At 42.7% G+C, this 70,950-nt stretch overlaps 3 protein-coding genes and 4 non-coding genes across 7 annotated transcripts; 6 read left to right on the forward strand and 1 right to left on the reverse strand.

Annotated features, from left to right (window-relative positions):
- Positions 1 to 17,080: 17,080 nt before the first annotated feature.
- rnaseh1 (ribonuclease H1) lies at positions 17,081 to 27,833 on the reverse strand. Its single transcript, XM_030046937.1, has 9 exons — positions 27,709 to 27,833; positions 27,342 to 27,628; positions 24,468 to 24,592; positions 23,997 to 24,209; positions 23,337 to 23,436; positions 20,835 to 20,889; positions 19,672 to 19,756; positions 18,227 to 18,351; positions 17,081 to 17,330 (listed from the first exon to the last, which is right to left on the reverse strand). Exons 2-9 carry the CDS (start codon positions 27,476 to 27,478, stop codon positions 17,223 to 17,225), a joined length of 948 nt encoding a protein of 315 aa, XP_029902797.1. The 5' UTR covers positions 27,479 to 27,628; positions 27,709 to 27,833; the 3' UTR covers positions 17,081 to 17,222.
- A 1,085-nt stretch (positions 27,834 to 28,918) lies between these two features.
- Positions 28,919 to 37,730, forward strand: rps7 (ribosomal protein S7). Its single transcript, XM_030046938.1, has 7 exons — positions 28,919 to 29,023; positions 29,761 to 29,846; positions 30,494 to 30,565; positions 31,900 to 32,043; positions 33,939 to 34,003; positions 36,230 to 36,380; positions 37,620 to 37,730. Exons 2-7 carry the CDS (start codon positions 29,772 to 29,774, stop codon positions 37,695 to 37,697), a joined length of 585 nt encoding a protein of 194 aa, XP_029902798.1. The 5' UTR covers positions 28,919 to 29,023; positions 29,761 to 29,771; the 3' UTR covers positions 37,698 to 37,730.
- Positions 31,004 to 31,213, forward strand: LOC115356718 (small nucleolar RNA SNORA73 family). The gene has a single exon (XR_003927997.1). It is a non-coding gene; the product is annotated as a small nucleolar RNA SNORA73 family (small nucleolar RNA).
- LOC115356719 (small nucleolar RNA SNORA73 family) lies at positions 33,005 to 33,214 on the forward strand. Its single transcript, XR_003927998.1, has one exon. It is a non-coding gene; the product is annotated as a small nucleolar RNA SNORA73 family (small nucleolar RNA).
- On the forward strand, positions 35,050 to 35,259 carry LOC115356716 (small nucleolar RNA SNORA73 family). The gene has a single exon (XR_003927995.1). It is a non-coding gene; the product is annotated as a small nucleolar RNA SNORA73 family (small nucleolar RNA).
- On the forward strand, positions 37,022 to 37,231 carry LOC115356717 (small nucleolar RNA SNORA73 family). Its single transcript, XR_003927996.1, has one exon. It is a non-coding gene; the product is annotated as a small nucleolar RNA SNORA73 family (small nucleolar RNA).
- Positions 37,731 to 40,927: 3,197 nt separating the features above from the next.
- allc (allantoicase) lies at positions 40,928 to 57,417 on the forward strand. The gene is made up of 11 exons (XM_030047801.1): positions 40,928 to 41,023; positions 42,320 to 42,370; positions 50,341 to 50,428; positions 50,553 to 50,672; positions 51,068 to 51,147; positions 52,033 to 52,165; positions 52,251 to 52,406; positions 53,752 to 53,825; positions 54,667 to 54,775; positions 55,234 to 55,352; positions 57,238 to 57,417. The coding sequence occupies exons 1-11, from the start codon at positions 40,934 to 40,936 to the stop codon at positions 57,415 to 57,417; spliced, it is 1,200 nt and encodes a 399-aa protein (XP_029903661.1). The 5' UTR covers positions 40,928 to 40,933.
- Positions 57,418 to 70,950: the final 13,533 nt, after the last annotated feature.

A 70,950-nucleotide genomic window follows, 5' to 3' on the forward strand; every position in this document is an offset into this window, starting at 1 on the left:
TCTGCAGGGAAACTGATGCTCACAATGGATCTTTCAATTTTCATTTTTCAGATCAATAAGAGCAAAAACTAAAGGAAGGATAACTCAACAAATATAACTTTGCCTTCGATTCATTTCGTAAAGCGCTAGACTGCAGTCGGGTTTCCATCCAAATGTATCTCAAATTTTAACTGCATTTTCAGAAAATTGTAAAAAAAAAAAAACAAAACAAACAAACAAAAAAAAACAAAACGAGAATTTCTGCGCGTTTCCATCCACTTGTGTTATGTGAATATTTGGAGTCAGTTCATCGAGGTGAGCAGCAGGTGGCGCTGATTCTCCAGCCGGGCATTATAGCACTGCAGAAGAAGAGGGCACAGCGTGACGACGTGTTACAGGCACGTCGGTCAGAAATCAGTGTTGCTGTTTGTATTAATATTGTTTTCTTTCATTAGTTGAAGAAAAGTTCAAGTCTCTTCTTCGGCTGTTGTTGTCGTGTTTCCTCTGTCCAGCGGAGCGGAAGTCACATGATGATGAACGTCTCCATTTATTGGCTAAACCTGTTTCCATAGCAACTTATTCACATTTTCCTTTTATCCATACACCAACTTTTCCACCTCCCTCAAGCAGAAAAACATTTTTTGCAGTATTTGGAGATCTTTTTTTGAATTTTTTTGAATTCTGGTTTTTAATGCGCAAATTGAAAATGTGAATAAGAACAGGTGGATGGAAACCCACCTGGTGGCTGTCAGAGGGGGCCTGTCTGCAGCCTGGACACGACACGTCGCTGCTGAGCATCTTTTTTTTTTTTTTCTCTCCCGTCGTCACTGAGCTTCACAGGAGAGCCGAGGTGCTCTCATGCAGGGAAACTGAAACGATGCAGAGGCTTTTCAAGCTCCTCTGCTCGCCATGATGACACACTATTTTTCTAAGTCACTAATTTGATGCGGAGGCTTTTCAAGCTCCTCTGCTTTTTTAAATTTTTATTTAATTTGCATATAGTTACCCAATAGTAATAAGGCACCAAAGCACTTTGTCCATGATGTCCATCACTCACAGTCATGAGTAACTAATTACATTTCCTCACGTTACTGTAACTGAGTAGATTTTGTGTGTACTTGTACTTTCTGAGTATTTTTAACATCACTGGTTTTCCTTTAGTCCATTTTTTTTCTTGAGTTTTGTCCTTCACTTCATTTTAAATCAGATCCATCACAGAGAACACATCAATGACAGACTGTAGAGCCTTCACAATAAAAGCTCAGTCAACACAGATGAGAAGAGGAACCTGCTTTTGCATTGTGGCTTCTACTTTTTGCCGTTTTTCCAAATTTCACAATAAAAGCTGCACCATGAAAAACTGCAGCGAGGGCCATTTATAAAATTTAGAAACCATTTAAGTGTGGATAATGAGAACCATGTAGACTCAACCATCAGATGATGTGCTTGTTCTTCATGTGTCAGTTGAGTCTACAAGGTCCTCACTTCAGTTGAGTGTAATGTCCCTTTAAAAGCATGTAGTGTGCAGCGTGTTCTCTCCTCCTTTTCTAACTGCATGGAAAAGATCCCAGCTAACACAGTTACTGTTTGGAAAAAGGAGCTCAGTCACTTTTACTGCCAGGACATTTGACATGAGACACTTTGGACTTTTACTGCAGGACATTTTTACTGCAATACTTCTACTTCTACTGCAGTCACATACCAGCAGAGGAACAGTACTTCTACTTCTACTGCAGTCACATACTAGCAGAGGAACAGTACTTCTACTTCTACTGCAGTCACATACCAGCAGAGTGACAGTACTTCTACCTGAGTAGCAGTTTGTAGTACTCTGTCCACCTCTGGGACACGGGGCCTCATAAAGCTTTAGCCCCGTTACTCAGGAGGAACAGCGCCCTCTACCTGTTTTGTGCCGTAAAGCAGCCCAGCAGCCTAATGAACTGGAAGTGAGTCTGATCACTGTAATTATGTTTCATATTTGATATGATGATGTATTGATGATGTATTGATGATGTATTGATGATGTATTGGCGTTCAGGCTCTACAGGCTGCAGTGTGAGGCAGAGATGGGCCGCTCCCCGCCGGCAGCCTGCCTGCTGATTGGCCGGCTGTTTGTGGATGCAGGAAGCAGCTCCGCTCTCCGGCTGTCTGGCTCTGCTGCCTGCAGCCGACCTGAGCCGCATGCTAACCAGCTCTACTGCACTGTACTGCAGTACTACACACTGCTGCTGTACTGTACTGCAGTACTACACACTGCTGCTGCACTGTACTGCAGTACTACACACTGCTGCTGTACTGCACTGTACTGCAGTACTACACACACGGCTCTTCTTCAGGTACAGTGCAGTAGTTGTTCTCATTTGTTTCTGTTCTTTTTCTTTTCTCTCCTCACTGAGTCTTTTTCCTCCCAGCATTCCTCTTTTCCCACATTTCCCTCCCCCTCCTCCTCTTCCTCCTCCTCTTCACTTCTTCTTCTTCTTCACTTCTTCCCTTCATCTCTGTTTCCGTCCGTCCGTCTCCAAACCTCTTTGCTCTTTCTTCCCTCTTCTTCCTCCTCTCCTCCCTCCCTGTCGTCTCTTCCTCCTCTCTTCACCTTCCCTCACGTCCTTCCTCTCGTTTTTTCCTGCCGTCTGAAACGTCGGCGCTCACAGCGGGCCGCCCGGCCTCCCGCAGATTCTACCCACAATTCCCCTCTTCCTGTAAGGAGGAGGCCAGGCGGTGTGCCGCGGTGCCGGCGGCGGAGCGGAGCTCAGACGCTGAAAGCAGCAATTAAAAAATGGCTGCATGGATTTTCCTTTTTTTTTGGCGGCGAGGAGAGAGCAGGACGGTGACGGGAGGGTCTCTGCTGCTCACGGGGCTTTATTTTCACACATGAACATCTCAGCAGAACCTCAGCAGAACCTCAGCAGAACATCAGCAGAACATCAGCAGAACATCAGCAGAATGTCAGCAGAATGTTAGCAGAACCTCAGCAGAACCTCAGCAGAACATCAGCAGAACGTCAGCAGAACATCAGCAGAACGTCAGCAGAACGTCAGCAGAACGTCAGCAGAACCTTAGCAGAACCTCAGCAGAATGTTAGCAGAACATCAGCAGAATGTCAGCAGAATGTTAGCAGAACATCAGCAGAACATCAGCAGAATGTTAGCAGAACCTCAGCAGAACCTCAGCAGAACGTCAGCAGAACATCAGCAGAACATCAGCAGAATGTTAGCAGAACCTCAGCAGAACATCAGCAGAACATCAGCAGAATGTTAGCAGAACCTCAGCAGAACCTCAGCAGAATGTTAGCAGAACCTCAGCAGAACCTCAGCAGAACCTCAGCAGAATGTCAGCAGAACCTCAGCAGAACCTCAGCAGAACGTAATAAATAAATAAAACATGATGGAGGTGGGAAGGGGGGCCATAGTCCGAGAAAAAGAAAAATCCAGATTAAAATTTCAAATTTACAAGAAAAAAATCACAAATTTATGAGGAAAAAACTATTTTTCTGAGTTTTTTCACATAAGTTTGTGACTTTATAATCTCAGATTTTTTTCTCATAAATTTACCACTTTAACCATATTTGAGTTTTTTTTCTTGTAAATTTACAACTTTAATCTTAATTCTTAAATTTAATTCTTATTTTTTTCCTCATAATTTTACCACTTCAATCTCAGAGATTGTTTGAGTTTTTTTCTTGTAAATTTACTTAATCTTAATTCTTGAATTTAATTGTGACTTTTTTCCTCACAAATTTGTGACTTTATAATATTATTATTTATTTCATTTGTCTAAAATCCAGCTATATAATAATAATTATAATATAAAATGTGTGTTGTACTTTTTTAACTTGAGGTTGTGAGGCCAGGAAGTGATGCGTTCTGCAGTTTGTTTGGAGAAAACCGCAGAAGAAGAGCTGGGAGGTTTATTACGAGCAGCGAAACAGACAAAGAGAGGAGGAAGTCAAACTCCATCACCATGGAAACCCAAGTCCCGCCCACACTGTGTGATTGACAGGTGAGATCTGGGGGAAGTCGGATCCTGATGTGAAGAACAAACTGAAACAACAGAACTTTTATTTCTGAGTTTCAGTTCATGTAGGAGGTGATTTCCTACAGTTTTTTTTTTTTTTAAGTTAACAAAAGTGTAATTTTGGCTATATTCAAGAAAGATGGATCACATGACTTAGTAATGAACACAGGTATTGTTCTTGGGATTTCTTTTTTTTTCTAAAATAAAAATAGATTCTTGAATATACAGCCAAATATCTGTGTATTTCACAAGCAGCTGTGTCACTGCTGCTGCTCACAGAAATAAACCAAGAGGAAGAACTCTGTGAAAACCCTAACACTCCTGTATGTATTATAATTCTTTATTTTATTTCCCCTTTTCTGTTTATATCTGTCTGTTATATGTTGCTTGGAAAAGATGTTTTCTTCATGTGCCTCTGATGTGTGTAAAGATTTGTTCAGATGGTTTAATAAACACAGAGTGAATTTAATAAGAAAAAAAAAAGAAAAAAAGGAGCTAAGGATCACAGCTTTAAATGAGCAGATCTGACAGTCTGAAGGGAATCGTGCTCGCAACCAATGCGCTACACACACACACACACACACACACACACACACACACAGATGCAGCTACACATGCAGAAATCACTGTCTCTCTCTCTCTCTCTCTCTATGTCTGTCTGTCTCTCTCTCTGTCTGTCTGCCTGTCTCTGTCTGTCTCTCTCTCTCTCTCTCTCTCTCTCTCTCTCTCTGTCTGTCAGTCTGCCTGTCTCTCTGCCTGTCTGTCTCTCTGTCTGTCTGTCTGTCTGTCAGTCTGCCTGTCTCTCTGTCTGTCTGTCTGTCTACCATCTGTGTAGTGACATCATGCTTGCTCAGGGATGTGCTGTGTAATTAGACTCGTGGTGAGTGATGGATGGCACTGCAGCGCCGCAGCCCTGCGACCTTGGCATCACCAGGCGGGGCGGGGTGGGCGTGGCGTGGCGGGTGAGCGGGACGGGCGAGCGAGCGGGGCGAGTGGGACCCCACCTCAGCGGGCTGGCACTCGGCTGCAGGTCTGAACAGAGCTCAGGGGCCGGATTCTCTAAAGGTTCTTACGATTAAATTTCCTCTTAAGTTCCACTTTTTTCTTATATTTGGGTTTAAGAAGAATCTTAAGATATTTTTGAATTCACAAACAAAATATCTTAAGAATCCAAACAAAAGATCTTAAGAATGTTCGCAACTTTATTCTTAAGATTTTTCTTAAGAATAAATGGGATTCTTGAAAGAAATTATCTTACTATTTTTCTTGAATAGTATCGTAACTTTAAGACAGGTAAAGGTCGTCTTAAGTAACCACATGCTGTGTGAAGGTAAGCTATTTTTCAAACATCTTTGATTAATTTAGAGCCAAATTTGATTATATAACATAGATTAATGTAGTAATACCTTAATAATTTTACACTGTATAACTTAACATAGAGATAATCGTTATCTCAATTGTAATTCAGCCTAATATCTAAACCAGTATTGAGACACATATACGCTATTGTTTGAGTCTATATGAGGACATTTGGTTTAGCCACCAATCACCACTCAAGTTAGCTAGCACTAATGCAACTAATGTAGCACTAATGCAACTAGCTAACTAAAGTAACGTTAGTTAGCTGGTTAGCTAATGATAACTTTTTGAACTGGTAATTTAGTTGCCAGTCGCTCGCGCTTGTGCTCACGAGGCTGTTTGTTTACATAAAGGTAGATAGTTGCGAAGTTCGTAAGTGGAAAAAATCAAGAAGTTCTTAAGATAATGTGCAGTTCTTAAGAAAATAATGGGGAATAGCACTTGAGAACATTCTTATGAACTTCTCATTTTTTCCTCTTACGCAACGTCTTAAGATTATTAGTAAGAACTTCTCAGAGAATCCGGCCCCTGGTTTGTTTTCTGGCCCTGAAAGTTTCATGTTGCCTGTCAGGAGGGGAAAAAAACAATGTGAGTAAAAAGCTGGTCCTCTCTGTGAACTCTGAAAACATTCACAGCACGAATGTTAAGGTTTGGCTTCACTGAAGATGTGTGGAAGTAACTGATTATATTTACTCATGGTACTGTAACGGAGTAGTTTTTTGTGTACTTGTACTGTTTTGAGTATTTTTTTTTTTTTAAGTCGGTGGCCATCTTTGTTTATTTTCTTTTGTTTTTAATCTGCAGTTTTAGACGTGGCAGAGCCGCTCTTTCTGAAGGCTGTCATGATCAAAATGGAAGAGCAGTTACCATCCTGAACAGTTTCCTGTGTAACGTGTGTGTGTGTGTGTGTGTGTGTGTGTGTGTGTGTGTGTGTGTGACGCTGACGATCTCCGAGGGTCATGACGTCAAAAGTCGAGTTTAGATGTTCATGTGGATTTGAAATACTCAGAATTTAAAAACAAACAAAGTGGAGTGGTTGGAGGAGACGTTGGTTGGTGGTGGATCTTCACTCCAGCCTCAGAGCTGCTGGAACATTTAGTTTTTCACTTTGACAGAGCCAGGCTAACGACTCCCATAGACTTCAAGCCTTTATGCTAAGCTAACAGGAGATGCTACCCACAGGAGCTGAACCAGTGGATGTCCAGAGGTGGAAATGGTGTCCAACATCTGGTCTCAGTCTGGGGAAGTCAGGAAAAGTGTGTGTGTGTGTGTGTGTGTGTGTGTGTGTGTGTGTGTGTGTGTGTGTGTGTGTGTGTGTGTGTGTAACCCGGCAGCCTCCTCACTCTCTCTGGAGCTGATTCAGATGAAGCTCGTAGCTTTAAGCAGTTGGCAGGAGCAGCCATGACACTGAGGAGGCTGTGTGTGTGCCGTGTGTGTGTTACAGTGTGTGTTATGGTGTGTGTGTGTGTTGGGGCGCCCGGAGAGAGGAGGCATTTGGCTCCCACTGTGCTGATCTGTGATCTTATCTTGCGGCCGGTGAACTCTGACATGTGCTTCGTGTGGACGGCGCGGCGGCGGCGGCGGCGGCGGTTTGCTTGGCCGGCAGGGAGAGTCGATAAGAGCAGATTTCCAGAGCGACACCTCTGCTTATCTTCACTTTATTAAAATATCGCTGCCTGTCTTCACGAGTGCAGAGTCAAAGTAATTTGTGCACATAATGTGTTGTTCTTTTCAGCCGTCGCTTTATTATCATCACCGTTATTATCCTTCGTGAGGCACTTTGGAACCTTTGCCTTCAAAAACGCCATTTAAAGTTTATTTTTACTGATATTAAGTGACTTATTGTCATTATCATCATCATATTTATCATTCTTATTATCATTTTCTGGCTCACGACAGCAGGGGTATAAAACTCAATCACTAAAGGGGCCAGTTTAAAAAATCAAATCCAATTCAAGAGTCAAAGAGGGATGATGTTTCTTAAAGACTTTTGCCCCAAAGTGATCTATCTTTTGATCAAAATTTGTTATTTGTTCATATTTGTTTAAGAATAATGATTCATACACAAGTATAAACTTATATTGTACATTCTTCTCCAAAAATGTCTTTCTATAGAACAAAAATAAAGGAGATCTACAACTAAATCCTGACTCCTTAAAAAAGGAAGGAGAGTTTCATCACATGCAATCAAAAAAAATAACCGAGTAATTGAGATTTTGCTGAAGAGAAATCTACAATCTGACGTGTTTTTACTCTCACGTGCACGTCACTGACACGCAAAGCCAGCTAGAGAGAAATATCTGCACGAGTCGTTCGGTCTAAATATTGTAATAATGTGCAGGAGACTGACTGTAAAGCAGCCGGGCTCTTCAGAAAGCTTCACCAGGACCAGACGAGACACTTCCAGCTGTCTGTCTGTCTGTCTGACCGACCGACTTCCACACGTTCACTGATGCACAGACAAATAAAAGACAAATAAAAATATTAATCAGCACACAGAGCTGCTCTTCATAAATCTTCATCATACCCCACTAAACAGCGATACAGCTATAACTATATCAAATATCTATAACTCGCTCCAGTAATGCCTCTAATGCAGCTGGAGATCTGCGACGTGACGTCATGGTGCAGCTTTTATTGTGAAATCTGGAAAATGACAAAAAGTAGAAGCAACAAAGCAGAAGCAGGTTCCTCCTCTCATCTGTGCTGACTGAGCTTTTATTGTGAAAGGCTCCACAGTCTGTCATTGATGTGTTCTCTGTGATGGATCTGATTTAAAATGAAGTGAAGGACAAAACTCAAGAAAAAAATGGACTGAAGGAAAACCAGTGATGTTAAAAGTACACACAAAATCTACTCAGTTACAGTAACGTGAGGAAATGTAATTAGTTACTCATGACTGTGAGTGATGGACATCATGGACAAAGTGCTCTGGTGCCTTATTACCTTACTGGGTAACTATATACAAATTAAATAAAAATTTAAAAAAGCAGAGGAGCTTGAAAAGCCTCCGCATCAAATTAGTGACTTAGAAAAACACAAGCGCACAAAAAGCTGCTCAGTTACAGTTACATGAGGAAAAGTAATGAGTTACTTCAATCTCAAAGAGAGGAGGTGAAGAGGCCCCTGAACGCACCGCTGTCAGTACGCGCAGTAACAATGTGCCACAAGGGGGCGCAGCGTGTTTACATCGCAGTGTTGACTGAATTAAAAAAATAAAAAATTTTAAAATCCACGGCGCTCGTTTCTTTTCTCCTCCTTTTGTTACGAGGACATTTTGTTTCGTTGGGGTTTGTCCTCGCTGGCTGCCGTCTTTGTGATGCAGAGCGGAAACACGACGCCGGCGGAGGAAACGCACTGAAGCTGCTGAAGGTGCTGAAGCTGCTGAAGGTGCTGAAGGTGCGTCGTCTAATAAAACCCTGATGAAACTGGGCTACAAGGAAGACTTTCTGTTGGTTTAGGGTTCAGATCAGAATGAGAGCGGTGGCTGGAGTTAAGTAATATCCCCACTGTGTGTGTGTGTGTGTGTGTGTGTGTGTGTGTATGAAAGGAGTAAATGAGGACACACACACATACACACACACAGAACCACCCACCCAGATTCCCTGCCAGAGGCTGAGAGAGAGAGAGAGAGAGAGAGACAGAGAGAGAGAGAGAGAGAGAGAGGGAGAGAGAGACAGACAGACAGAGAGAGAGAGAGACAGGGTGTCTGTAATGAGCGTGCTCCTCTCTTGTCTTTCATCTGTCTCTCTCCTCCTGGTGCGTTCACAGGAGGCTCGTCCATCTCAGAACTCCCCGTGACCCTCGTTACCTCACAAACCAATTAACTGGAGGAGGACGACTGAAAGGTTTAATGATGAAGGAGAAGAAAAGAGCCGTGTTGCTTTGTTCCTGCGGCTCTGGATCCATGAAAACACACACACACACACACACACACACACAGAGAGAGAGAGAGAGAGAGCTCTCTCAGGGGAAAAAGGGTTCTGTGTAGAACCGGGAAATGGTTCCCATCTTGGGCTTGAGTCGCTGCAGAACGCCGAGGGGAACAGGTGAGATGTTCCAGCTGCTTCTTTAAGCTCGGACTGAAGCAGAACTCTTGAGGTTCTCTGCAGCTCGATGGTTTCCAACATGAGGTCCGGGGACCCTCAGGGGTCCCTCAGTTTAATTCCACCAGAACTGAATTCACTAGAAACTGTCAGAATGAAGAAAATGCACGAGGGATCATTCGAGCAGAGGGTAAATATTCCAAGAGAAAACTTTTGAGTCCAAAAAACTTCCAAGATTAAAGTTGTACATTTATGAGAAAACTCATAAAAATATTCTCTTAAACTTTTATGAGAAAAAAGACACACATTTATGAATAAATAATGCAAAGATTTTATTTCGATTAATTTAAAACCGCAAATTTGCAAAAAACAAACAAACAAACAAAAAAACCCTCAAATTTTGAGATTTGATTTTATAAATTCATGAGGAAAAAAAAACTCATTCTAAGATTGTACAGTCACAAATTTACAAGGTAAAACCAGTGAAACCAGCTGTTCTCCTCCTCTGGGATCCAGTCTGAAGGAAATCCTGCTGGTTTGAGTCCAGAACACCAACCTCCTCCTCAGCATCTGGACTCTGAAGAGACGTTGCTGTGACTTGGGCCGATTCAGAAAACTATTATTTTCAAGTTTTTTCTCATAAATCTACAACTTTATTATTGGAAATTGATTTTTTTCTGCAGAATATCACCTCCCCTCCCCCGGCTCCATATTATTTTCCCTACCGTGGCCCTAATACACCGCCATACTCTGCATTCTGACAATTTCTAGTGAATTAGATTCCTGCGACATTAAAAGTAAGTATGGAGTCCGCCTGGAAGCCCCTGGAGGACCTCTGGGGGTCCCCGGGCCCCTCTTTTAACCCCATGGTGTTTCCTGCATGTGTGTTCTGACTGCTCATTGGTTCCTGCGTCGGCCCGCCGGGATGCAGACAGCTGTCATGGAAACAGATGCTGCGGCTGCTCATCCTTTACCTTCGACTGCAGCTCCTTCTGTTCCCCCGAGCCGAACCGAGCCGAGCCGAGCTGCACCTTTAAAAAGGTTCTTTAGCACCAGTAAGGGTTCTATATGGAACCATAACAGCTCCCAGAACCTGCTGCAGATTTGCAAAGACACAAAAGCGGCACATTAAAGAACGCAGTGTGGGTTTCACAAAGCTCCTTTAATGCTGCTGCAACATTAAAAAGGTTCTGTGCAGCACCGTGAAGGGTTTATGTGGATCCACTCGAGGTCACGCCAAAGGTCAAACGCAAATCTCAAGGCACGCCCGCTCTGCATGAAGACGTGGCCGTAATTATGCAGAATAACATTATCAGGTGGTATTTTCAGTTGTCTGATCTGATGCACACATTTTCCTCTGAGCGTGACTGGTCAGATAACGTCTCATGGATGTGAACTGAGGAATCATTAAAATTTAGAGAGAAAGTGCAATTTCAAAAAAGCATGAACAGCTTCTTAAAAAATATAGAAAGTGATCAATAAAAACTACTAGAACCAGCCGGGTAAAAAAAAAAAAAGAGAGATTTTTTCCCCCCAATTACTGATTATGTTAAAAATGAACTCGCAGGTTATTGTATGAAGCTGAATGCCTTCTCTAACCATGATCAGTTTTCTAATCCAGCCTCACAAAGCAAGAGAATTAATTAATCCAGAGGATGATTGTCTGATATTTCAGATGTTTTGCTCTAACCCAAAGCGGCAGCAGTGCAGCTCGGTGCTCAGGAGCAGTAAACACTTTTATTTTTAATTGCCAAAGCTGAACTTTTACATAATTATACCCCAGTGACTTCAATTAGTCGCTGTGGGGAAGATGCAGGTCAGTTTTATTTTGAAGGAGCAGGTGGGTGAGAGAGGATGTTTAGAGAGCTTTGAAGGTTTTATTGGTTGAAATTTGAATTTACAGCCACTGGAGCACATAGACATAATATACGTAGACGCCCCATGACGTGCTGGAACGTGAGCAGCGTCGCCGCCATATTGGATGGGTCTCTTCACTCTAGGCTAGCACCAGAGTCAACCAGAGTCAATGGAGAGCTAGCAAAAATGCAGGTATTTTGTGCAGCTTATGATTGCAATAACCGGCACAGGATTTAAACCAGATCGCGTGGGATTACCTTTCAGAAGTAAGACTGAACAATAATTTTGGTTATTTTACCATTTATAATATTATATCATCGTTACTTACGTGTAACGTTATTACAGCAGGAACTGGTACTCTCTCTCTCTCTCTCTCTCTCTCTCTCTCTCTCTTTGACTCTTGCTGTTTTTTTTTTCTTTTTCTTTTTAAAGGTTTCCCAGTAATACAGGCTTGAGGAGGCAGTGGGAAGTTGCTATAAGACGGGAGGGTTTTGTTGCGACCGAGTCGTCAAAGCTCTGTAGTGAGCAGGACGGGTCAGACTGTCAGTCATGTCCTCTGTGTGTGTGTGTGTGTGTGTGTGTGTGTGTGTGTGTGTGTGAGAGAGAGAGAGAGAGAAATAAATTCAAATGAACAATCAAACTTGTTTCTTTTTTAAATTATAAAATTAATTCATTTATACATTTATCTATATGCCATACCATATGTTTTTGTTATAATACAAAGTCTTTCAGCATGAAAGTACGTATTTTTAATGTGTGACAGCATCCTGTATCATAACTGAAACTCTGCTGTTTGTAACAAACCAAACCGTGGGAAAATCGGGTAAAAATTCGGGGAGTTATGGATTATTAAAGTTGGGGATACACCTTCCGCAGTAGAAATAAATGCAGTGGGAGCGCATTAGAGACCCATCCAAGATGGCAGCCGGCTGCTACATCAGCTCCAATAGGCAGCGGCAGCCTATGAGGCGTCTACGTATATTATGTCTATGCTGGAGCAGGATGATGATGTCGCTGCTTGACAGGAAGTGGAGGTCATGTGAGGTCGTCCAGAGGCCTGTACCTGCAGCTGGATTTGGGCTTAGCGAGGTCACTTAACCCTGCTGGGTTTTCTGTACCATGAATGAGGTTTACTTTTTATCGGGCTACGTTGCCGTGGTAACATACGCTGAACACCTAACCTGCTCCGGAGCAGGTTAAGTTCAGGATAAGAGCTCAGCAGGTAGAAAAGCCCCACCCACTGACCAATCAGCTCTCTTGGAAAATGGCCTGCCCATTGGCTGAGACAGAGTGAAGAAGTGAAGCCTCACATGTAGTACAACATGTACATGTACATGTAGTACAACATGTACATGTACAGGGTGACCCAAAAAAACACGAACGTTTTAACAATCCAATAAAACCAAGAGTGATGGAAGAAAAATATTTTATTCATAGTAATTGAAACCTGAAAACATGCCACTTAAGAAACAATGATGGAATTTTCATTTTTTAAAAAGTTGTGCTGCCACTTGCTCATGTCTGCCAATACGCACTTCAAAGATTCCCGTTTCTTTGGGTCACCCTGTACATATGCTACATGTGTAAGATACAGTAAGTACTGACCACTTTGAAGTACTTATGTTGTATTTGCTCCACTGGGGCTGCGTCTGAAATAATAATAAAGCTGAAATCACATGACATCACCACAGATTCCATAAACACACACATTTACTGAACACACAAATGTTACTGTAGTCAGTTCTCGTGTCGTCATGGTGGGGAAGTCAGATTATAATCCCACTAATTTATGCATTGACATAGTCGGCGATTTTTTCCCAGCATTCCTTGCAGCTTTTGGCGGCTGCAACTTTGTTGCTTTTTGCCTGGATGATGGATTTATATTCCTCGTATTTATTTCAGATCATTGTCTGCTCCTTCGTCGTAAAGTATGCGGCTCAGGTAGATTTTTCCATGTCTGCGATTGGTCACATGCAGCAAACTCCGCCCTTTTTATGTGAGCGCGCACAGATCTAGATTGGAAAAGCCTGGGTTCAGTTAGCGAGGTGATAACCGGCTTTATGGGACCGAAAATCTGGATTGTGGATGTCTGGCTAAGTGAAGCCAGATAGCTAAGAGAAAGCCCAGGTATGTTAATCCAGCTGCAGGGGACGGGGCCCAGGTGCATGAATGTGAGTTAAAGCGTCCGTCCTCTGTTGGGTTTTCAAATCCAGATAAACTCAGAAACACCACGGAGTTGAATGTTTTAGAGAGTGGAGAGTTTTCTCATGAAAAACACAGACAGGACATTGAGCTCGTTGTGTGTTTTTTCCGTTTGGCTGTTATTCAACATATGCACAAAGTGTTTTCTGTGTTTTCTCGCCCTCGGCTCGGTGTCACGCGCCTCTGCGAAGTCCACAGAGTTCCTCAACTCTGCAGAACACTCCGGCTGTTTTCCACCAGGAAGCAAAAGCCACCGCCGCCCCGACAGCAGGCTGACCGCGGCTCGGCCGGCGAGCGAGGCGGATGTTTCTCATGTCTGCTCTGTTAACTTTCTGCACACTTTGCCGTCTTCTTCCCGCCCTGCAGCAGCAGCAGCACCGGCGGCGGCGGCGGCGATCGAACAGACCGCTGTCTGCCGAGGAGGCCTGCCTCTCTCTGTGTGTGTGTGTGTGTGTGTGTGTGTGTGTGTGTGTGCTGAGGAGGAGTGCTAACGAGGCCCAGTGAAGAGGAGGTGAAGCTGCTGGAGTGACCTCTGACCTCTCTGCTGCTGGCGGGGTCACGGCGCCGAGAGGCAGCGGTCAAGGTCAGAGCCAGCGTCCTCCATTTTCCTACTGCAGCAGCCAACCAGGAGGAGGAGGAGGAGGGGGAGGAGGGGGAGGGGGAGGAGGAGGAGGAGGAGGAGGAAGGGGGGCTGTAGCTTCTGTCTCTTTTCCCTCCAGCAGAAACGAAGCTGCTGGTTCTTTTTCTCCAACACAGGTCAGCCGGAGGGAAGGAGACGAGGAAGGAAACGAGGTGGAGGAAGGAGAGGAGGAAGGTGAAGAGGATGGAGGGAAGGAAGGAGAAGAGGAGTGAGGAAGGAAGGCAGAGAAGGAGACGAGGACAGAGACAAGGAAAGAAATTAAGGAGCGAAGAGGAGGGAAGAGAAGAAGAGGGAGATAAAGAGCTTAGGAGGGAGGTAGTGAAGGAGACGAGGAAGGAGACAAGAAGGGAAGGGGGAGGTAGTGAAGGAGACGAGGAAGGAGACAAGGATTGAACAGGATAGGTAGTGAAGGAGACAAGGAGTGAAGGAGACAAGGACAGAGACAAGGAAAGAAATAAGGAGCGAAGAGGGGGAAGAGAAGAAGAGGGAGATAAAGAGCTTAGGAGGGAGGTAGTGAAGGAGACGAGGAAGGAGACAAGAAGGGAAGGGGGAGGTAGTGAAGGAGACGAGGAAGGAGACAAGAAGAGAAGGGGGAGGTAATGAAGGAGATGAGGAAGGAGACAAGGATTGAACTTGATAGGTAGTGAAGGAGACAAGGAGTGAAGGAGACAAGGACAGAGACAAGGAAAGAAATAAGGAGCGAAGAGGAGGGAAGAGAAGAAGAGGGAGATAAAGAGCTTAGGAGGGAGGTAGTGAAGGAGACGAGGAAGGAGACAAGAAGGGAAGGGGGAGGTATTGAAGGAGACGAGGAAGGAGACAAGAAGGGAAGGGGGAGGTAGTGAAGGAGACGAGGAAGGAGACAGGAAGGGAAGGGGGAGGTAGTGAAGGAGACGAGAAAGGAGACAAGAAGGGAAGGGGGAGGTAGTGAAGGAGACGAGGAAGGAGACAAGAAGAGAAGGGGAGGTAATGAAGGAGATGAGGAAGGAGACAAGGATTGAACTTGATAGGTAGTGAAGGAGACAAGGAGTGAAGGAGACAAGGACAGAGACAAGGAAAGAAATAAGCAGCTAAGGGTTGAGGGAGTGAAGGAGACGAGGAGCTAAGAGAGGGAAAGAGGAGATGAAGGAGTTAAGGAGCTAAGGAGAGAGGTAGTGAAGGAGACAAGCACAGAGACAAGAAGGGAAGGGGGAGGTAGTGAAGGAGACGAAGAAGGAGACAAGGAGTGAACAGGATAGGTAGTGAAGGAGACAAGGAGTGAAGGAGGGAGGTAGTGAAGGAGACGAGGACAGGAATGAGGAAGGAATCGAGGAGGAAGGAAGAGGGGAAGGTGACAAAGATGGAGGGAAGGAAGGCGACAGAGTGAAGAGGGGAGGTAGTGAAGGAGATGAGAAGGAGACGAAGAAGGAAACACCGAGCGAAGAAAGGAGGTAGTGAAGGAGACAATGACAGAGACAAGGAAGGAGACGAGGAGTGAAGAGGAGAGATAGTGAAGGAGACGAGGACAAAGGAGAGGGGAAGGTGACGAGGGAGGAGATGAAGGAGATGGCAATAGAGGGAAGGAAGGAGACGAGGAGTGAAGAAGGGAGGTAGTGAAGGAGAGAAGGAAGGACAAAAGAAGTGAAGAAAGCAAGGATGTGATATGCTAAAAGAGGAGGAAGGAGGCAGGAAGGAAGGAAAGGAGGACGCAGAGAGAGGAGACGAGGAGCAAAGAGGAAGTGAGGAAGGGAAGGACAGAGACGAGGAAGCAAACAAGGAGGAAAGGAGGAGGCGAAGGGGACAAGGATGGGTGGAAAGGAGACGAAGAGTGAAGAAGTGAGGGAGTGTAGGAGATGAGGAGCCAAGGAGGGAGGTAGTGAAGGACACGAGGACGCATCCTGCTAAAAGAGGAGGAAGGAGGCAGGGAAGAAGGAAAGGAGGATGCAGAGAGAGGAGACGAGGAGGGAGTGTTCCTCCTCACACACACACACACACACACACACACTCACTGCTGCTGCTGGGAATGTGTGTGTGTGTGTGTGTGTGTGTGTGTGCGAGTCTGAGGTCTGTGGAGGACAGACACCCTCAGCGAGCTGCAGCGCCCCCCGCTGGCCGCCGTCAGGATGACAGCCTGAGGCCGAGTTCAGCTCAGGATAAAAACCTTCAGTCAAACTTTCAGCTCAACTTGGAAAGTCACAGGAAACACACCAAACACACACACACACACACACAGGAAACACACCGGAAACACACCACACACACACCGGAAACACACCACACACACACCGGAAACATGTCTCCTAAAATGTCTCCTTCAGTGTCGTGTGGACCTGCAGTCTAAATGTTTTGCAGAGGCTGTAGTTTTGTTCACTGTTTGGTTTTAATTAAGTGAATATTGACTTCATGAGCTGTGTGTGTGAAGCCCTTTGTGACTGTGGCTGCTCTGTGAGTGAAGTTCACTGCCCGGGTTAGGGTTTGGGATGGAGCAACATCATCATGCATAACAGCTAACACCAACATGTATGATGTAAGGATTTGAACAGAAACGCAGGCGCAGGAGAGATTATGTTCATTTTATTAATCTGCTGAAACGACAGCTGGATTAAGAGACACATCTGGAAAAAAAAAAGCCACAAAAAAGCCAAATTTCACAATCCGCCAAATATCAGCGGCTAAAATAGTTTTTTTTCGGACAAATGCCAATATTACTTCCCCAGCTGAGACCGACACTCTGCCGACCCCGTCACCTGGAGGAGCGTCACCTGGAGGAGCGTCACACGGTGGAGCGTCACCCGGAGGAGCGTCACCCGGAGGAGCGTCACCCGGAGGAGCGTCACCCGGAGGAGCGTCACCCGGTGGAGCGTCACCCGGAGGAGCGTCACCCGGAGGAGCGTCACCCGGTGGAGCGTCACCCGGTGGAGCGTCACCCGGTGGAGCGTCACCCACCTGACTTGACTCCAGTCGGCGCTCGGTCTGACAACAGGTGAGGACGCCGCACACCCCGCGCAGGTTGCAGTGCAAACAAATCAGACTTTATTAATTAAGAGCAGCAGCAGAAAAAACACAAATCATGAAACGGAAACGCGACTCGACATCAGACGGTCGGTGTGACGGCGGAGCTCGGCGGACGGAGCGGAGGGCCAGCGCCGTCAGCTGGACTCCTCGTGCGGCTGCTCCAGCGGCTTGGCGGCTCCCTCTCTGGACAGCCGGTCCGCCTCCTCGTTGCCATGGTAACCGGCGTGTCCCGGGATGTGCATCTGAGGGAGACGAGGACAGGCGAGGTGTAAAGCCCGGTCATATCGGCCAACGCCCTAAATATAATTATTATTATCATCAGATTTCTTGTGGCATTTAACCCGAAAACTGAGCCAACTCACTGGATTTCTGTCAGAATCACGGGGAAAATGGTGACGAGCAAATTATCAAAAATTATTGGAATGTTAGTAAAAAAAAAAAAAATTGCTACAAAAACTATAAGGTTAGCAAAAAATATATAAAAAAATCATTTAGAACTGTAAAATGTATTATAATCATTGTCAGATTTTTGTGTTTAAATGCTTGTGAAGGGACCCTGTGGAAGACCCTCCAGGACCCCTGGGGGCCCCCGGACCCCACTTTAAAAAACAGCTGTTTAAAGTAATGAAGTAGAAAAACCTTGTTACTGTATTAAGTACTACTTAATTTGTACTTTACTCAGGTATTTATTCTCTGTTTACTTTCACTTTAACTTCACCACATTTGGAAAATAAGAAAATAATATGTATAGTTTTACTACTCTACTACATTTTCCCTGATCACAGCATTAGCAGCAGCGCCCCCTGGTGTCACCACCACAAAATGGCAAAACTGTTTACTTTTTATTAGTTTTAGAAAAAAAAATTTCTCTGATCTTCATGTCACTAACATGTATCACCAAACAGATGTGTATTTTATTTTTCTTTTCTTTTTTAACAGTAAATTTCAATAAATATCAGAACAAAGTCTTTTTTTTTTTTTTTTAAATTGAGCACAATTTACTTTTACTTTGCAGGACTTAAGTGCTAAGACCAGATGCTCTGGGACTTTATGTAAGAAATGCTGCAATAGGTGACTTTCACTTTTAATTGAGGAGTCAGTGGGCTGCAGTGTGTGTGTGTGTGTGTGTGTGTCTCACCCAGACGACCTGCAGCTCTGCGTTCAGCTTGTCCAGCCTCACAAATTCTTCTTTGTTGGTGATCTGACCGCCGCCCTTCAGCCTCCAGCCGTTCTGCTTCCACTGCTTCACCCAGCTGGTCACACCTGCAGGTCAGGGGTCAGAGGTCACCACCAGCCTCCCTGACTCACCTGCACGTCACACTCAAGGACTCTCACAGCTCTGCGTGTGATCGTGATCAGACCGGCTGCCTGATCTACCTGTTCACTCTCTCCAGGAACATTTTGCTACCTTCAGGAACATTTCCACAGCTTCCAGGAACCTTTCTGCTACCACAAGAAACCTTTCTACCTTCAAGAACCTTTCTGCTGTGTTCAGGAACCTTTCCACTGCCTTGAGGACCTTCCTGCTACCTTCAAGAACCTCTCTGCTATCTTCAGGAACACTGCTACCTTCAAGATCCTTTCTGCTAGCTTCAAAAACCTTTCCACCTTCAAGAACCTTTCTGCTGTATTCAGGAACGTTTTTACTACCTTTGAGAACATTGCTACTACTTCCAGGAAACTCTCTGCCTTCAAGAATCTTTCTGTAATCTTCAGGACGTTTCTGCTACCTTACAGAACCTCTCTATCTTCAGGAACCCTGCTACCTTCAAGATCTGTTCTGTTAGCTTCAAAAACCTTTCTGCCTTTCTTCTTCATCAACATTTTTATTACATTCAGTGTTTCCACTACTTTCTTTTCGCCTCAAGAATCTTTCTACTATCTTCAGGGACCTTTCCGCCTTCCAAAAACTTTCTGCTACCTTCAGGAACATTTCCACTGCCTCCAGGACCTTTCCACTTCTGTGAGGAACCTTAGTGTAACCTTGAGAAACCTGTCCACTGCCATCTGCATCTTTCCGCGACCCCCAGGATGTAGTTTCCACTGTCTTCAAGACCTTTCTGCAACCGTAAAGAACCTTTCTGCTATATTCAGGAACGTTTCTACAACCTTTGAGAACATTTCCACTAATCCCAAGCCTTCAAGAATCTTTCTACTATCTTCAGGGACCTTTCCGCCTTCCAAAAACTTTCTGCTACCTTCAGGGACATTTCCACTGCCTCCAGGACCTTTCCTTTTCCTGTGAGGAACCTTTGTGCAACCTTGAGGAACCTGTCCACTGCCGTCTGCATCTTCCCACGACCTTCAGGAACCTTTCCACGACCTTCAGGATGTTTCTGCTGCCTTTAAAGAGACTTTTCTTCTACCATCAGGAACCTCTCCTCTACAAATGTTCCTATGGTTCCTTTGCTGTGGATAACTGCTGTAATGCTAAATACATCACCTAAACAAATGTCTGAAATATGACTTAATTTGAAAAAGAAAAGAAAGAAATACAGTTCAGATGACCATCATCGGCAGAGAGCAACAGGAAGGAGGAGGAGGAGGGTTTGGGGGGTCAGACGTCACGGAGCTGCTGCTCACCATTGATGGTGAACTTGCTGTCAGTGTAGAGAACCAACTTCTTGATGTTCATCTGTTTGGCTTGTTCCAGTGCTTTGCAGGCTGCCTGGACACACACACACACACACACACACACACACACACACACACACACACAGTTTAAATGATACACTTTTTACTTTGCACATAGTACTTTTACTTCTCCTTCAGTTTTTCCCTGCCCACTAAACAGGATCTTGCTCATGTGGTTTCTGTCTGCTGCTCCTGGTGAGCGTCACACCTGCACCAGGTTTGGTCCATGATCTGCTCCCTTGCCCCTTTTCCACCAAAAAGAACCTGGTGCTAGTTCAGTGCTGGTGCTGGTTCAGTGCTTAACTGGTTCCAACCAAGAACCGGTTTGCTGTTCCATCGGCCAACAGCCAAGCGGAGCCAAGTCAGAGCCACGTCATTACGTCAGCGGAAAACGTGATCACGTGGGTGTAGCTGTGCGAGACGCTCGCTCGGAATCACAATAACCAACATGGACGACCTCATCGTAGTGATGCAAATACTGCTTGTGTCTTTACAAGCCCACACTGCGATCCATAGGCAAAAAACGCAATTATTGCCGGCTATCCGTCGTATTCGTGGTCGGAACGAACAATGACTACGTTTAGCGATACCTTTATAGCGTTCGCTATTTGGGTCTGTAACTCCGCCCCCAAATGACATGGGGGGTTGCGTCATCGGTTCTTTCCCTGGCTCCTGTTTAGCCCCTGCTTGGAGTTGGTGCTTGCCTGGAACCGTTTTGGAACCAGTTTGGCCCCTGCTTGGGCGCTGGAAAAACAAAGAACTGTTGCTAAGTCAGGCACCGGCTCTGAACCAGCTCTGGAACCTCTTTGGTGGAAAAGGGGTACCTGTGGTGAGAACGAACGCTTCAGCAGGAGAGTTCTGCTCCAGCTGGGGGGCTGAAGAGACCGCTGAGACTGAAACCAAAATAAACATGTTGTTAAAACTTTCAACTTGGTGTGTTTCCGATCTGTATCTCCTTCATTCATGCTGGAGCAGAACTCTCCTGCTTGGGCTCTCTGTTCATGGACCAAACCTGGTGGAGGAGTTATGCTCACACACACCGACACAAACGACTGTCCGGGTAAAAATGTGAACCATCACTTGAACATGAGAGGCAGTTTGAAGCTGCTTGCCTGTAGCTCTGCTCTCTGGTTGGTTTGTCTTCCGTTCAGCCGCTCTGCGACGTTCCTGAAACAAACAGCTTGAATGTCAAACATATCGGACCAATCACCAATAGAGATTTACTCAGATGATGAGGAGGGAGAGCAGAAATGCCATGACTCCTCTCGAACCTCTCCGTCAGCCGGACTCGCCGGGCTGAGCCACGTCAGGCCGAGGCGTCGCTGCCTTGCTCTGACAGGACATTCCTCAACAAGGTCTGAGGCGTGACGCCGTCTCACCGGATCCGACCTGCCCGACAGCCTTCGTGTCCAAAACTCTCAATTAAAAAAGGAAAACTCTCCTCCGATCCTCTTCGCTGTCAGATCTCATCCGTCTGCAGCTCCAGTGATTACTCTGACATGAAGCGCTGTCATTTGGTTTTTGCTGAACTCGCCTTCCCTCAACCTGCCCCGTCTGCTTCTTCTGCACTTAGAGACTTCCTACGTTTCCCAGAACGCCTTTCAAAAGCGCCCAGAGGAGGAGCAGGAACGTGTTGCGTTCACTAAACAGGTTTCCATCCTAATATATTGAAATTTTTGAGCAAATTTTGTCAAAATGCGCAAAAGAAAATGCGAATTTATGCCTGTTTCCATTAGTTTTGTTTGGAGAAGAGTGCGCTGTGAGATGATGTCATCAGACAGCGTCTGTGTGTCGACTGAACAACAACAAACACTCAGCTGACACTCAACAGCTGATCAGGGACAGATTCCTGCTGAACTTGTCGGCTCTTGGGAGAAGTCTGCTTACTGTTTTGGCAGCGCTAACTTCGTACCCAACCATCCTAAATAAGGAATAAGAGACTAATAATAATAATAATAATAATAATAATAAGACTGTAGCGTAGAAGGGTGACACGGTATCCGGTCCAGTCATCGTTTATTTGCAAAACCTGTTTCCACAGCAAAAAGTCGCATTTTCTTTTAACGATACGCTGAGAAATCCACCCCCTCCAAGCGTAAAAACTTTTTTTGCGAATTTTCAGCCGTTTTTCGGATTTCTGGCGTTTCCATCCATGTTGTTTTCCCCGCAATTTCTGAAAATGCGAATAAAAATAGGTGGATGGAAACCCGGTTACTGACATGCAGGTTGAGAGTGTAAACTAAAGTTACAGAGAGAGAATAAGATCCTTCCTCAGACTACAGCCTGTCGCAGCGTTGCATTCTGATTGTTGAGCATTGGTACCGACGCCAAAACCTGAAGTTTACCGCTCATGTTTTAGACCCTGAAACTTTTTCCTGGGTGTGACGTTACCTGGTCTACGACTGGCCAGAGGAAACAGACGCCAGGCTAACCGATGGCGACAGAAACAGAAGGTACATCCTGTTTTTCTCCTGCAGAAACTCATTTCAGGTTTTCTTGGAGACAAAAAGACACGTTTGGGGAAAATGGGAAGAGACCCTCTGACACGGGCCTCTTGCCGCCTCGCGGAAACACAACTCAGGCTCCTTCTGCGGTTCGTTGTTTGGTTTCCATCTGGCGGTCGACTCCTCAAAATGAGAGTCAGACCATAAATCCTCTGCCTCCCCCAGTAGCTGCTGTCTGAGTTTCTGTCAGCATGATTTCCTGTTTTTTTTTGTTTTGTTTTTTTTACCCAAGTTGTGGTTAATGTCAAATTGGACTCTGTTGTTGCTATAACACCGCCTGAATTCTGCTGGGAGAGCTGAGTGTGTGGGCTTTCAGAAAAAATCTCTTGACACCAGATGGAAACTAAAATAGAGGCGACTGGTGTCATAATTTGTGTTGTGTGTGTAACAACATTTTCAGGCCTAGTTTTTCTATTTTATTCCCTAAATTTTAATTGAGATGCGCGTCACACTTCAGGAACAAGTATGTTAGGTATTTCCCTTCCATCTCGTCTCATCTCATCTCATCTCATCCCACCTGAGGGCATAAAAACACACAGCTGAATTGAATCCACACACCTGATTTGCTTGTTAGAGACTAAAACTTTACGGGGGAGGAAATTACCGAGAGGGCAACCCGAAGCTGCAGCAGCGGCGTTAAAACGACTCAAGAGGTTCAGTCTCGATGCCGTTTCGGATTAGATTAGATGAAACTTTAATGATCCCTGCGGAGAAACTGGGTCATGGCAGCTGCAGAAACAGGATCCAGCAAAGAAAAATAGGACATAAATAAGAACAGTGGGAGATGAGGGGGGAGCCGGGGACACCGCAAATAATTTCAACACCAGTTTAAAGTGGATCAAAATACATGAATAAAGGGAAGTAAAAGGAGAAACGTGTGAATTTATAGCACCGGAGCAAGGTGTGCCAAACAACCAGCAAAGGAAACTGAGAAAGAAAATGAACATGCAATGTGAAAATGCAGAATGAGAATATAGATGGCAACATAAACACAAATAGAGATATAATAAAATGAGTAAATAATCAGAATCTGAAAGTGACTGAATATTTAAAATGGGGATGATCTCTATACTTCATTCATTCATGATGTGGAAAAAGGGGGGAACTCACAGCGGGTGGTTGCGGCCCCAGTACACGCCGATGCCGGCTCGGGCGCCTTTCTTCCCGTTGGCCGAGCAGCAGCCGTCAGTGTAAACCACCACAGCGTCACCTGAACGCACCACAAACACAGAGTTCACTCACCGCAGCAGCCTCTCTCTCTCTTTCCTCACTTTGACATCCTCGATTCCTCTCCTCGCCTCCTTTCCTCACGTCTTGAAGTTCTTTACACACCCAGTCTGGATTTTTCATTTGCATTTTTTTTTTTTTTTTTTAAATCCACCATCCGATAAAAATCGTTAATGCACAGAAACCTTGCACACCGAGTCTCCAGACTGTGCCATGAGAAAGGTGCGCACTAGGTGATCGCCATAGAAACTGAATGGCTTCATTTCAGTTTCTATGGCGATCCCCAGTATCCTGATTGCACTAGTTTTATTTCCATTCCACCTTTTTGTGAAGCACAACAGGTTTTTAAAAAGTGCTGTGGAAATAAACCTTATTATGATGATGATGATGATGATGATGATGCAGATCTGTCTGACAACAATCAGACCCATGGCCTCATATGTTGCACTTCTATTGTGGGTAAACAGTAAATAATAATAAAAAAAAAATAATAATACTGAGTTTGGAATTAGAAGAGAAGTGGCAGCACGTTCACCGTCTCACCCATGTAAGTCAGCCCATCAGCGCTTCCTGACGATGGGTGAGCGGTGGTGGTGGCGGTGGCGGCGGCTTCCTCCGACTGTTGTCTGGGTCGTTTGCAGTTTGGCTCCGCCTCCTCCTTTGAGTAACATCTCTTCTGACCAAGGGGGATGTACTCGAGCGGCTCCGGGCCTCTTCTGGGCAGCAGAGCGGCCGCTGGCTGAGAGTCTGCAGCTTCTGAGGCCCGACAAAACATGAACCATTAACCCTGAACTGCATCTCAAGGCTGCAAACATGAATTAGGTCATGAAAATCCATTTATAATAACAGTTAAACTCATGGTAATTCATTTTGGATGTTACTTTTTCCAAATTCCATCAACGATTTGTGAGAGGCTGCTGAAACCCTTAATCTGTTCATCTGGCTCTCCGGTTCCCACAGGAGCATTTGGGTTTTACTATCACGTTTCGTCTATAAAGCGGTTTGTCGGCTTACCGTTTTTCACAGGCGGAGCCGCAGACGGGTCGACCCCCCTGACGAACGCCCAGGCGTCTCTCTCCGATGCAAACTTCTTGAAGGCAGCCTGCGGAAACTTGTCCACTTGGCTCTTACATTCATCCCTGCAGGAAACATCATCACAAGCAGCAGCTCTTACACAACCAATCAGGAATCCATATCTCACAGTTTGTTTTTTCCCCTGGTCTTTATTTTCTTGGGTGGATTTGTCAGTGCTCAGCTTTACTGTCGACCAGCCAAGATCACTGTACAGCTGATGGTTATGTTTCACTACAACAGAGTGTGGAGTGACGGCACGGCTGTGTTTAAATACGCAAAGACTGGAGGGGAAGGGGTGAGTCCACAAGGCTCAAGTCTGACAGTTCTTGAATCCCAGTAACGGGCGTCGGGTTCAGTCACTTGGTCTCATGGTTTCACACCAACCCTGAACCTCCGTCGGAGCGTGTTGTTCCTCAGGTTTAGGTTATTTTTTTTCTCTGCTGTTTAAATTGTTCATATTTCTATTTTTTATATATTCCTTGTTTATAGTGTATATATTGCTTGCTGCTATTTATCATCTGTTTATACTGTAAATTTGCACATTGTATACATCAATGCACACGGTTTTTTGCACATTGGGTACTTAGATCTCTAGTGTCATCTTTTATTCTTTATTTTTTATTTATTTAATCTTGTAATCTGCGGATACTGTTGAAAAATGTGAATTTCCTTCGGGATGAATAAAGTATCTATCTATCTATCTATCTATCTATCTATCTATCTATCTATCTATCTATCCATCTAAACAGGCCTGCTGCACGTGCACAGGTACACAGGGAATTAATGATAACTTTACAGACTTTTCCATGCAAGTCTAAAACTTTTTAAAGCACTGGGTACAGACGTTTCTTACATTTCGATGTGTTCAACACCTGTTAGATGAAACATCTGACTCCTCAAGCCAGATACAAGTTAAATCTGGTGATATAATGGGCCATTTCTCAGCAGCAAAAGTATATTGATTAAGACCTTCTACTGTGACTGATTAATGGGGTCTAAAGGAAATTTTGGCCATCAAAAATACCTTCACTTCAGTAAAATGTCATCCTTTTAAAAAGATTGCATTGATTGCTACTGCCCAAACATGTATTTTAGATTCAGATTCAGAAAACTTTATTTATCCCAAACGGGCAATTCAGGTTACAGCTCCCAGTTCACGCACAGCACAACAATACAACAATTATTCACTGGCCATACAACTCTAATGCTCAATTGTAAGTCAGGTGAGCTAATGGTTTTTTAGTGAGAGAAGACCAGTACAACCAACTACAACAGTTATATATTAGGACTGAAAAGTGGTAGGTGTGTATTATACCTATGCCGAAGCGATGAGAGGATCCGATTGACTTGTAAAATGTCTTTCATCATGCTCTAACATGCATGAGCTTTTTCCAACAAGGAAAAACCCAATAAACTACCAGATTTTCGATTGGAGTTCTACACAAAATTATCTTGCAGGTTCTTCTAGGTTTAGTTTTCTCTCCAAAAATGATTTGAATCGGTCTTTCTAGTCCGCACTAGTCTGACCAGTCGTCAGACTAGTGCGGACTAGAAAGACCGATGCGCATGAACTGATGAAGCCCCTTGGATAAGAGGCGAAACGTCTTCCTAAGACAAACACAAGTCCAGTTGCCTACGATTCAATTTGCCCAAAGAGAACGATGACCTGGATAAATGAGAATATCCATAGACATCTTTTACTGTGACTGATTATTAGGGTTTAAAGAAAAATTTGGCCCTCAGAAATCACTTCAGTAAGATGATAACCATAATATGGTGGTGTGACGTGTATTATACCTATGCCAAATTGATTAGAGGATCTGTCGGACTAGGAAAATGTCTTTCATCATGCTCTAACATGCATGGGTTTTTGCTAATAAGGAAAAACCCAATAAACTACCTGATTTTGTAAAGGAGTTCTGCACAATATTCTCTCGCAGGTTCTTCTCGCAGAAGCTCCTGCACTCCCAGTGGCCCTGCAAATTGTGATTCTTATACATAACACATAAACATACTCACAACTGACATTTCCTGCCAGATTCAATTTAAAGTTGGCAATTTAACATACCAATTCTCAGCAGCAAAGGCGAATAATTCACAGAACAGATTACTTAATTTCATATGCATTACCATATGTATATTTCACATCTCATATCTCTTTTTCTTAGGTTAGCCCTTATTGTATATTTTTTAGTTTTTGCCTTTACAGTCTTTATTGTATATATTTAGCTTTTATTCTATTTTATTTAACTTTATTATATGTTTCTACTGTTGCTGCTGGAACACCAGAATTTCCCTGGTTGGGATCAGTAAAGTATATCTATCTATCTGTCTATCTACTGGGGTCTAAATGAAACTTTAGCCCTTGGAAAAAAAAAAACAACAACACTTAAGTTCAGTAAAATGTCATCTATTGTAAAGGTGACACTGGTTGCTACAGCCTCCAGTGTGTATTTCGGTAAAAGAAAACCAGTCTGACCAACTATAACAGCCATAATATTACCTAATAAGTGATATGAGTGTATTACAACCACGCCGAATTAATGAGAGGACCCGCTTGACTCGTAAAATATCTTTCATTGTCGTCTAACATGAATGAGGTTTTGTCAGTGAGGGAAAATCCTAAAAAACACCAGATTTTCTAACGGAGTTCTGCACAGATTTCTCTGGCAGGGCGTTCTGAACGGTTGAGAAGCTCCTGCGCTCCCAGCGGGCCTGCAAACTGTGGTTCTCTGTTCTGTGACACAAAACACAACACATGAACATGAACATGAACATGAACATGAACATGAAGATAAATATGAAGACGCTCACCAGGTGGTGTAGACCCCGGGTTTGAGTCCCGCCCTCACGGCGTAGAAAAACTTGCCCTTCCCCTTCGCCATGTCGTCGGCGGCGGAGCAGACTGACCTGCGCACGGCACCGTACAGAGCCGCGGCCAGCCTCCGCATCACAGAGAGGCGTTAAAAGCGGAGGAGAGGCCCCTGGAGATGCTTGGTCTCTCTGCGGGGTCGGAGCCTCTCATCTGCCGGTCCACACGGGTGTCTGAGCCGCGGAGCTCCGCTAAGCCAGCAGCGAGAACTCAGCTGCCTCCTCACACTCTTGCACACAAAAAAAAAATCCCAAAACACAATTAAAGACTTTACTTATTAACTTCTGAACATCATAATCTGTGCTATACCTTTCGCATTAAGTGTCTTGAATAAAACTTTGGCTGATATTTGCAAGAGGCGCTATCAAAACATCACTCTTCCGCTTCTTCTTCTTCTTCTTCTTCTATGTGTTTTATGGCGGCTCGCAACCCGACTCTTAAAGGTGCGCCACCTACCGGAGCGTGTTGACTCATGGCGTTATGATTGATCTATTTACAGGAAAAAAGAAAATAAGATTACACTTTATTTCCTAATAATGTTTGAATTATGAAACCTATAAACCCATGTCCTAATTTCCCAGAAGAATGTGGAATATTATGTGCAATGTTTACATTAAAATCCTAAAAAAAAAAAAAAAAAAAAAAAAAAAAACTTTGGATGATATTTGCAAAAGGCGCTATCGGTGACATTTCCGTTTCCTTACAGCGCCTCAAGGGTTAGTTCACTTTCGGTTTTTTTTTTTTTTTTTGGAAATCTTTATTTCAAGTCAGAAAAAAAATAACAACACTGCTCACAAATAGACGACGCAGTAAGTCTTTAAAACAAAAAGTGCTGCGAAAGAAAAATACATGGCAAAACAAATTATACCTTTGCATTAATTGTAATTTATTATTTTTCAAGCTTTTTTGTCAGCTTTTGAACATTTTGATTTTAAAAAAAAATATTTGACTACCATTGACAATTTGAAACCCAGAAATAACAAACTGGCAAAAACTGTTAAATTACTCAGACATTTTAAATTTACTCCAATTAGTTAGCAGACTGTGAAGTTTTTTTCCCTTTCTTTTTTCTTCGTTTTCCCTACATTTTGTTATTTATTGTTCGTTGTGATTATTTTTATATTATATTTATAATAAAGTATATTTACAGAATCTTTCTAATTAAAAAAAAAAAAGTGTGTTTAACGTGTATATTTTATGCTCTTGACCTGAATTTAATCAAATAAACATTGATTTTAAATTCCAGCATCAGACCTGGCTCTGTTTTGATTTGTTTGATTGTTTTTATTCTTTCTATTGTTTTATTGCTCTTTTTTAATTTGTTTGATTGTTTTTATTCTTTCTACTCTTCTTTCTGTTTTGCTGTTTTATTTTCATTTTCGTACAGCACTTTGTTTCAGCCGTGGTTGTTCTTAAAGTGCCATATAAATAAAGCTGAGTTGAGTTGAGAGTAAAGGAGAGGAGAAAAAGTTGAGGCTAGTTAAACTCTCGCGATGTTTGCTGTTGCGGCTCTCTCCAACCCAACGTGGACGGAAACAAACCTCGCGATGTGTCACAACCCACAGTGGATTTTAATGCAACTCTCGCGATGTTCCGGCCTCTTCCTTGGCCGTCGTTGACTGAGGTTGGTCGTGACATTTTTCACTGCGCTCACTATCTTACGTCTAAATATGCCTAAACAGCTTCAAATACTCAAATTATTGCATCGTATCATATGTTAAGACACTGATGCCTTAGATTCTGCTGCTTGTGGCGGCGGATGGCCGGTTTATATCCCTAAATGAGGCGGTATAGCGGCGGATGGGCTGGGAGTCGGGTCCCTGTGGGAGTGAGCCGTTAGCGGCCTGTGCATGTGTTCCGTCCGCAGCTGGAACAGCCACAGGAGAACAGCCTCAGCTTCACTGGGTTCTTCTTGTGTGAGAGTCGGGTTCTGTTAAATAGATGCTCGGCACCGTACCTGTGATAGCCACTGCTCAGTGTGCGGTGAATGAGCGGCAGGCTAATGTTAGCTAGCTCTGTGGCTAACTGACGCTAGCCCCTCCGCGGCGGCTCCACTCGCTTTAACTGATGAGGTTTAGCTGCTGAAATCACTTTGTTCTTAAGTTTTAAATCAACAGTCACTTATCAAATCGCTCATCGGAAAGGCTCGGTTAATAACACCTGTGTTTTAGCCAGTCAGCTGCTCAAGGGCAGCATGAGAGGCGTCAGTCCGCCGTGACGGCAGCGCAGCGCGGGTTGTGCCGGTGTGACTGTCAGGCTGAGCCGGGCCGGGCTGGAGAGGCTGCCTCGGTGTGTTTGTGTGTGTGTGTGTGTGTGTATGTGTGTGTTAACCCGTCTGTTTTGTGTTGTGTTGCTGTGCAGAGACAAAGGCCATGTTCAGTACCAGCGCCAAAATCGTGAAGCCCAATGGCGAAAAGCCAGACGAGTTCGAGTCTGGGATCTCACAGGTAAGGAGCTGAGGGCAGACCGACCACACACCTGGTCTGAGAGGGTTCACTGCAACAAGGATGAGATTTGATAGAGGAGTGTTGGAAAGTTGACATCTGTAGAGCTGATTGTACAGGTTGTAGGTAGGACTGAGAAATACATCGTAATCACATGTCTACCCAGATGTGAACATGCAGGATTAATATCACAAAATGCTACGACATGGACGAGGTCAAATTTACAGGTTAGCCTGAGACACTGCTCAGTCTGGTCAGATCAGGAAAATACTCTGTGAAGTAACTGCATTTCCTACATCCATTTGGTGGTGGTGTGTTTTAAGTGCCTAATTTTCACAGTTACACCAAAACTGCTGAAGCAGAAGTTGAAGCAAAATGTTTCGTTTTCATTTTTGAACTTATTTTAATGCATCCTGAAACAGTGATTGGTCTATTTTAATCAATAATCTATTGTGAAGCAGTTGCATTTTTTACATCCTGTTGGTATCATCATGCTGTCACTGTTGCTGCATTTAAAATTTGGCATAAGTGTGAACCCAGTTATATTGTAAAATTATTTAATTTTTTTGTATAAATGTGGAGGTATGAGATGTTGTCCCAGTTGTAGGTGTTGGTGTATTTATGTGATGTCCTCCCTGGTTTCCCTGCAGGCTCTGCTCGAGCTGGAGATGAACTCTGACCTGAAGGCTCAGCTGAGGGAACTGAACATCACTGCAGCAAAGGTACGAGGCGCCGCATGTCTCAGTCTGCTTTAATCGTTTCCACACACCGTGGAGTTCATGACCACTGAACAGTCATCAGCCCGTCTTGACTGGTTTCTGTCACTTTTACTTTGGAAGCTTTGATTGGCAGACTGTTGTTTGAAAATGGGTATTAGCTCTAAATTATCCACCTGCTTGTCAGAATGCATATGACGTGAAATGACCTCACACAGATTTTACTTCATAATCTAATCTGTCAGTGTGCTGGTTGGTGAAGCTCGACCTCTGTTGCTCTCACTCCTGTTGAGGCTTTAAGTCCTGCAGGTTTTCTCTCCTCCAGCTCAGTAGTTAATTCCACTCACCTGTCCTCCCAGGTGTGACTCAGTGTCTGAGGTGTGTGGAGGTAAAGCCAGCAGGGTTTAGGGGCCAGAGCAGTGTGTGTGTGTGTGTTAAATAAACCTGACGGTGACAGCCAGTGGTTCTCTGGTGTGTCCTGGTGGCGTATGGGAGCGTAGCTCTGCTATGACGTACAGTCCCGTTCCACAGCGTCGGACAAAAAGCTCCGTCCCCGGCTTCCGGCCGGCGAGGACGAGCGTCCTGCATATTCCTACAACTTCCCAGAGTCCTTTGGGGCCGTGACTGGGGAGCCAAACCATGCAGTGCACAGCCTCTGTCTGAACTGACCTGGTATCAGCTGTGATGTGTTTGTCTGCAAAGTACTGTCCTAATGAACTAAAACTAAACTAAATCCTCATTTTGTTCAGAAGAAACTGAACATTTCTGTCCCGTGTACAGTAGGGTTGGGTCGCCAGAGACAGTGCAATGTTATCACTACATTTAAATCACAATGATAGTAATGCAGTTTTAATAATTTTGTGATGTGCTGACCGTTGTGATAACACATTGCCATATATTGAGATTTATTACCCTTTTCAACAGCAAATTCTGCCCCAAATCAAGTCAGCAGCTGTTCTGAGACAAAGTTTTTGTTCATGTCACTCCAGTCACTGTTACTGCAGCAAAATGGGACAGGCTGACCGACTGTCAGAAAAACCTGTCAAATGTTCAGTTGATCTTTGGTGATACAGTATTGATACTTGCCATCTGTATCGATACAGTATTGCCACAGTAATGATTGTGATGCCGTCCTGTTTCGTTTTCTTCTTGGCAGCCAAATAATACTTGGATTAGGAATCAGATCATTTGGTTTCTTTTCATTCTGGTTTTATTATAGGTTGTGATTGTGAAAATGTCATAGAAACATGTCCCAGGTGTCTGTGTGGACTCACCTGTTGAACACAAACACACCCGGTGGTCTCGGTAAGATTTTCACGCCGAGTCTCTTCTCCTCGCAGGAAATCGAGGTCGGTGGCAACAGGAAAGCCATCATCATCTTCGTTCCTGTTCCCCAGCTGAAGTCCTTCCAGAAGATCCAGGTGCGCCTCGTGAGGGAGCTGGAGAAGAAGTTCAGCGGCAAGCACGTGGTCTTCATCGCACAGGTGAGGAGGAGGAGGATGGTGGCTTCGTCTCTCAGTCTGCATGGGCTGGGAAATGGCGAAAGCCCACTTTTGAAGTAGATTTTTAAACAGGTGGAGAGATGTTTCAGACTGTTCAGATGGTGTTGCTGGGATTTTCCAGCTTCACTCTGATGCTGAGGGTTTGGGTCAAGTCTTCCTTTTCTCACTTCATATTGGGGCAATAGGGCCAAAAAGAAATCACCCCTCCACCCCCCAAACCTTTCACAATTTAATCTACATTTTTCTTCTTTCACTAATTACAGTACTAAGTGATGGGAATCTGCGCAGGCATGATCATGTGACTGCTGCTTGGCCTGCGTGTGTGTGTGTGTGTGTGTGTGTGTGCGTGCGTGTGTGCGCGTGCACACACGTTCAGTGTGGAGCAGACGAGGCTGTTTCCCCACATTACAATGGACAGACAGAATCCCCATTTTTATGTTTCAGCTGTTTTATTTGCATCAATTTAAAACAAATTCATATTAAATTTATCGCTCAGCACCAGCTCATATTTTTATAAAATTAATACTTTTTTTGACTTGTGGTCACACTAAGGAAGACGTCACTTTGGACTCATTTCCCATCATGCTTTGGCTTTATTTTCATACTTGGTTCCCTAAATGAGTCATCAGTTGGTCAGTAGATACTAATTGATCAGTCAACAGTGAACTTAATTTTTCGTTGTGACTCTAAATTGATAAAAGTTGTGCGGTGCAGGACTGTGAAGCTTCATGGAGGCGCGCCGTCCTGCAGGTTTTATTTAAAGGAAAATGCCAACATTTTGAGCAAAATACAATTTTTCTGACTTGTGACGGCAGTGGTTGTGTATGGGGAGAAATCGACCCTGAACTGATTGTAGTGAGACTTATTGATCAGATTCTGAAAGTCGGCATGAGTGTTTTTATCGTTGTTAGTGTGTGTGTGTGTGTGTGTGTGTTAAATAAACCTGACGGTGACAGCCAGTGGTTCTCTGGTGTGTCCTGGTGGCGTATGGGAGCGTAGCTCTGCTATGACGTACAGTCCCGTTCCACAGCGTCGGACACAAAGCTCCGTCCCCGGCTTCCGGCCGGCGAGGACGAGCGTCCTGCATATTCCTACAACTTCCCAGAGTCCTTTGGGGCCGTGACTGGGGAGCCAAACCATGCAGTGCACAGCCTTTAACATCAGAGTTCAAATGATGTGATGATTCTGAAAAGCTGCTAAGAGTGATTTTTAAATTTTGAGTCAGTTATAATGAGGATTGTTACAAGACGCAACAGAAAATGTAGAATAAGCACTTTGTTAACACGTGAGTTGGTCCAGCAGTGAGAATCATTTAATTAGGTGCTCAGACTTTTGAGTTTAGTTGAAAGGTTCATCACTTCTGTTGAAACTTGGAAATTATTCCTGGGGCTCCTTTTTTAAATTTGAACATTTTTATGCCAAAAAATTCTCAAGTATTGCGTATTTCCCTCAGTTTTAATCAGCTCAAGGCGGAAAACCAGTGAAACACCACCATCAGACACTGACACACACACACACACACACACACACTTCTGACATGCAGACTAATGAACACTAGCAGCTGCTTCAGGTGGGCCGAGTCAGACTGACACCCAGTTTGAGAGCCGACTGGTCCACCTCGTGAGTCCAAACCTGCTTCCTCTGGTTCATGTCTGCTCTCAGCTGACCTCAGGGATCGGGTTCTTTTCATTTTCGTGTCATTTCATGGGTCAACAGACACCAAAACCACAGCTGCAGTGGTCAGAGCCTTTCATTACATGGCATTTCAACATAATATCAGATCACTGTTTTTTTTTTTTGTTCATGTTGATGCTGTCTTGGTCAGGCTGCTGTTTTCTCAACAGATAAGAGATTAATCAGATATTTTTGACTTTCAGAGGAGAATCCTGCCCAAACCCACCAGGAAAAGCCGCACAAAGAATAAGCAGAAGCGTCCCAGGAGGTGAGTTTAAAGTTATTTATTTTCTTAATCATGAAAATGTGAAAATGTTCCAAGTGAGAAATCGGCCTCGTGGCGCAGATATAGAGTTTTTTATTTTGACTTTTCTTTTAAATTGCAACCTTGGGTTTGCCTCGGCTCTCTGGGACACACAATGATTTTAAAATGTGTTTAAAGCCCAAACACAGATGACATTTCCCACTGTGTTCCTCGGCGCGGCTCGGTGTGTGTCGCCGCTTCCTGCTGGGAATCTTCACCTCGCGCTGCTTCAGCGGGGAAATTAATTTTCCACTTTTTGTCCCCGGCTTTGACGAGTTAATTATGAAACCCTGAGAGGCAAGAGAGGAGAGGAATTGGGGGGGGGGGCGGTTTCTCTGCCGAAATAATCCAAGTTTCATCCGTATCTGTAGATAGCAGCCAGTCTTGTGTCTGCTGATTCACTGAGTAACTTAAGAGATCCTGTTAGTTTCAGGGGATTTTGCTACACTCAGTATATTAATGTGAAAATCCAAATAATTAGCCAAAAGCTAAATATTTACATCAGGTTGGCTGCTAAAACGATCACATGGGATGATGAACTTTAAATTGTAAAGGAAGATGCTCTTTCTAAGGGAATCGCGCACACACACACACACACACACACCACATTATGGTTCAAAGTGCCAGTTTATTCTCAGTGTTACTCTTTTCCCCAAACAGAACCTAGAATAAGTTTAGTTTTCTTTTTGCCTTTTTTATAACACAGGCCAAACTATGTTGTCAAAACTGCCGTGTTTATTTATAGTTTACCGAGCAAATGTCTGCTGTTTTCAGGTTATTGGACACACAAGCTGTCAATCAAAAACCTCTGCTCTGTTAATGTGAGATCTTAAATTGGCACAGGACGCCTCCTTCGTTAACACGGAGCTCGTTAAACAGCTCAACCAAGAGTCTGAAATGTTTTGTTTTAAAGCTGCAGTTAAATTGGACTTTGAGGCTTCACTACAGACAGAACAGTGATGGGTTGTGTGTGTGTGTGTGTGTGTGTGTGTGTGTGTGTGTGTGTGAACCCGACGGTGACAGCCAGTGGTTCTCTGGTGTGTCCTGGTGGCGTATGGGAGCGTAGCTCTGCTGTGACGTACAGTCCCGTTCCACAGCGTCGGACAAAAAGCTCCGTCCCCGGCTTCCGGCCGGCGAGGACGAGCGTCCTGCATATTCCTACAACTTCCCAGAGTCCTTTGGGGCCGTGACTGGGGAGCCAAACCATGCAGGGCACAGCCTCTGTCTGAACTGACCTGGTATCAGCTGTGATGTTTGATATTCAGCTGGGACTCAAACTAAAAGCTGAAATGAAGCTTCTTGTCCACTTCACTGACTCAAACATGAAATTCACTGATGTGGAGATTTTAGCAGCTGAGATGAGACATGCAGTGATGGTCAAACCTTCTCTTTTTTTTTTTTTTATTTTTTTTTTTTAAGATATTTTCAGTTTAGCTTTTCATTCTCTACATATCACAGACTTGGGGTGAAATATTAAACCACAAACACATTAAATTAAAATATTGAAGTTTTTTTTAACCAGAGTCTCAAGATGCAGTATCTCTGTTCCACAACAGCAGCTAAAATAAAACCTCTTAATGTACAATAAGTACTCATCTACTACTAGCAGTAACAGTGTGTACATGGTGTGTGACCAGTACTGAGTACAGCTTTGAAAAGGGGCAAATGGAGGATTTTATCACAAATCGACGGCCTTCTCATTGGGCCTGAAGATTTGAGAAAATCAGCCGGTCAGCCTCATGCTCAGTCTGATTTCTGGATGCCAGGGCTGCTGATCCACCGCATTAACATAACTTTATATACCTGCCTCTTAAAGCCAGTATTTAATATCACATGTCCACAAAACCACATAATGGAGAAAAATGGCCTTTTATTTTAGGTTATGATTGGTGACAAGAAACTGATGACGCTTTTAAAGGTTCTTTGAGAATAAATTGCTGTGTGGTTAGTGCCGGCGTGGTGTGCCCTTCCCTTTAAACCACCGGCTGCCTGTAAAATTAAATTAAATTCCCTTGTGATTATTTCAGCAGCCAGATGAGTTTCTGCAGTGTGAAGCCTGTTTCTCCTGCCTGCTTTAGTTTCAGTCTGAAATCAGAGTGTTAGCCGGGCTCTGAGGTCATGTTCCTGCCTGACTGTGATTGGTTAATTTGTTCAGTGTTAATCTGACGTTGCCGTTGGCTCCTCCCCCAGCCGTACTCTGACCGCGGTCCACGACGCCATCTTGGAGGACCTGGTGTTCCCCAGCGAGATCGTGGGCAAGAGGATCCGGGTCAAACTGGACAGCAGCCGGCTCATCAAGGTCCACCTGGACAAGGCGCAGCAGAACAACGTGGAACACAAAGTCAGTGAACGCACCACGCCGCCAAATCATCTGCATGCTCACATGATGATGTCATTCACCACACAGGAAGTGAACACGAGTCAGTCTGAGGCAGGAAGTCAAGCAGCTCGGCCTTCAAAGTAAAATAGGAGAGTTTGTCATTGTTTTCAGGAGAAAGTGGGTCTAAATGTTTTGAGGACGAAATTTAAAATCGTATTTTTATCCATTATAGAATTCCATCTAAAATATAGACCAACACACTGAAACACAGACTCTGAGACGCAGACAAACACAACACAAACATTTTACTGCTTGTTCAAACGTCCCCATGAAATGACCTCACATGACCTCTGCTTCCTGTAAAACAGCGTCTTAAACAGTGACGTCATCCTGCACTGGTGGCTGGAAATTAAAAATTAAACCAATTAAACCTTCACAAATCTTTAAATCTTTAAAATAAAAGCCTCTCCCAAATTCAAACCAACTGAGATCCCGTTGGTTTGCATTTCCTGCACCATGTCCCACCCAGACTTCCTGTTTCAACAGGAAATCATCAAATCAAGGAAGTGAGTCCATGTCATGGGGTCTTGAAGGGCTCGTTCTGATCAAATGAAGCACGCGGCTCCAATAGTTTGAATAGAAACACCAGTTTTTTGGTAAACCCGACGGTGACAGCCAGTGGTTCTCTGGTGTGTCCTGGTGGCGTATGGGAGCGTAGCTCTGCTATGACGTACAGTCCCGTTCCACAGCGTCGGACAAAAAGCTCCGTCCCCGGCTTCCGGCCGGCGAGGACGAGCGTCCTGCATATTCCTACAACTTCCCAGAGTCCTTTGGGGCCGTGACTGGGGAGCCAAACCATGCAGTGCACAGCCTTAAACATCAGTTAAAATGATGTGGTTGTTTTATAGAACTGGTGCTTTAAATTTAAGTTTGGAATATTTTGCTTCAAATATTTTCGTGCCTAAAAATGGAAAAGCCTCTGAAATACTTAGAAAATTCTCCACTGAAAACCAAATAAATTTTTGTTTTTTGTGGGGTTACCAGTTATTTTTCAGGCACAGATTCCACCCTTTGCTTGAGTTTCATTTATTTTGCTTCAGTGTGTTTTGGTTTAAATGATTGACAGGCGTTTCCACTCCTGTTGTATGAATAAAATCATAAATTATGTCGATTGTTACCTTGAAACCTTTGAAACTGAACCACCGTCAGTCTCTGACAGGTTGAACTGACTGAGCTGATGATGTGGTGTCTGTGTTGCAGGTGGAGACGTTCTCTGGTGTCTACAAGAAGCTCACAGGCAAAGACGTCATTTTCGAATTCCCTGAGTTCCAGCTGTAAATGCAGATGACAAAATAAATTTGTTTACTGTCACTTTGCTTGTTTGTGGTCGTGCTTCCTCCTGCGCAGAACGCCTCAGACCACACGACACGACACAACATGCATCACATTAACGAATGCTGCACCGTTCAGAAACACCAGTTTGTTGCTTGGATTACGAGCTTGGAGTTTGATGGGTTGAAGGAACAATTTTTGTTTCCGTTTTTGTTGCAGTTCAAAAAACCCTGAGACTTTACATCAAGTTTTCAAAATGACTGACTAAATAAGATGATTGATGTTAAACAGCAACAGGTTGAAGTCAACTACATTTTAAAATGCAAGACTTAAGTTTTTCTTTTATATAAGGGGGCTGTGGGTAAAAGGTTTGCCCCCTTCAGTGACTGGATGACCTCAGTCCTTTTCAAAATAAGGGAGTTGCAAAAAAAAAAAAATGTCCTGATGAAGCTCCAGAAGCTCGGCAAAGCTGAGAGCATCAAATAAAACTGATTGTTTTTGTCCAGTTTCTAAACTCTAAACAATTTGAAAACTGTAATTAAACAAAACATTACAGGTGTTACCGTGCTGTAAGGTTTATTTTCTCACTGTGATGGAGCCAGGCTAACAACTCCCATAGACCTCAAGTGTTTATGCTAAGCTAACAGGAAATGCTACCCATAGGAACTGAACCACTGGACGTCCAGAGGAGAAACTGGTGTCCAACATCTGGTCTGGGGGAGTCGGGGAAAAGGGGATATAGCCCATAATGTATCTCTTTAATGCATTCTAAATTACTCAGTGATGATGATATGTTCTGACTTTGCTTGGTGAGCCACATGACTCTTTACTCATTAGTTGAAATCCATGGCTTTGACCCACTGTTTACAGTATGAATGCTGGATGTTAATAAAGGGAGTTAATCCACAGTGGCTGACCGAATTAATAGTTCCTGTATGACTATTAATCTTAACAGAGGCTTTATTAGTTGCTGATGCAGGAAACATTAATGCCTGGCTCATGAGTCAGTCATGATCTGTGCATTAAACATTAATCAATGCATGTTATGGCAGCAGTATGGTAAAGAATAACAGCTGTAAAAACTTTATGAACAGCATCGGAGCTGCTGTTGATGTCGCCCAGGGTCAGGGTTTTATCCTCCCCAGTTATAATAGAGCACCACCCTCAGGGAGGATGAGGTAGTGCAGGATTGCTTCATGGCCAGCAGCTTAAAGAAAGCAGGATAAAGCAAGCTGAGGATCTTATAGTCCAGTAATTTTAGGCCAAAATTGGGGTCAACCTAGGACAAATTGCAAGAGAAGCAAACTCAACTGATTTTGTATCCTCAGTTTGTCCTGAGTGAGGGGAAAAAAGTCCCAGGAAATCCCATTGGTGGAAAGTTTTGAAAATCACCTATTTATGACCACATATTACCAAAAAACACTGTTTTTAACACACAGGGGAAAGGGGTTCAACATTTTACTTTCAGATATCACTATAAAAATTCACAAGATGATTACACACACAAAGACAAGAAAAAAAGTCAATTACAAGTTCTTTGAATTATTCTGTTTACACATGCATATCACACATTATCTGATTTGATGCTAATATGGAATAAATGCCAGAACAGATATTTAAACTGAATTACAAGGTTTTTATGTATGAAGTTTTTTTTTTTTTTTTTTTTTTTTTTTTTTTTCTCATTTAATACACCTCTATATGGGCACCATTAGTTGCACAAAGCACAGAGTACATAGAACAAATCTGATTAACATATCTCATCAGTTGCTTTTGTAATAGATTGTTTAAATTGTAAAGAGACTTTGTGGACACCCTGTAGATCAGCGCTGCACCTTCGCCTTTCTTTGTTATCCAGGAACATGAATACTCAGAGGATGAGGCTGCATGTAGAGAGAGAAAACCATCAGGCCTCAGCAGAGGTTAACCCTAACCCGTCATGCCATCAGGATCAGGTCTCTGACCAGTAATGCCTTATTGGAAAGTGATCCAGTATGGATCAAACCTAATTTTAGCATTACTGGCCTTATGACTGTTATTTTGGAGGAGGAAATCAGCTGAACTGGAGCAAAACTGCTTCAAGAGGTGATTTGTCCGCCTCTGGAGCAACGTGAGCTGCACGGCCGTGACAGTGCACTGATGAGAAACGCCAAATTCCTGCAGTCTGAACGATAATCTGACCAGATTCAGCATCTAAAAAAGAATCTCATCTGCACAAAACAAGAAAAGAGAGATTGTGTTTCCTCCTCTTTTCTGATACAAAGTGGAAAGTAGATCCGGCAGGTGGTGTGTGCAGGAAACTTGCACATAGTGACATCTTTGCAGCGGTATGTTCACACATAATTGTAGTCAAAAGGTAAAAAAAAATAATAATAATAAAAATGCAGGACTTGTTTTTTCTTCTTCTTTTTTTTTTTTTACATTGTCATATGTCATATCATATATGACATATATGATATGTCATATTTTACATTATTTTATTCTATTAAAATTATAATTGTATTATTATTTTAAATTTTTTATATATTTTATTTATTCTATCCTATTTTGTTTTATTATTTCATTATTATTATTATTATTACTATTATTATTTTACTTTATTTGATTTTATTTTAATTGATCTTATCTTATTTTATCGTGTTATCCTACTGTGTTTGTTACCTTTTTATTCTGCTTCTATTGTGTTATCTTGTGGTGTTTTATCTTGCTGTGCAGCACTTTGGAAAACCTTGTGTTTGTTAAAATTGTGCTATATAAATAAAGTGGATTGGATTGGATTGGATATGCTGCGTTCAGTTACAGCTAGGAAAATGGGATTTCTAACCTGCCACCTGCCGGATCTACTTTCCAATTAAAATATGGAAACATCAAGACAGGAGCCGTTTAATTTTCTCAAAAAGAAGGTACTGGTACAGCATGTGGACTCACATCACACCCAGAGAGCTAGACAACACACACACACACACACACACACACACACACACACACACACACACTACACTAGAGGTCAGGTCAGAGCAGCTCGTATCAAAGCTCAAACCCTCCCAGACAGTCAGAGTTTCCTCCCACTTTAACCAAACAGAGCAGCCGCTGCACTTTGCTCTGTGCAGCGTTCACCCAGGCTGCTGAACCTCCTGCACACACACACACACACACACACACACACACACACACACACACCCATATTTCCAGTGAATTTCAGCAGAAAGTGCCAGTGTGCTCGGTGGAAGCGGCGAAGGATCATGGCAGAGAGGAGAGCGGCGGTCCAGGCGGCTGCAGAGCCCGACTTCCTGCAGTTCAACAACTTGGCGTGTGAAACAGCCGGAGGGAAGGTGAGAAAGAGCTTTCTGTCTCAGTATAATACACTGACATTATTAGGGCTTATTAGGGAAGAAAAAAATAATATGCAGCCAGGGGAAAGGGGGCTGTATTCCAAGAAAAACATACAGAATCTCTCACATAAAAGTGGCAAATTTGCAAGAAAAAACTTAATTTACAAGAAAAAAAAACATGGAAAAATAGTTTGTTAGTCAAGGCTCCACCTGTGCTGCCCCCTGCTGGCCGTGTGTCAGGCCTGCAGCTGATCCCCTCAGCAGATTCTACTCTGACATGGGATTCAGGAACAAGGAGATCCTGCTGATCTGAGCCCAGAATCAGCAGATTGTTTTCTTCTGAATCGGCCCAAGTCACAGCAACGTCTCTTCAGAGTCCAGATGCTGAGGAGGAGGTTGGGGTTCTGGACTCAGACCAGCAGGATTTCCTTCAGACTGGATCCCACAGGAGGAGGACAAACTGGTTTCACTGAGTTTTTTTTTCTCCTTAATTTGTGACTTTATAATCCCAAAATTTCTGAGTTTTGTTCTTACAAATTTGTCACTTTATAATCGCTGAATTTTTGAGTTTTTTTCCTCATAAATTGGTGTTTTCTTTTGTTTTTTTTTCATAAATGTACAATTCAATCTCAGAGTTTTTTCTCACAAATTTGTTACTTTCTAATCTCAGAATTTTCAGTTTTTTTCTAGTAAAATTGTGAGATTTTTTTTTGTAAATTTATGACTTCAATTTCAGAATTTGAGGTTTTCATCACAAATCTGTGACTTTATAATCTCAGAATTTTCAGTTTTTTCTCATAAATTTATGAATATTTTCTCATATATTCACCACTTTAATCTCAGAGAATAGTTGTTTTTTTCTTGTAAATTTATGACTTTAATCTTGAATTTTTATTTCTTGACAATGGCCCTAATATGACGTTGTAAACATCAGGTGTGAAAGCAACAATAATAATGTTAATAATATTATTATTAATAAGTTTATTTATAAAGCGCCTTTCCAAATAAAGGTGCTTTACTGTATATTTCATATCTAGCATACAGGTAAGGTGTATGTAGAGCCCGCTCTGTGCTACAGGATCATTTAGAACAATTTTTTTTTTCCAGCAGAAACTGGCCTCACAATTTATTTTTAAAGAAGCTGAGATTCAAATTAGTTCTTGATTGAGCTTCTAATAGAAATATTTTACCCAAACAGAATAATTGTGTTAATTATCTGGGCTCAGCATCGTGTCTGAAGGTAACAGAAGCAGAAACACTGGTCAGCTGTGGCTCCTCTCTCTCTCTCTCTTGCAGGTGATCTTTGCGACAGACGAATGGTTCGCTCCCGCTGCAAACCTGCTCAAGGTACACCACACACACTTTCACACAGCCGGCCGTTCACCTCACCTGTGTGTGTGTGTGTGTGTGTGTGTGTGTCCACCATGTGGTTCATAACCCTCCAGGAGCCAGATGTCTCAACACTGCGTACACACAGAAACACACAGACACTGTTTTCTACACACACATCTGTATTTCTGAAAAAGAGTGTGCGGTGAGGAGGAGCTTCCTGCAGACTTCACTTCCTCACACACACACACACACACACACACACACACACACACACACAGTTTTGGCTGCAGGCTGCTGGAGAACTGGCACAAAATAACATGAAAGTGACTTTATTATTGTAACTTTATTTCATTGTGCATGTCTGATTTTGTACAAACCAATTTAGCTTTTTAAAAAATTATTTGTATTTTTCTGAGTGAGATTATGTGTGTTGCAATGTGTGACACATAATCCAGATGTGGCTGATGGGTGGATTGATTTATTGGCTCATGTGTGATCAGTTAATATTCATTATGATGAGCTACAAACAGGCTGAGCGGTGTGGAGTGACAGCGATGGCGGCTTCAGCTGTTAAAGGACCTCGCTGTGCTTTTAGTCTAAAAGAATAAATGTGCAGCAACAAGTTTTTATATGGAAATGAGGTAATTAGCTCCCAGCTGCTGCTCACATCAAATTCAAGGCCTGGACTCTCCCCGACCGAGCAGCACCCAAACCTGCTCCTGCCTGCCTGGACTCCCTCCTCCAGGTTTACGCCCCGTCCCGCCCTCTTTGCTCTGCCGGGAGGAGCAAAACCAGGCCCTGAATCAGCAGCTGGACTCTTCTCCTCTGTGGCTCCTCTGTGGTGGAACGAGCCACCAAACCCAACTTGATGTGCAGAGTCCCTCTCAGGCTTTGAGAGAAGGCTAATTATAGGATTTAATTCTAATTTAATTGCATTTATTTAATAGGCGTAACTGACCATTCCTAAACTTGTTGACATAAGTTGTGTGAGTGATCGTTTGGCTGCAGTTGGGTACTGTACAGCTCTGTGGTTGTTTGTGTTGCTGCCGAGGAGCCCCTGAGCAACACACCGAGCTGCTCCCTGCCGTCCACAACAAACAGAGTGTGTGTTTGTCCTGTCAGTGTCAGGGTGTTGAACTGCACAAATGTGAAGGACGGAGCTGCAGAAAGAGCAAACATGCTGGGCTGATGTTCCCTGGAAAACCAAACACACACAGACCGACGCTGCACAGCTGGCTGTTACAGCTGCTGAGAGAAAACAGCTGCAGGTTTTCAAACCTGTTCCTGTCCTCGACCCCCTCACCGACCCTCAGGGAGCCTGGACCCCCACTGGAAGTGATTTTGCCCTCAGGACTCTGATAGGAAATAATTTCACAAGCATTTAAACTAATTCTCATTTTAGTCCATGGGCCAGAGACCAATATTTCACTATTCGGTACCACTCAAAGGGACGAAGGCTACTTATATTTTTTAAATAGATACATGTCTGTAGATTATATTTTTGTATGATAGCCTTTCCAGGTGAGTAGCTAAATTTTGGTTATCAGCTCATGAAGTGAACCATCCCCTAAGGAAAACTGCATATTAAACGCAGGCGCATTACCTAGTTTACACTCATGGTTAGGTATTTTCTCAGTGCTCAATAATAGTGTGTTTGGTATCATTTTAAAGGAGACCCTCTAAGCTCTCATTTAAACCCAATTGTGAAGGTTTGTGACAAACATGGAGGTCACTGCAGCTCCTCAAACCATCAAAAGCATGTATTTTTTCACAATTTACGCATAAGTTATGTTCTTTCTTTCAGTCCCGTGGCATCTTGGAACCTCAGAGACATAAAACACAAGTACTTCAAAACTCACCTGTTTGTAAGCTTTCAGAAAATGTATAACATGCCCATATTATTTTATTGTGAGAATTCAATATTTAGGCTAAGGCAGCGGTGGCCATCTTAGGAACCTGGCGAAAAGCTTGAATAAAGATGGAACCGGGACATTCCAGAATTGGAGGACATTTTCTGTCCCACCCATGAAAATTTAAATAATCCTTGCACAAAATACTACAACATGCACTTGTTTTGTAAATTATACTTTTCCTGAGACAAAATGTAAATATAGTTATAAAAAAGTGGTTTCAAAATATTATTCAAAATACCAAATAGGTCTCTAGCACCCCCTATATGGCATTTTTCTCGTCCCACCTTCATGGTGACCAGGTTATATATGAAATATGATGGTTAAAAAAAGTTTTAAATCTACTTTTTTTGGCAAGATTTTGTTGATATGTGTGTCTCTTAAAATTGTTAAAACAATTTAGTGAATCATAAACTTATTTTAAATAATAATAATTATGCACTTAAATTGTGTCCCACAACATGCGCGCAACCCTGTTACTGAAACCTATTTAGCCTGCAGAAGAAGAACAAATACAGTGAGTCAGATGACTCTGCAGAAATTACATCATCAAGGCATTTGCTAACGCCGTGGGTAGACCAAAGCTAAAGTCCTCTCTTTTATTTTTCATATTTTTCCAATCTTTTCAGCCTTGAGTAAGTGTGTCACTCTAACCAATGCAACCCTGTTATTCATATTCTCAGAAAAAACAAATACATTTTAAAGTTTTCCTTTTTTATTTATATAAGTAAGTTTGTCCTCAACCAGCTAGCATAGCAGCGATCATAGCTAGCATCTATTCCTGGCAAAAGCTTGAACATTAGCACTGATTTGCAACACTGTTACTTGCAACCCTGTTACTGAAATCTTTCAGTAACAGGGTTGCACTGTAGTAACAGGGTTGCATATCCCTCAGTTCACTCAGAATGGACAGTCTGTTATATATTACCATATTTTCCGGAATAATTTGCCATTTTTTCCTCAATCATGGTAAAAGGGCATTTCATCGAAAAACAAGACACTTTTACAAAATTGTTTGGGAGTTTTGGGATATCTGTGAGATTATGTGCAAAATAAATGAACACTGTCTTCTGGTGAAATGCCCCTTTAAGTTTGCAACAACTACCTGGATGGGATTATTAACTCAAAATTCATGTGTTCAGATTATGTTCAGATAATTTTCAATAAGTTAATAGGCATGCTTAATTACACTGATTTCTACAGAGTTCTTGCACACCACTGAGCGCTGCTGAAAAGTAGAGGCGCTACCGTGTCAGGCGTGATGCTGATGAACAGAGGAGACAGCAGTACTTCGAAAAAGAGAGAGAGAAGTGGAGGAAAGGTATAGAAACAGAGAAGAAGAAAAGGCAAAAAGATCTCAGTGAGAGAGAGCAGCGTGCCCAGCAAAAAAGCTGAAGAGAAGCGCATAAGAGGAGTGAGGCCAGGAAAAAGGCACTTAAAGAATTAAACACCCCCCAGCCAGCCCTGATTCTCCAGTCAGACCAGAATCTTCAGTCAACTCTCATCCTGGGACTTCAAGGTCAGGACAGAAGTTTAGGTTATTTAGGAATGCAAGTTAGTGTAAACACAGATCACAAAGATATATTAGTGAAAAGAAAGGTGGTATCACTTTAGTATAAGACTACCCTTGTAATGAGTTATAAATGGTTTATAAATCAGGGTGTTAATTAGGTTGTAAATAGTTTATAAATCATCAACAAACAGTTATAAACAAGTTGTATTAGTTTTCATACATGCTCACTATTTGGCAAGATCAAATTACTGCTGCACTGTAAATGGTGATGTGTTTGGTGGTGTTAGTACCTAATTCATTAGTAAATTGTGATGTGTTTTACACTTTACAATAAGGCTCCCTTTTGCCAGTTAAATGTTAGTAACTCATTAGTAAATGGTCATGGGTTTTATATTTACAGTCAGGCTCAGAACAGTGAGTACAATAGATAGAGGTTGGTGTTGCCATATGGCAGGTGGTCCCTTGAGTCTGGATGCTGACACAGTGCAGGAGGAGGTAGGGGCAGATGCTCCTACCTCAGTGTGCAAAGTGGCCTGTCGGTGTGATGCACCAAAGTGGACAGCTTGAACTTCAGTGCTGTACTTGCAGCTGTAGTTCTCTGAGAAGTCAATATAGACTGCACATTCGTTTGCTGGGAGGTTCAGCTTCAGGGCCCGTGAGAAAGTATGTTGCTGCTCCTGTTTTGTCCACCTCCTCTTTGAGAATCCAAAAACCTCTCTGCCATTCTCTGCAGCCTGTACTTCTTTAGGATTTTGCTGGTAACTATTCCAGCAATTACCTGTCTGTCCTGCTCTCTTTTTGAATTTGTATATTTGGTGCGCACTTCTCAGCTACTGTTGTATGGAGCAACAGGGTATTCTTTAAGAATGTGTTTACTTTGGATCATGGAGTTGGATGGGCCTTTTTCATTCGTTGGAGCCACTTTTTGTAGTTTTCTGCCCACTGTTCAGCTTTCCTCAGCTGATCCTGGAGTTTCTCCAACTTTCTGGTTAACTTTGTTCTTGCAGCTCTCCTTCTTCTTCTCCCTAGATCACGTTGCCTAAAAGAAATATTAACATAAATATATTGTCACTTAGCCCTGGTACCACTTTACAGTAAGTCTACCTCTATAAAGGTTTATAAATGGATTATAAATTAGGTTATTAATTAGGTTATAAATACCTTACAATTCATCAATAAACAATTATAACTCCAGGATCAATTGAGGATGAAGTAACCCAAGCACTCACCTGTCAATGAGATTATTGCTCTCTCTGAGCTAGTTATCTATCTGTCTTCTGCAGATAACTAATGTTTCACCCTTGTCTATGTGTGAGTGTGTGTGAATGGTTGATGTGTGTTTTACCTTAGTTCCTTTACATTATGCATATATAACTTTTGTTGTTTGTTTTCTGTGTCTACAACATCTATTGCACGTCTGTCCATCCTGGGGAGGGATCCCTCCTCTGTTGCTCCCCTGAGGTTTCTTCCTATTTTTCTCCCTGTTAAAGGGGTTTTTTAGGGAGTTGTACCTCATCCGATACGAGGGTCCAATGACAGAGGATGTAATATTTCCTGTAAAGCCCTTTGAGACAAATTTGTAATTTGTGATTCTGGGCTATATAAATAGTGGGCAAAAAAATTACAAAAAGTGGCTCCAACGAATGAAAAATCCAACTCCACGATCCAAAGTAAACAAGTTAAGTGTGCCAGAACTCTGCAGAAATTAAGAAAAAGAAAAAATTAAGAATGCCTATTAACCTATTGAAAATTATCTGAACATAATCTGAACACATGAATTTTGAATTAATAATCCCATCCAGGTAGTTGTTGCAAACTTAAAGGGGCACTTCACCAGAAGACAATGTTCATTTATTTTGCACATAATCTCACAGATATCCCAAAACTCCCAAACACTTTTGTAAAAGTGTCTTGTTTTTCGATGAAATGCCCTTTTACCATGATTGAGGAAAAAATGGCAAATTATTCCGGAAAATATGGTAATATATAACAGACTGTCCATTCTGAGTGAACTGAGGGATATGCAACCCTGTTACTACAGTGCAACCCTGTTACTGAAATCTTTCAGTAACAGGGTTGCAAGTAACAGTGTTGCAAATCAGTGCTAATGTTCAAGCTTTTGCCAGGAATAGATGCTAGCTATGATCGCTGCTATGCTAGCTGGTTGAGGACAAACTTACTTATATAAATAAAAAAGGAAAACTTTAAAATGTATTTGTTTTTTCTGAGAATATGAGTAACAGGGTTGCATTGGTTAGAGTGACACACTTAATCAAGGCTGAAAAGATTGGAAAAATATGAAAAATAAAAGAGAGGACTTACCTTTGGTCTACCCACGGCGTTAGCAAATGCCTTGATGATGTAATTTCTGCAGAGTCATCTGACTCACTGTATTTGTTCTTCTTCTGCAGGCTAAATAGGTTTCAGTAACAGGGTTGCGCGCATGTTGTGGGACACAATTTAAGTGCATAATTAACAGGGCCGCCCCTCCCTACACGCAGAACACGCAGCTGCATAGGGTCTCACGATCCATGGGGGGCCTCATTTTGGCGATGCCCGTGAGACTAGGGAACCAAGTCAGCCCAAGCCAGGAGGAGAGGAAAAAGAGACCTGTAATCTGACACCCCACCACACACGTTGTTGCAATGATTGACAGCAGTCTGCATCTGACCAATCAGTGGTCAGATGCACAGACACTGCTGCAGGTGAGGAGAGAGATGGCTTCAAAGAGGCATTTTGAATCTGGAGCTACTAAGAGGAAAAAAAAATCAAAACAAGAGGAAGTTCATACTTCACTTGAAGGTGGGTATGTTGTGGAAATAAATGTCAAACTTTGTGGCCCCACATAAACACCTTAGCTGCTCCTCATAATGAGATAGAAGAGAGACGACTGTAAGTCTCATTTGTCATTTGTCTGCATTCACCTCTGTGAAAAAGGAGTGGTAAATTGACCAGTTGGTGGTCGTATATTAGCTTAAGTTCATAGCCTATGAATATATTCATCAATAAAGAAGATCAATTTAAGGCTATTTGAATTGAATTTATTGCTTATATGCTTGTTTAGTTCACTGACCTGTTTTCAGATATTTGCCAGGCTGAAGTTACTTTTTTTTTTTTTTTTTTTTTAGGAAAATATCTTTTGTTAAAATTATTTTTTTTAATTGATGACTATTTGAGACTCATATTTATTTATTTATTCTAGTTTGAAGTTATTTTTTTAGCTGACTCATACAGTACTCCAAATAAAATTCCGCTTGGGGCCCCAGTTTGGCCAGGGGTGGCCCTGATAATTATTATTGTTTAAAATAAGTTTATGATTCACTAAATTGTTTTAACAATTTCAAGAGACACATATCAACAAAATCTTGCCAAAAGAAGTAGATTTAAAACTTTTTTTAACCATCATATTTCATATATAACCTGGTCACCATGAAGGTGGGACAAGAGAAAAATGCCATATAGGGGGTGCTAGAGACCTATTTGGTATTTTGAATAATATTTTGAAACCACTTTTTTATAACTATATTTACATTTTGTCTCAGGAAAAGTATAATTTACAAAACAAGTGCATGTTGTAGTATTTTGTGCAAGGATTATTTAAATTTTCATGGGTGGGACAGAAAATGTCCTCCAATTCTGGAATGTCCCGGTTCCATCTTTATTCAAGCTTTTCGCCAGGTTCCTAAGATGGCCACCGCTGCCTTAGCCTAAATATTGAATTCTCACAATAAAATAATATGGGCATGTTATACATTTTCTGAAAGCTTACAAACAGGTGAGTTTTGAAGTACTTGTGTTTTATGTCTCTGAGGTTCCAAGATGCCACGGGACTGAAAGAAAGAACATAACTTATGCGTAAATTGTGAAAAAATACATGCTTTTGATGGTTTGAGGAGCTGCAGTGACCTCCATGTTTGTCACAAACCTTCACAATTGGGTTTAAATGAGAGCTTAGAGGGTCTCCTTTAAAATGATACCAAACACACTATTATTGAGCACTGAGAAAATACCTAACCATGAGTGTAAACTAGGTAATGCGCCTGCGTTTAATATGCAGTTTTCCTTAGGGGATGGTTCACTTCATGAGCTGATAACCAAAATTTAGCTACTCACCTGGAAAGGCTATCATACAAAAATATAATCTACAGACATGTATCTATTTAAAAAATATAAGTAGCCTTCGTCCCTTTGAGTGGTACCGATATCTGGTCTGGCCCATGGACTATTTTGCTGAAGACCCTCTGGAGGTCCTGTCCTCCTGCGGGGACATGCTCCAGTATGAGAGCACCTTTAGATTCAAACCATAAGGAATAAGCACTTAGTGAGTCCAAATTACTTGTTTTGAAGTGTCCTCTCTTACATCACAGTTTTTTTTTTTTTTTTTTTTGTGAGATGACCTTCATCGTAGCTCTCTTGCCACAATACAGCGCCTACAATAATCCACCAGGAGCATGGAGAAGTAAAATGTGTCCATCATTTCCATGAAAAACACACTTTTTTCCTTTTCTTTTGGTTTCATTCTTTACAACATTCTGTTCCTCGTACACACTCCTGACCCACAGAGAGAGCCTCCGCGGTTCATCGCCTCGGCCTTCACTGAGTTCGGGAAGTGGATGGACGGGTGGGAGACCAGGAGGAAAAGGACGCCCGGTTTGTTCCTTTAATTCAGACAGGCTCTGTTCAGCTCAGCGTCGCAGTGTTGGGGTGTGTAAGTGTGTGACGTGTTGGTGTGTGTGTGTGTGTGTGTGTGTGTGTGTGTGTGTGTGTGTGTCAGGTCACGACTGGTGCATCATCCAGCTGGGAGTGCCGGGCCTGATCCACGGCCTCGACGTCGACACCTCCTTCTTCACTGGGAACCATTCCCCCTGCGTCTCCGTCCAGGCCGCCTGCCTGGGTAGCTCAACACTCTGAACACACACACACGCACACACACACACACACACACACACACACACACACACACACACACACACACACACACACACGCACACACACACACACACACACACAGCAGAGACAGACAGACACACACACACACGCACGCACACACACACACACACACACACACGCACACACGCACGCACACAGCAGAGACAGACACACACAGACATACAGGCACATACACAACAGCTGCAGATCAACCACAGCAGGACCAGTGCAGTACTACTCATATACCATAATACTGACATAGTGCAGTGTACTGATACTGCAGTACTGCTCATGTACCATAATACTGATGTAGTACGGAATACTGGTACTGCAGTAGTGACTGTGTTCTCCTGTGAGCAGACACCCCCCCCACCATCAGTCTGGAGGGAGACCGAACCGGCATGGCCGCCTCCGACAGTCAGCTGGCTGCAGTTGCCAAGGTAACACTGACTGACTGCTGTCGCCAAGGTAACACTGATGGTCAGCTGGCTACTACTGCGAAGGCAGCGCTAACATACTGCTGTTGCCAAGGTAACACTGACTGTCAGCTGACTGTTGTTGCCAAGGCAACTCTAACATACTGCTGTTGCCAAGGTAACGCTGACTGTCAGCTGACTGTTGTTGCCAAGGTAATACTGATTGACTTATTTTGCCAAGGTAACACTGACTTTCAGCTGTTGCCAAGGTAACGCTGACTGTCAGCTGTCTCCAAGGAAACACTGACTGCTGTTGTCAAGGTAACATTGACTGTCAGCTGACTGTTGTTGCCAAGGTAACACTGACTGCCTGCTGTTGCCAAGGTAGTACTGACTGATTGCTGTTGCCAAGGTAACACTGACTGTGAACTGTCTGCTGTCACCAAGGTAACACTGACAGGCTTCTGTTGCCAAGGTAACACTGACTATCAGCTGACTGTTGTTGCCAAGGTAACACTGACAGGCTTCTGTTGCCAGGGTAACACTGACTATCAGCTGACTGTTGTTGCCAAGGTAACACTGACTGCCAACTGACCTGTGCTGCCAAGGGAACACAGACTGTGAGCTGTTGCCAAAGTAATACTGACTGATTGCTGTTGCCAAGGTAACGCTGACTGTGAGCTGGCTGCTGTTGACACCAGTAGCAGTGGCAGTAGTGGTGCTTATAGGCGTAGATAATGTTCTGGTATTTATATTAATGTTGGTTTTCAACTGATAACCACAGATATAAATTTATTTCTATGTGACTGGCAGCTGGTGTGTGATGTGCAGTGTTTGATTGACAGCCGGTGTGTGATGTGCAGTGTTTGATTGACAGCCAGTGTGTGAAGTGCAGTGTTTGATTGACAGCTGGGCTCGGAGGCGTGGCCTGTGCTGCTTCCTGTGACGGAGCTGCAGCCTGGATACTCCGACTGCTGCCACAACTACTTCAGTGTGAGCTGCAGCCATAGGGTCACACACCTGAGGGTCAACATGCACCCAGGTCCACACACACACACACACACACACACACACACACCTGTTATCAGTGTGTATGATTATATTTGATGATTATCTCTGGTCTCCAGACGGAGGCATCGCTCGGCTGCGTGTTTACGGCGTCGGCCGGAGAGACTGGTCGTCTGTCTCCGCCCACCAGGACGTCGACCTGCTGGCTCTGACCAATGGGGGAGTCTGCCAGGGCTACAGCGACGCCCACTTCGGACATCCACGCAACATGATTGGTAGGACACTGTGTGTGTTATGAATGTTAATTCGCTTGCACAGCCTGAACTGTTATTATCATTAGAATTATAGAAACAAGTCATTTAAAATGTTATTGGTCACATTTTATGTACTTCATCATTATTATTCTATTTAAGTATACAATGGTAATGATCATTTTTTAAACTTAATTTTTAAATTAAATTTTTAAAATGAATTTCATTTCTTCCTCTTCCCATCATGTTTTTTCCTGTTGCTGCGGCGTGTGGACTAAAAAGAACTTTTTTGGAAGCCACGGTCATATTTTTTTTTAATCAAACTGGAGTGTTAATTTGAGCCATCTGTGTCCCTGCTGTGAATAATTAAACTCTTAACGAGTTAATTAAGTGAGCCGATCAGAGACAGTTGCTGTGTTTTTCTGTTGAGTGAAAACTGGCAGAACTCCAGAGCACGTTTCTGTCGTGAAGCAGAGAGGCGTGATGTTAGATCTGTCTGATGAAGATCTATAAACTTTTCACTTTTAAACTTGGATAACATTAAACCTGCACAGACTATATGTAGAATGAAATACATGTACAAAATATCTGTAGATGTATACTCATGTTGTATAATTTGTGATATAATTACCGTGTGAAAGCATCAGAAAGTCCATTCAAGGCCAAGAGTCTGCAGTTTCACCAACAACTAATAACGGTTAATTTAATTAGCTAACAGGCTCATTTAAAAATAAGTCACTTTTATTTATTCATTTTTTTTTTTTTTATTAAAAGTGTAGTAATCCACAGCAATGTTTTCATGCAAAAACGCTGTAAAAACAAAATGACAACAACAACAAAAAAACAGATTGCAACAAAACGCAGAACCGGAGATTCAGACCTCGAAAAAACTGTTTCACTTTTGTTTGTTTCACTTTTGTTTGTTTTTCTAGACAGCGACAATTATAATAATTTGAATACACTTATTATTAGCAACAAGACAAAAACACTGTACTGGAGCTAAGAGAGAAAGAAAGACAAAGAAAAAATCAAAGAGAAAGAAAGACAAAAGAAAGAAAGAAAGTTGCTAGGTGGTTGCTAAGGTGTTGCTATGGGCGATTGCTATGGCATTCCTGATGATTGCTAAGCCACTGCAAGGTGGTTGCTATGATGTTCCTAGTGGTTGCTATGATGTTTCTAGGTGGTTGCTATGGTGTTTCTGATTATTGCTAGGTAGTTGCTATGGTGTTGTGGGTGGTTGCTAAGGCATTGGTGGTTGCTGTGGCGTTGCTGATGGGTGCTAGTACGTTGCTAGGCGGTTGCTATGGTATCTGGTTGGTGTTGTTATGTGGTTGCTGTAAATGTCGGGCTCTGCTCTGGTCTGCTGCAGGTCCAGGCCGAGCCGCCAACATGGGCGACGGATGGGAGACGGCTCGCAGACTGGACCGACCCAGAGAGCTGGAGGTACACACACACACGCACACACACACACACACACACACACACACACACACACACACACTGCTGTTACACCCTTGGTTTATAATGAACATTGTTATCATCATTTATTATTTCTTAAAAAGGAATCAAATTATAGCAAAATAATTATAATAAATATTTTTTTCTCCTTATGTTTTAACCTGAATTTGAATTTCAATTAACTGAATTTTATTTGATCAATTTTAATTGTATTCTATTTTTTATTAAAATATGATTTTTTTTTTTTTACTTTGATGAAGATAATATTGCATTTTCATGTGAATCTTTATGTATGTATATTTGCATCATAATTTTATTTGATTAATTTAATAAAAAATCGCAATTTGCTTTATAATTTAATTTGATTTATTTTGTGATTTTTTTTACAGATTTTTTTAATCGGATGAATTTCATATAATTTTCATGAAGATAATGGTGCATTTTCATTGTTTTAGTTTTATGGTTCATTAGTTTTACCTCTCTAGGTGTTGTAATATTTGTTATTTTACTAAAGGATATGAAATAGAAATTCAGAACAAATATTTTTTCTATGTTTTATTTTTTATGTTTCCAATTACATATAAAGTAATAAAGCTACAATAATTTAATTCCAATTTGATAACATGAATTTTGATTTCATTTTTTTTTAAACTTTATCTTTTTTAATTCATTCATTTCATTTAATTTTCATGAGGATAATTATGCATTGTCATCAGGTTAGTTTGTACATTTTTGTGGTATGTGTGTGTGTGTGTGTGTGTGTGTGTGTGTGTGTGTGTGTAACAGCTGTTAATCTGCCTGGTAACGACCCTCACCTGTCCTGCAGGTAGATGGGCGGGGCATCCTGCAGGTGCCCGGCTACGAGTGGGCGGTGTTTCGGCTCGGCCGGCCCGGGACGATCAGCAGCATCGAGGTCGACACAAACCACTTTAAAGGTGAACTACACACACACACACACACACACACACACACACACTCAGATATTCAGATTTACAACGATGAGGACAAAGAGAGAAAAATACAGAAAAAGAAAGAAAGAAGGAAAAGACATCATAGTAAGTGGTGTGTGTGTGTGTTTAAAGACAATAAGACAGTAAGACAGTAAGTCAGTAAGACTGTAGGTCAGTAAGACAGTGAGACAGCGAGACAGTGACCAAAACTAAACCAAGTGCAGGAAAAGGCGCGGACTGTCCCTTTAAATGGTTTTGTTTCAGTTTGTTTTTAATTTGACATTTTGCGAAGCGCTTTGCACCTGCTCTTTCCAAAAGTTACATTTATTATTATTGTTTTTAATTTAAATAAAAACAAACACTGTGTGTGTGTGCATGTGTCCGCATGTGTGTGTGTGTGTGTGTGTGTGCATGTGTGTGTGTGTGTGTGCATTTTTGAGCAGGAAACTACCCGGACTCGTGCAGGATCGAGGCGTGCACTCTGACCCCTGACCAGGAAGCTCAGTGCATCCGGAGCAGATGGACTTCTGGGAAATGGAGGCTCCTCCTGCCTCCTCAGAAAGTATGTCACACACACACACACACACACACACACACACATTAGGAAATTCTAATTCCTTGAAACCAGAGAAACTACAAAGAGAGAGTAGAGAGTTTTCATCAAACCTTCTGACAATTAAAACAAAAATGAAATAACACTCATCATAACTGAGTTCTGTTCTGCATCAGAGAGAAAAATATACACAACACAACATTTTAACCCCTTAAACTCTGAGTTTCCTTTAAAATTTTGTCCTCAAGTCATTTCAAACATGAGACATTTTTCTCCACATTGTGTGACTGCAGCGCTGAAGCTACATCGCCTCTGCATCACATCGCCTTAGCTTTTTCAAAACTGGCAAAAAAAAAAAAAAAATCCCAGTAAAACCACCAGCAGGTCACCGACTGACAGCTGAGAGGCACAGATGATCCAGCAGGGGGCAGCAGACCTGGATCACATTATCTCTCTGATGATGTAACTCGCGTAACTCCCGTCTGACTCCCTCGGCGTTTCGGGGTTAAACGGAGCTGCTTTTTAAAGGCGATCAGACGTGATGACAGAGTTCAGGTGATGATTTGTCTCTTTTTGAAAACGCTGATGCGGTGGAAAGTTTTGAAAATGAACACATTCATTTCCACATCAGTTTAACAAAAAAAAAAAAAAAAAACTTTTTCCAAACCGTTTAATGATGTATTCAGATGTTTATCCTGAAGACAGACGGAGAGGAATGACAACGTGTGGGAGTGAACTTAAATATATCTGTGTGTGTGTGTGTGTGTGTGTGCGTGTGTGTGTGAATAAATCCGAGGCGGTGTTGGCAGACACTCGGTGTTTAACTCTTCAGCTCGACTGAATCTCACCCAAGTTTCTGCAGCGCCACGCCGGCTGCCAACATGGCGTCCGGCCAGGAGAGGCGGACAGGCCGGCGGCGTCTGCTCCGTCCTCAGATTACCTCAGATTACCTCAGATTACTGAGTTCACTGAGAGTCGGCCGTCACTCACAGAAAATCAGACTGTGCTCACTTCAGGAAACCTTACAGTGATTTCTGTGAGGCTGTGAGGTTTGAATCGTGTTATTCACATCCTGAACGCACACGGTGAATATTACTATCCTGGTTCCTGATGACTGAGATGTTTAATCTGATCTTAATCTGGAACCGTTACCCTGAAATTAATCTGACGGTTGGAAGTGAGGCTTTGGCTGAACATCGTGTCTTGGATTTGGCGACGCCGGGCTGAGGCCACGCCGCCGCAGGAAGAGGGCAGCGAGCAGAAAGCAGCATCAGATGTAAACAAGGCAATGCAGTTTTATTTGTAGAGCGCATTTCATACAAGGAGCAGCTCAATGTGCTTTACATAAAAACAAGAAAAGTGAAAAAAAAAAAAAACAATTGAAAAGAAACAAACATTTAAATGAAATAAGAAAATCCATGCAATAAAAAAAAACAATTGCAGAAGAAAATAATAATAATTAAAATCATTATAGTTAATAAATAGATTACAAAAGTTCAGAGAAATAGAAAGAAAAAAGCTAGACTAAATGGAACATAAAACAGGAGCGCAGCAAAAAATAATGAATCACTTTAAAATGATAACAAATTAAAACACTAAGGAGCTTTGGGAGGTTCAGTGTAATCTGGTTTCTCCAAACAGGAATCAAAGCTTCTCCAGGTTCTGAAGTCAGGATCTGATGTTTACATGTGCAAACACAGAAACGGGACACTCGAAAAGCCCGATCAGCCCGGGACGCGCAAATCCACGAGCACGCGGCCGCGCACGGCCATCAGAGGAAACACGCTGACCTGCGTGCTCTGTCGCTCAGACGACCAGACTAACACGGAAAGTAAACGTTACATTTATGAGACGGCTGTGAGCTGGACTGACTGTTCTCCCCGCTGTGCTGTAGCTCCGCCCCCATCACAGGCACCGCTACGGCGGCGAGGAGCTGGCGCTGAGCGAGCCGGTCTCTCACATCCGGCTGGTCATCGCCCCGGACGGAGGAGTGAGCCGCCTGCGGGCCTGGGGCCGCCCCGTGCCGCCCGCCGCCACGCCGCAGAGACACCGCATCCCTGCCGCCAAACTGTGACGCACACACCACCTCAGAGTACTTCATACCACCTCAGAGTACTTCATAACACCTCAGAGTACTTCACAACACCTCAGAGTACTTCATAACACCTCAGAGTACTTCATAACACCCCAGAGTACTTCATAACACCCCAGAGTACTTCATAACACCTCAGAGTACTTCACAACACCTCAGAGTACTTCACAACACCTCAGAGTACTTCATAACACCTCAGAGTACTTCATAACACCTCAAAGTACTTCATTACACTTCATAGTTTTCACTTCATAGACACTTTACAGTAAAATCACATGAAATGTTTGAAGTGTTCTGACGCTGCAGAGACGCTCTGGACGCTCTCATATTTTCCAGGTGTTAGAAACTGTAATAGCTTTAATAGTGAAAATGACAGTAATAATAAAATCCCAGCTGACTGTGAACCTGTCTCCATGTGGCTCCTCCCCTGCAGCTGAAGCTCCTCCTCTCTCCTTGGTCATCATGTCTTCCTGCAGGGTTCTGGGTTTAGAGTGAAGCCTCACCTCCTCCTAACATTTCATAATTCACCATAACAACATGGTCACGCCTCGTCACGCCTCACGAGGCTTCATCACACCGTCACACTCTTCATTACACCTTCATAACGTTTCATAACGCCTCATAACACTTTATTATATCCCATAATAAGTCCTCACACCTGATGGCAGCTGCGTGTCAGAGCTCTGTCCTGCTGTCTGCTCTGTGGAGAAAATAAAAAATAAAAAAACTAACTTCAGATTGTGGACCTGCAGCTCAGACAGGATGTGACGAAGAGAAGGAGACGCTCGGCTGTGATTTGTGATTCCTCAGAGAAACCAGTCAAACCAGGAGATCCACACATCACATGACATCATAACAGCCGTAACATGATGATGATGATGATGATGATGATAATGACAGAAGCCTAACCTCCTGCAAAGTGAACCTGAATATAACTTAAGGAAGCAGAACATGACATTTCAGCAAACCCCCATGATGTATGGAAGCTGAACAGGACAAAAAAACATGTGAACCTGAAACATAAACACACTTCCACATGAACCACACACTTGTAACACTCTAAAAACACTTCATAACATTATAAAACATGAAACATAACATGCAATAACACAATAACATGCAAAAGCCCTTTGTAACACTGTAATAACTCCTTGTTACACTATAATAACATACAATAATGCTTTGTAAAAAAAAAAAAAAAACAACCTCTTTCAACAGCGTGTAAAAATGTTCAGGTGTTCAGGAGCCATCAGGTCAGCTGAGTCAGTGATTTCTTCTGAAAGCACTTTTATCAGAGTTTACTTGAGTTTTAATTTTAGTTTTTGTACTCCACATTTTTTTTTTTTTTTTTTTTAAACCTGATGAGTTTATTTATTTTATTTCATTTGACTTTATCGTTTGCTGCCTTTGTGCAGCGCCTTGATTTAGAAAACTGCTCCATAAAGACAGATTAGCATTCTTATTATGAGTAGTAGGGGAGAGTGGGGTAATTTGTGCCAAGGGGCAAGTAGTGCCACCCCTGTTATCTAGAAAACCATAGAAAAAGTTGGTCATGTGACCACATATTTTTGAAGAGGCATCCATTTCACTCATCCTGCAAAGAAGGGAGACACATGGCTTGAGAGGTAAGCACATTTCAGTTCAAAAAACATTTTTTTGCCCTCCAAAGTAAAATTTCTACGATCAAGGTTTTTTGATTGCTGTGTTTGAACAATTATAGAAAACTTTGAAAACAGTTCACACAGGTTTTAGTACTTTAGTAAGCTACACCATGAGTCTATACAGTTAGCATGATATTAGCTCAAAACAGCTGGGGGATGCATTTTTTTCAAAATGGTGGGCTTGGGGTAATTTGTGCCAAAGGGCCTTGGGGTAAGTTGTGCCAGTGGAACAACTTGTGATTATATACTATATATTACTTTCTTGTATTTTATTGTTATTGTACATTATTTTCTTACCTTTGATCACTAAAACTATTCAGATTCAGATGAAGATGATTTTCAGGTGCTCATTTTGGATTTTTTATTTTGTCCTGGGTATGTGTTCATGTGGCGCTCGGCCTTGTTATAGAAAAGTGGCCTGTGATCTTGTTAAAATAATAAATAAATGTTAAATAAATAATTTTGTGTTGAATTTGTTTTGCTTTTATATAGCATTATCATTTGTGAGATTAAAATGATCTGTTTTACTTCAATTATCAATGGCACAATTTACCCCAGTGTATTCTCTCTAATGGCACAATTTACCCCACACTGGGGGCAAGTTGTGCCACAAAACCACTTTTTTTTTCGAAAGCTATATTTCTCAAACAGTTTATATAAGATCCAAAGTGATTGTTCCCAGGGATGCACAACATCCTAAACTATATGTGCATATTTTAGTTGGAGGCATTACTGTAATCCCCTCGCTTTAAAGGCACTTTAAGTAAAAATTGGCACTATTTACCCCACTCTCCCCTATTGGTATTAGTATTGCAATATTTGGTGGAAATGTAAATTTGGTGCCTGAACGAGAATGGAAGCAGATCTTTGTGGGTGGAAATGCAGAAGGAAGAAGAGACGGACTGAGACGCTTTACACCTCTGATCCCTCTCTCTCTATCTCTCTCTGTCTCTCTCTCTCTCTTCACAAAGTGTGTTTATGATGCAAAAGAAGGACGAGTGTATCAGGATGTAGCGTTTAATGTGATTTCATCTGAATAATAGAAAAAAATCCATTGATGTATTTGTGTTTTAATGAAAATCACCGAGCAGGGAGAAGCTCACCAACATGTTACAATAAAATAAAGCCTATGAATGAAGCACCTGCCCCTCTAAAAATACAAAATAAATTAAAATAAATACATGGCTATGTGGCGTGGGGGAGGTGAGGAGTGTCTTCTCAGTTTGAGCCAGCAGGGGGCGTCAGACACCAGGACGTCACTGTGGCTCAGCAGAAGTGAGTCTGGCTGGGAGGTTCATGTGAGAGCAGGGAGCGCTGAGCTGGAAACAAGAAGAAACAAGAAGAAACACAAATTCTTCTGTCAGCAGGACGATCCAAACCAGGAGGGAAAAACCTCCTGAAGCTCCTGAAAACCTCCTGAGGTCCCGTGTTCCTGGGTCAGAGCGAGGCGTCTTCCTCCTGCCACCTCCTCACCGGGGGGCAAATCATCACCTGCCACCCGCAGACTGGGGCTAAATTATGGCACAAGCCGGTAAATGGTAGTTTTTGTTTTTTTTTCCTGAGTGCAGCAGACACAGTGGAGGTTTAACCAAACAGCCTGCAGCTCTGTGCTGAGACAGACTGAAGGGGAGAAAAAAGAAAAGAAAAAAGAAAATAATAAAAACAAAAGTAGAAATGACTCAGAAAAGTAAGATTAATTTAAAGACATGAGCGGGCAAAAGAACCAAAACATGACTCTGTGTTAATTCTTAAAATCATTAAAAAAAAAAAAAAAAAGAAAAGAAAAGAAAGAAATCAACTCAAAATCAACTTTATTGATACAGCACCTTTGGCCCCAGTGGAGCTGTTGGGGCCAGTTTCTTGGTTGGAGGCGGGGTTAAGGCTGTTGGGCGGGGCTTACCTGACAGTGGGCGTGGCTTACCTGGCTGTGGGCGGGGCGACGGTGCAGCTGGTCAGTACACATGTCAGCACAGCAGCTCCCTTTGTAGCAGAAACATAACAGAGGAAAGAAAAATGGAGGACGAGCGTCAGTCCTGGTCAGACGAGGACATCAGGGCTCTGCTCGCCGTCTGGACAGAGGACAACGTCCAACGCCAAATCCACGCCGTCTGACAAAATGAGGACGTTATGTGATATACAGTGAGAGAGCTGGCACACAGAGGGGCAGGTCAGCCAAAAACTGAAAAACCTGAACAAGCTGAGGCTCTTAAAGCACACAGCACACACAGAGGCATCCAAAGGAAAAAATAACCCTGTGGTGTGGAGTTCAGGGGTTAGTTGGCAGCAGGTCTGCAGACAGTGAAGGCCCCATGCTGTCCACGTCTCCAGGCTTTTATCTGAACTGTTGATCTCCCTGCAGGATGTATGTGTGGTTTTGAACCTGTGCTCTGATAAATAGAGTTTCACAGCTCCTCTCTCTTGCCTTTCTCCCGGAGCTCTGGCAGCACGGTTTGTCATCAACGGTACGAATGAGAAACTTTACAACTTCTGAAAATGTTCCCGTCTTGATGAGACACAGACAAAAAAAAAATCCTGTAGCGGTGTTGGAGTTGCCGTTGGTCCAGACGATGTGGGGCAGCAGGATCCTTCACCAACAGTTTCTCTGTGAAAGCGGCTTTGTGTCGTGTCGGGTTGATAAAACAGTCGGCGCCCAACAGACGAGCAAATTTGGACTAAACTCCTGCAGGACCATGAGCCGCTGGTCTGTCCCGTGTGTTTCCTTTGGAAGAGTGTGCAGAGAAACATGAGTCTGCTTGCATTTATTTATTTATTTTATTTCATTCATTGAAAAAAACAAAAAAACAAAAAACAAACAAACAAAAAAAAACAATACGCTATAAGCCCAACATTCCCAAATCTTGAATGAAAGGGAGCAGAAAGAAGAATAATCTTATTTAATCTGCCCCTTTATCCCAAAAAATCAATTTCCAAAGCACTTCAATTAAAACAACAACAAAATAAACAAAATTAAAATAAAATAAAATAAAACAGCTGCCGGCCACAACACAGACAGTCACATTCTTTTTCCTGAGTTCCAATTCAATTTATACCATTCAAACATTTTTTTTCTATACATATAGGCTGCTATACCTTTCATGACAATCAAACATAACTAAGATATTTCATTATATTTCCTTAACGTACTGGTTTTGATTGATCTTTTAAATGTAACTTTTCACTTGGATTCTCTGGTTTCTTTGTTCCATAAACTGATTCCTGTCACAGAAACACAGCGTTCCATCGGTTTAGTCCTGAATCTTGTTTTTTTTTTTTTTTTTTTTTTTTTTTTTTTAAAGATCTCTGTTCCTTTTAAGTTATACTTGCTTTCTCTTTTTTCAAATGTTTTCTGAATATTGATTGGTAAAGTTTTTTTTTTTTTTTTTGAGCTTTAAACATAATTCGCAGAACGCTGTAATCTACTAATTCATGAAATTTCAACAATTTTAACTGAAAGAATAATGGATTTGTTGGATCTCTGTATTGTTTTCTACTGATTATTCTTATAGCTCTTTTTTGTAAAATGAAAACTGACTGAGTCGATGTTTTACAAGCATTTCCCCAAACTTCAGCACAGAATGTCAGATATGGAACAATCATGGTGTTTTTTAAAATGTACAGCATGTGGCTAACTTGTTAGCTTGTTGCCTGAGGAGCGGAGGCGGGCCGGCTCGTTGAAGTGGGCGGAGTCGGCGTATGTGTGACATCACAGAAAGGAGGAAGTGCTGTCTGCTCGTTTTACAGGGAGAGTTTCAAAAAACGGGCTGTGTGCGTTTCTCTGTTTATCACAGGTTTAATGCACGGGACATGGGACCTTCCCTGTCACCAGAAACAACCAAAATTACATTTTTCATGCCATGGGGCCTTGAACCCCTCGCTTCCTGCTTCCCGCTGGCTGCATGGACACGATGTGAGGCGTTTAGGGCGCGTCACAGGGCCAGACTGCAGGGCCGAGGAGAACCCGAGTGGCTTTCCTTCGGCCTCCCTCGGAGCGCGGCGGGATTTTCCCTGTTTGATCTGGCCTGTTGGAGTCAGATGGATGCGATTAGAAATTCATGGCTGCTCTGTTTTCTATCAATAAATGATTAGTTTGCAGGAGCTGGCGGTGATTGATCGGTCGTGGCGGGGACGCCCGTTGAAAGCAGACACATCGAATGCCGCTAAGCTCCGCGACAAGCTGGAGGAGCTTTACGGAGGATACACACACACACACACACACACACACACACACACACACACACACAGCCTGGCAGCTTTGTTTCAGATCCACAGTTTCTCTCATTGTGTTTGTTTAGCTCTGCTTGCTGCACAGCCCACTTCAATATTGATCTTGCGTCGTCTTATCATCATTTCTAAAACCTTCATTTATCCATTTATTCACTGAACTCCATGTTGTTTGGAAGCTGCACCAACTTTTAATCACACTCACACATTTAGACTGGAGCCGCCCGCTGAAGGGAGGTTCCCCTCAAATCACTTTGATCCTGTTGAAAAAAAAAAAAAAAATCTGCCGTTGGAGATGTACGCTTTATTTGTGTCTCCTCCTGCGGTTGGACGTCTGTGTCTCGTGTCCAGTCGTGGACCAGGTGACGTCACGTCCAGGGTCCAGGTGTGTAAACTCGGCGTACAGAAACGTGTGGAGCGGCTGTGTGTCATGACAGCCATGGTGACTTTGCCGCTGTGCTTTTAGCTGCCATGTCGAAAAAAAAAAATGAATGAGCAGGTATTTATATGGAAATGAGCTAATTAGCGTATCAGCCTGCGTTTATGGCTGATTGTGGGAGCGTGCACGAGGCTTGTGCACGTGCCAGCAATTACACAAAGGCCTCTGTTTTAATGATGTAAGTGCACGGTCTGCAGAGCGCGGTGGGCGTGTCCAAGTCACTGCTGCTGTCTGAACGCTGGACAATTTATTTATTTCTTTATTTATTTTATTTTTATTTAACAGGGACAATACAAAAAACAATGTATCAAGTTATAAAACATGAAACTGTTGCTTTGTACAAAGGGTTTATAGCCGAGGCTAGTTTGTGACCCCAGTCCCTGGTTGGGTCTTTCTATACAAGTATCTACAGTACCTAGTTAAAAATAATCAATTACACCAAAGCATGCATGAAGCTCTGATCTGTGCAGATACAAAAGCAATAACATTTCCTAGATTACAAATGTACAAACTTACAGTGCTGAGTTACAGTCATAAAAGCTGTGTCATCACCAATTTAAAATATGCCAATTAGTGTTCGCACATTTGGTTGGATTTCAACCAGAGTTTAACCTTATCATTAAATATTTTGATATCAGTTTCTTTTTTTTATTTCAGTTGGTTCAGTTGTGAATCTGTTATTACCTGTCCCTTTCACCTGCGAGCAGAGTGCAGCTGGGGCACGATCACCGGCACATTTAAAAATCAATTGGATGAAGGAGAATTTAATGAAACTGTCAAAACTAAACATGTTATATTTTCTAAGGATTATGCAATGGTGCCATCTCATTTGCTTTTTATCCATGATTTTCAGTGCTTGTTTATAGAGTGAGGCAGTTGGTTTTATAATTGACTGAGAGGCCTGGCTCCAGACAGTAATACAGAAGGATATATGAGAAAGAATCATGGCATGGCAGACAGAAGTCTGTCTGCTCCAGGCTCCTGGCTCTAAAGGCTTGTCCTGAGTCTCTTCATGAATCCTGGCTGTGTTTTGGGCGTAACATGCAGTGAACCAATCAGAGGCCGTCTCCCGTCCCCTCTAACAGCCAGGTGTGTCACACCTTGGTGGGCTGCTGTTCTAATGGAGGATTCTCCAGGTAAGAAGGAAGGAGACGGAGTGAAAGCTCCCGAGCAGATCATCTATGGCGACAGCAGGACACAAGAGACTTTGCTGCTTCCACAAGGGGGCGCTGCAGGGGGAAATGAATCTTTCCGAGGCCTGTGATGCTTTAATTTGAGTTGGTTGATGGACTGTGTGAATCAACTGAACCGTTTTCTTTCTTCTTTCTTTGATTTTTTTTTTTGAGAACGTAATGGACTATTGAAAAACCCGGAGTGGAATGTTGAGTTGGATTTTTGCCTCGGTTGTGGATTTTGGGATTTTTTTTGAGTTTGGACATTTGGGAGATTTGGAGTGTTTTGCATTTGTTGTCATATAATTTGGTTTTGAAGTGCTTTGAGTGTGTGTTTTCTTGTTTGTGTCATTTGATGTGCAGGTGTTTGTATGTGAATAGGATCCTTTGTGTTGGTTCAAGAAAAGGGAAAAAAAACAAACAAATAATCAAACAATAGAACAAAAACTGAAATAACTGAAACGTCTGACTCTTCCGTATCTTAAATGTCAGGAGAGCGACCTGGCTGGCACTCCTTAGATCATAATCAAAAATAAATTAAAAATTCCCAAACTCAAACCGTCACTAACTGAGCCGCTTGGATGCTAGAAAACACACCTGAGTGGCGTTTGGAGCCGCATGGAGGAACCAAAGGCTGAGATTATGAAACCAAAGCATGTGTACGCACGGCTTCATAAATCTGACGAGGAGAGTGTGTGTGCATGTTTCCAGCTTTGTGCAAACACACTTTTAGTCATGAATCTACAGTTTTACACATCTGACCCCGGGTGTTTCCTGCAGCTTCTGGGGGGTTTGATGGAATAAAACCCTCCACCACCCGGCTCTGTATTTTTTTTTCTCCCTACAGGGGCCCGAAGACGCCGTCGTAGATCTTATGAGCATCTTCCAAATATGTTTTTTCCAAATATCAAAACCAATAATGAGAGCACCAAGTTGAGGCCAGTTTACTTCCTGCTGGGCAGCCGCTGTCATTGGCTGTCCAAGAAGTGGGTAGATGACATCATGATCTAATTAGCATACCAGGCTGATCTCCACGAGTGATGTTACATGATTAATTCACAATGTTATGTAGCATTTAAGCAAAAAAACGTGAATAAAATGATCATTTGAGATCGGCTAAAACAGCTAAGAGAGTTTTTTCTCATAAATTTAGCGTTTTAATTTTTTCTCTGAATGTTGGCCCTCGGTGGCCCCTGACTCGCCGCCACAGCTGCTAACCGGAGCTGCTCCTGCTGCTTGGTGGCTGAAGCCGCCGAGGTCCTCGGAGGCTGAAGAGACGAGCTGACGGAGCGCTAACGCTGACGGACAGCCTCATCGATCAGGCCGGCTAAAGGAGAAGCGACTGACTGGTTTACTGACTGACTGACTGGCTGACTGGCAGTAATAGAGATTAATGACTTTCCTCAGACGGCGCTGCATTCAGGAAGCTCTGCCGAGGTACAAGAGGACGAACAAATAAAACTAGACCTGTCGATCGACTGGACCACACACTCACACACACACACACACACTCACACACACACACACACACACTCACACACACACACACACACACTCACACACACACACACATATGCACACTGTTGGTCGGTTACAGCGGTAATTCCTTTGGTTGAGGTGAAGGGCGAAAGTCGAGGAGAAAAAATAAGAGAAAGAGCAGAAAGCTGTGGAGGAAGAAGAAGAAGAAGAAGAAGAAGAAGAAGAAGGAGAAGAAGTAGAGGAGGAGAAGAGGCAATAAACGAGGAGAAGAAGAAGACAGTTGTAAACAGAAGGAAGGAAGAAGGTGAAGAAAGTGCAGAGATGAAAAAAAAAAAGTCTGGAAGAGGAGAAAACAGATTCTTAAGAGAAGAACTGAATTACAAAAATTAGAAAAACATGTGCCTTACTAATTTGAAAAAAAAGAAAAGTATTTGTTGTATGTATAAATTTATGCACTAATACGACTTCTACATTGATCGGAGTTGGAAAAAAAGTTTTGCGTTATGATGCAAACTCTCCAGCTGATTACTTTATTTTGCGATACGAGTTTTTTTAGAGATTTACTCTGAAGGTCCGAGCGGCTGCTTTCAGGAAATCAATCAATCAAATTTTATTTATATAGCACCTTTCAAACAAATGCATGATATATGAAAAGGACTAGGAGACTGATGCACACTCATAAAATATGGTTAGTTAAAAAATAAAAGATCAAGAATTAAAAATAAATAAATAAATAAATAAAACTAATCAGACAAGAGAGCGAATAAAAAGATTTAAAACAATAAAAACACAGCAATAATAAAAAAAAACTCAAGAAATGTGAACATTTCCATGTGTGCGGTGATGTCACTGCAGCGAATATGGTGGCACGTTTAAGCAGCAAAACGAAAAACTGTGGTCATAAACTCATAAAGAGAACAGAGGAAACTCTCCAGGGGAAACAGAAAGAAGCTTCAAGTTTTTAGACGTTTGATGGAGCTCAGGATTTATCTGGAGGGCGGCTGCTTTACTTTAAATCAGAATCTGAGTCAGAGATACTTTACTGATCCCTGAGAGGAAACTGGGTCAGCTGCAGTTGATCAAATTCTCAAGAGAAGAATTAAATTATGAGAAATAGAAAAATAAATAAGAAATAGAAAAATATGTTGCTTAGAAAGTTGTAAACGTATGTGCATTATGTATAAGCCAAGGTGTCTAAAAAGCAGTTTCAAGCAGAGTCATCGGCGCTGCAGAAACTTTACATTTCTACATCGGATCAAATGAAACATGAATAATTTCCTGCAGCAGCCGGAAAAGAGATTCAGATAAGACTGAGACGAGAGAAGTAAACAAATACAACAAATAAATTACAACAACTGAGCATATAAATAACACAATAAACACTGTTCCTGCTGTTTTGTTATCTTAGATTAATTCTTTTTTTTTGACTTGATCTTTTTGTTTTGAGCCCTTGAATAATAATTTCCTTTTACTTTTCTTGCTTTGCTTTGTGACTGTTATGAAAAGGGCAGGAGGAAAAATATGATTTCAGTTCGTCGTGTTTTTATTTTGTGGAGAATTTATCTTACTTCTCTTCCTGTTCCTCCCTCTCCCTGCTCCTTTTCCATGCAGAGACAATAAAAACTGACGGCACAGAACAAAAACATGGGGGTCAAAGGTCAGATCGTCTCAGTGTCTTAACAATATCATGACCGCTTGGAGTGTAATATTCATTTATTTTCATTAAATAATAATTTCTGAAGCTAAATTGATATGCCAAAAAAGGTTAAGAATAAATAAATAAATAAATAAATAACTTAAAAATTAAATTAAAAAAAGAAAAAAGAATCGGAAAGAAAATTAGAAAAAGAGGCAAAGAAAAGAGATAGAGAAAGACATAAAAGTAAAAAAAATGACCAGATATTACCACCAAAATTGCCACCAAAAAAAAAAAAAAAAAAAAAAAAAAAATACAGCAACATAGTTTTTAATATGTAATTATAACATTTTTTTTTTAAACAATTTTCTTTTTATTTCAGGTCATTTTCTTGTCTTTCTTTTTTCTTTTTCTTTCTTTTTTAAGTTTATTTCCAATTTTCTCTATAACTTTTTACTCATTTTCATGCTTTCCAGATCATTTCTTGCTCAGCTGCTCGTTGCCTTTTGTTCCTCGTCATTTTGAAAGACGCCAAGCCAAGGAAACTTTCCTAATTTTGCACATCACGTTTTTATTTTCTGGATAATTTTTCTGACAAAGTACGCATCGACCACGACTGTCGGTGCGCGGCTTTGAAAAGTGTTTGCACAGGAAGTGGACGGAGAGAAAGAATCAGGAAGCTCCCGGCCAGCCTCAAGGTTACCCAGCAGCCCCGCGTCCTCCTCATGGCAGCCATTTATTCCCATTTAATGTCGGCTGGATTCTCTCCATCAGCCAGACGGCCATTTCTCCTCAATTAATAACCTGCAATATGCCGATCCACACAGCGGGGAGGGAGGGGGCTGGATCAATCAGCTGCCCTCCTGATTCTTCTTCTTTAGAAATTAGCGATAAAAAAAAATCAAATAGTCATTGATCGCCCCCTCACATTGATTTCCTTTAGTCTTTTCCACCACAATTAGTTCCCATCCGTCTCTCTGTGTTTTCGCTGCCGATCGCCGCCAGCTTCGTTCAGCCTCTCCCCTCGGCTCAAGGTCAACTTTAATCAACCTGAGGCGCTGTCGTCGGCCCCCCGGCCCCTCCGGCTCCACCTCCGGCTCCCCGGGGGCCCGGACCGCAGGACTGAATTAGCCTGCTGTTCATCAAAGCCGCTCGGATGCTCATCACTCAGCCGGGGCCGCCGGCCTGACCCCGCTCGGCTCCTCGGCGGTCCGCCTGCAGGCCCCGGGCCGCAGGGACACCGAGCCGGCCCCTCTCGGCTCTCCTGGTGTCTCACCTCTGGTTCTGCATGGAGCTGCTGCTGCAGGTGGGCTGTAGTTCCATCCACATCAGTGTGTTGGTGTGTGTGTGTGTGTGTGTGTGTGTGTGTGTGTGTGTGTGTATGTGCAGGCAGCAGTGTGACGCCGTCCTTCCTTCATGGTAAGAAAAGGCCACATCAAAGCGTCTGTAATCGTGTTTCCAAAAGCCTTTTTTATGCTGTATCAAATAAAAAATGCTTGATGGAAACAGAAAAGGTGGAATAAATTCTCCAGAATGTGTCTAAAAAAAAAAAAAAGGAACATTTTCAATGGAAACAAAACAACAAAAACAAAATCGACACCTTCCTCTGTGAAGCAGCTTTTTCTGATATGAATTCATATGATGTGAGTCTTGATAAGTTTTGATAAGTCCTCTATGACTTTTGTGTGAGTTTAAGGTGTTTTAAAATGTTATGTCACGCAAATTTGAGACACTGGAATTAAGATTTGGATTCAGAAAACACGTATCACACGCCTTTTGATGCTCGCTATTTTGTTTTTAATGCAAAATGTGCTTTAGAGAACATTTGGTGCTTGCTTCATTTATCGGGTATGGATTTAGACTTGAATAATGAGAAGTTTGATACCAAACATAAATATATATAACTAATATAACTGTTGGTGGTTTTCATCTTTTCAAAGTGGCTCCTGGCTGAAAAAAGGTTGGAGACGTCCTGAGGTCGAGGAAACACTTGGAGGAAATTTCAAGTGGAAATGAAAACTAGAAAATATTCGCTGAAGTGTTTCTTTGCTCCTTGTTGTTTCAGAAATGTCCACCGAGCGTCGACAGGCGGCTCGCAGCGTCCACCACCGTCTGCGTGGCTTTACATCATGGCAGGATTGTTTTTTCCCCCCCTGTAGGCACTGTGCCAAAGAACAAAAAGAAAAACAGGCAAAATGAATGCAAGAAGAAGAGAATTTCAGTGAGGAAATGAAGAAATGTTTGGTGAGTGTGGCTCGCTGCTCTCAGACTGGGAAGCTGGATGAGTAAGAACACGCTTCATAATCTGTGCTGTGCTTGTTGTCTGTTGCACCCCCTCACCCCCCCTCCACCCCTCTCACCCCCTCACACTCACCCCCCCTCCTCCTCCCCCCTCCCCAGTGTTTGTTCCTTGCCTCTTTGCATTTTTTATCAGCTGTTGATTAGAATTGATGTGAGCTGAATTCCCTCTGAAAGGCGTGGAGGTGAGAGCGGGTGGGGGCGGGGGTGACGATGTGTGTTGGGGTGGGGGGGTGGGAGGGTGATGGGGCGGTGAAGGGGCCCCCAGGGGCCCCCGAGGCTTGGCTAACGATGTTAGTATGGATCCTTCCCTCATAATCACTGGATAGATGCTGTTTAATCTGAGAGAACAGAGGAAACCACACAGGAGCCTCATCACTGCTGCAGAGAGGAAGCAGATCAGCCAAGTCCAGCAGGACCACCAAGTCCAGCAGAACCACCAAGTCCAACAGAACCGCCAAGTCCAGCAGAACCACCAAGTCCAACAGGACCACCAAGTCCAGCAGGACCACCAAGTCCAGCAGGACCAGAACCTTCAGACGTTCCAAGCAAACAGATCAGCCTGGAGTGGAGGAGGGGAACAGAAAAAGGAAATTACAGTGAAGCAGA

The sequence above is a fragment of the Myripristis murdjan genome, chromosome 24 (assembly GCF_902150065.1).
Source record: "Myripristis murdjan chromosome 24, fMyrMur1.1, whole genome shotgun sequence".
Lineage (NCBI taxonomy): Eukaryota > Metazoa > Chordata > Actinopteri > Holocentriformes > Holocentridae > Myripristis > Myripristis murdjan.

Coding starts and splice junctions, on each gene's coding strand:
- rps7 (XM_030046938.1), top strand. CDS start 29,772: ATGTTCAGTACCAGCGCCAAAATCGTGAAGCCCAATGGCGAAAAGCCA. Junction 29,847..30,493: donor TCGAGTCTGGGATCTCACAG/GTAAGGAGCTGA, acceptor GTTTCCCTGCAG/GCTCTGCTCGAGCTGGAGAT. Junction 32,044..33,938: donor ACGTGGTCTTCATCGCACAG/GTGAGGAGGAGG, acceptor TTTGACTTTCAG/AGGAGAATCCTGCCCAAACC.
- allc (XM_030047801.1), top strand. CDS start 40,934: ATGGCAGAGAGGAGAGCGGCGGTCCAGGCGGCTGCAGAGCCCGACTTC. Junction 41,024..42,319: donor GTGAAACAGCCGGAGGGAAG/GTGAGAAAGAGC, acceptor TCTCTCTTGCAG/GTGATCTTTGCGACAGACGA. Junction 55,353..57,237: donor TCCTCCTGCCTCCTCAGAAA/GTATGTCACACA, acceptor GCTGTGCTGTAG/CTCCGCCCCCATCACAGGCA.
- rnaseh1 (XM_030046937.1), bottom strand. CDS start 27,478: ATGCGGAGGCTGGCCGCGGCTCTGTACGGTGCCGTGCGCAGGTCAGTC. Junction 20,890..23,336: donor TGGGGCCGCAACCACCCGCT/GTGAGTTCCCCC, acceptor TGTTTGTTTCAG/GAACGTCGCAGAGCGGCTGA. Junction 17,331..18,226: donor CAGAGCTGCAGGTCGTCTGG/GTGAGACACACA, acceptor CGTCTCCCTCAG/ATGCACATCCCGGGACACGC.